Here is a 72,089-nt window from a genome sequence, read left to right as displayed (position 1 = left end):
GATGATTGTTCAATGATTCAAAAAGTTCTTGACGAGTTAGATGTTTAGTGTCTTACCAATAACAGTCTTCAACTTAACGCATCTAAATGTGTAAAAATGTCCTTCTCTTGTTTTAATACCATTTTAAATCATAAATATTGCATTCTTGGTGATAACATAAAAGAAGTTAATATTATTCGTGATCTTACTATTTTTTCTATTATAACTTGTCATGTTCTTTCCGCATTGAACGAAAATTCTCTAAAGCATTAGAAAAACTTTAATTTTTCTAATCAAGAATATGAAAGAATTTAAAAACGAATTGTGTCTTAAAGCGTTAAATGATTTTAGTTAGGCCTATCTTAAAGTATTCTCGGTCATATGGAACCCCGCGTCTTAGTGAATTGCTTGAGCGTATCAAGAGAAAATTTTTTCGTCAAATTGTCTGTAAGAAACGCTAAGGTATATAATCTAACCCAATATTAGATACTTCACTAACAAAGATTCAAGCTAGTATTTTGATTCTATGGTCTTCAGACATAATTAATAAGTATACTAATGTATGCTTTATATTTAAACTTATGGGCTAATATTCTGTCCTTAGTTACTAAAATAATAAACATTTTTTATTTCCCTCAGTTCCAATCGTGTAAATGTCCTACTTTATCTATTCCAATACATCGTACCTCTTATAGCTACAGCTACAACAATCATATTGACTGTATCTCTTGGAGGTGGAATAGGCAAGATATCTTTGTTTTTATTTAAACCACTTACATCCTTCATTTGATTATTTTTAAGCTCTTGGTGTAAATTTACCATTTACCAAATTAATTTTTGAACAAGTAGTATTTTTTTCATTTGGTTATTTAAATTAAGATTGTTTTTATAAGTACAAAAATATTTTCATCTTAATAACTTTGCAAAAATGAATATTTTTATATTTCAAGGAAACAAAAAAATTACAAAAGATTTATATTTAATAATATTATATGTTTGATATATTATTTGATATTCTAAAACAGTGAATATAGTATAACTTATAAAAATTAAATGTTTGTAGAGTTATAATAACAAGTTATCAAAAACAAATTATTAAAAACATAAAAAACATTGCTGATTTAGATTCAAAAAAATAGTTATTTTAAATATTTAATTTTATATTTAAGGACTTGTTCGGGAGTGAAAAAAATTTATATTTTAATCAGAGAGAAAAAAGGAAAAACTACAGAAGAAAGATTTAAAGAACTCTTCGATGATCCTGTAAGAACTTGGATATTTTCATTATAATTTGTTTTTATTATTTTTCCACTGTGAATTAATTTGAAAAAATAATTATACAAATTTTATATTATTATAAATTTTGCTACAAATTTATAGTGTGATTAATTTAACATTAATTAACACTTATTATTTGAATATAATATTCGTATTGTGAATTTTGACGAATTATTCTAGGTATTTGAATTAATGAAAAAAGAAAAACCAAACTATTTAGAAAAGATCAGTGCGATTATCGGTGATTGTACATTACCAAATTTAGGAATTGAAGAAAAATATATAGACATTTTAAAAGATGAAGTAATTTATTTCAATAATATTATATAACTACCTATTGTAAATAATTTATATGAGTATTAATAAAATAATTTTAAACTTAGGTAAACATAGTTATACACTCAGCTGCTACTGTACGATTTGACGAACAATTAAGGATAGCTGTCAATATTAATATAATTGCCTTACAAGATATATTGAAAATTAGCCAAAAAATTAAAAAATTAAAAGTAAAATTAATAGATTATAGTTTATTAGTTTTAATTTTAGTTATTCTTATTATTTTTATCTTTTTGATTTAGTCTTTTGTTCATATTTCAACTGCTTATTCAAACTGTGCTGGAAGAGAAGTTGTGGATGAAGTATTTTATAAACCACCTATAACTGGAGAAAAATTATTACAGGTCGTCAATAGTTTAGACGACGATTATATCGATAAAATTACCCCTTCGTAAGTAAATTATATTGAAAAAATAAAAAAATAATAGTCATAATATTTTTTATATTATAGTAGAAGTTAGATTGTTAGACTAGAAAATAATAATATAAGTAGGTATATGATATACTAATATAAGAATATTATTATTATTATTATTATACAATATATAAAATGATAATAATGACTTAAAAAAAAAAACATTAAATAAAGCTAAAACATTGTTCAACGATGTTTAAAAATAAGTTTAATTATTTAATTTGTTATATTTTATACATACGGTATTATGATTTAAAGTTGTATATTGTGTATGTAACACAATTTAATAGATTTTCTATAATTTATTTAATTATATAATTTTTAATAGTTAGTTAAAAAAATAATAATTAAAATGCATGAATCATTTCTCCATGCAGGTTACTAGGAGAATGGCCAAATACATACGCGATGACTAAAGCCATTGCTGAGGCCGAAGTAGTGACTTATGGCAAAGGGTTACCAGTTGGAATTATTAGACCATCAATGAGTAAGAACAATTATGCAATATATATTTTATTTTAGGATTTAAGGTTTATATTTTTAACTGCACATGTTAATAACTAATAAGTAATAAGTACTCGAAATAATTATACTAATTATTGTATAATATGAATGTTACTAAATTATGTTATTAAAATATTAGTTATTGCCACCGATATTGAACCTGTACCTGGATGGATCAACAATGTCTATGGACCAACAGGAGTTGTAGCAGCTACCGGCGTTGGCCTCATGAAATGCATGTATGCTGATTCTAATAAAATAGCCGACATCGTGCCTGGAGATTACGTCAGCAATGCTGTGTTAGCTTGTGCTTGGGATATTCACAATCAATGGGTAATTATAATCCATAAAATATTATAAAATATACAGTGGTATGAATGACTTATTTCACAGCAACAACAGTTTTCTAAATTTCCGGTAAATAAAATCAATATAATATGTGTAAATAAAAACTGGGTAATTCGCACTGCTGTATAGTGTCCCAAGTTGATCAGTTTAGGTCACAGAATAATGATGTGTAAAATTTAAATTCAATGGTAAAAAAAAAGTCAATTATTTGTATATATTACATTTATTGTATTCAAATACAATTATTTTGGTTTGTCGTATTGGCTGACTGCTTATTCCCCTCACTCCACCCTCTAAATTAATACAGAAAGTATATTTTAGCAAAAACCAAGCAACCTTCAAAATTGAATCGACGATTAATAAAAATAATGATATGATACAAAACTGGTTGGATTCTGATCGAGCAGAAAAAAAATGTAGTTTTACAATGACTTGGGTGTATTTTTTTTTATTATTTATTTATTTATTATATACGTCGTTACTAGACACTAGGGTTAGGATTTATATGCATGGGTATAATAGTTTTTTTCATTTACTGTTTCTGTTTAAATGACCTTATACAATGTCAACGAATTGCCTCATATTATGTATAATAATAATAATAAGTAAGTGGAAGGCTTGTAAGACAAACATGCATAAATCTATTTTTTATTTTGCATATAGTTGCATATTTTAAGATTTTTTTTGTAATACATAACATATTGTATCTTTGTACATAATTATTTTGTAGATATGAACAAAAGTTGTGTGAAGCTGTACAGATTTTGTCGTATTATGCTCCTAATATAATTTAATAAAATCAGTAATTTTGACTGATAAAAAAAAAAATATAATTAAAATTCCATGGATTCTTTTATAAATTAGATATATTTTATATTGTACAATACTCATAAATTTAAATGATCAATACAAAAAAAAAAAAACAGTGGAAATTCAAAAACTTTTACATAGCACAATTTTTTAACAAAATCATTGGTATTTTTTGTTATAATTGAAAAATAAATAAACCCATACAGATTTGAATATTTTGCCAAATATATAAATATTAGCATTTTATAGATAGAATATAAACATTGTAATACAATACCTATGGAATCTATAGATCATGCAATTCATAAAATTCCGTTAAATTACATATTAGGCGTTGCTGATCTGATCTATTAAATATAACCTATGAGATTTGATATCACGTATATTTAATACTGAAATATACAGCAAAATAAATTAAAAACGTTTGAATTATTTTAGGGAAAAAAACAATACAATAAATGCTGATAATTTAGATCAAGAAACATTTGAGCCACCTATTTACAATTTCGTATCATCAAGTGTTAACCCATTGACATGGGGAGAATTTTCAATGTTAAACAAGAAACACGGATGTAAAGTGCCTTCTGTAAAAGCGGTATGTAGTTTAAATACCTTATAAACCTAATAAATATAAATTAGAAATTTATAATAATTGTTACAATTAACTGGATAAAAAAATTCGTCAATTTTTAGATTTCACCAGCTATGTTGAGATTATCAAAATTCAAATTAGAATACCAAATTTTGTGTTTTATTTTGCACATTATACCGGGATTTATAATTGATTCCTTAGCTAAACTTGTCGGAAGGAAACCTCTGTAAGTGACACAATGAGAACAATAATTATTATTTACAATCGAAAATACATATTAAACCTTGCTTATAATATTACATAATACCTGTAAATAATTTTTACTTTTTAGATTACTGGAAGGATATAGAAAAATGCATAAATTCTCGAGTGTTATATCTTACTTTAGTTTAAAATCGTGGAAATTCAACGATAATAATACGAGAGCTTTGATACAAAAGTTATCAAAACTAGATCAAAAACTTTTCAGATTCGATATGACCAAACTGAGCTGGGATGACTATTTCAAAAAACACGTATTAGGTATTCGAAAGTATATTATTAAAGATCCATTAGAAACAGTACCAGAAGGAAAAAAAAGGAATCAAAGGTGAGTAATACAAAAGTGAATATTAACTTCACCATCAAATGACCGGAGCATCAGAATTGCATGCAAAAAAATTAAACATAAATTGGAATGTCCAAATTGCATGCCAACTCTTAAAGGGGTCTATCCGAATTGCATGTCACCTCTTAGAGAGGTCTGTCCAGATTACTTGCCGTGTATCCATAAGTTTATCTTTTGTTATCATGCACTTATGTGCACATATTAAACTTGATTTTTGATTTTTCTATTTTTTTTAAATAACACATGAATAGAAATTAATCAAGTTTCAAGATTGAAATATTTTTATATCCGAGTAAACATTTTACCAAACTATAGAAAATGACTCTATGAATATTAAATAAAACGATTGTAATTTATGGTAATCGAGTGAATGTATTTCACATTTTTACATAGCATTTCAAATAAACAAATATTATAAAATTTAGTGGAGTTTTTGATAATATACAATACCTATATTATATATATATATATATATATTTTTTTTTTTCATTAGAAAAGTTAAAAATAAAGTTTAAGTTGTGCATATAAGTGCATAATAAATAAAGATAAGCTTATAGGTATATGGCATGCAATTTGTACACACAACTCTAAGAGATGACATGCAATTCGGATGTAGCCCAAATGACTATTAATTAAGATTTTCATTATTGTTATTGTTATTTTATTTTCAGATTATACATGGCTTACTACACATTACTATCCATTTTAGCTGCATTACTATTGTTAATAGTGTATGGAATTTTTTGTTTATTTATTTAATAACAAAATGTTTGTTAACTTTTGGAATCTCATCGTCATACTGTTCACTGTACAGACAAATCTTATAAATTATTTATCGTTCAATTTTTTCCTTAGTATAATTAAAATGTTATTTTTCATTCTAGTTTTATAATACCTACATTTAAATTATTATTTAATATAATTTAATTATTTATTTGTATTTATTTTCAATTTTATTATTTTATAACATAATTATATAAGAAATACCTATATGGTATTTACAAGCAACAATCTTGTAAACATAAAATAAACCCTTAAATATTATCTGTGCCTAGTTGCCCAATTTAATAATCCTTTAAGCCCCAAATTGCACTTATGATGTTCAATGGTTTTCAAGTGATAAGTAGAAATAAATTTATGTATACAAATTAATGTATTTTAAATTCTAATCAGAGCAATGAATATATTAATTTTAAAATGCATGTGTTTAATTGTTTACGTATCAGGATTAGATCTAGAAATTTTCTAGAGAAGCGGGTTTAATAAAAAGTAATGTATCATTGGCGATTAATGACTTCAGAACCTCTATATTCATATTTCTTTATAAAACAGAATCTTTGTGTGCAACTATTATAATTTTTCGAAGTTGCATTTAAGTTTACGAATAGAATATTTTTGCTTGGTTTCAATAATTTGTATTTATGTTATAAAATCTTATTTTTTATTTCATTTGAGGGCATGCGCCACTTTCACCTCCCCCCCCTTGAATCCGCCTTTGATATACGGCTGCATCTGAATTACATGTCAAAATAAAAAAAATTCCAAATTGCATGCCACCTCTTAGAGGAGTATGTTCAATTTGCACACTATTTACCCACAAGTTTATATTCATTTATCATGCTCTTATGTGCACAAATTTTATTTTTGACTTTTCTAATTTTCTTAAAAAAAATTATGCTATGTTGTATATTGTCAAAAATTCCATCAAATATAGTTGTTTATTTGAAATTCTATGTAAAAATGTAAAATACATTTACTTAATTACCTTAAATTACAATCGTTTTATTTAATATTCACAGTGTCATTTTCTATAATTTGGTAAAATGTTTACTTGACTATAACAATATTTCAATCTTGAAACTAATCAGTTTCTATGAATGAATTTTTTAAATAAAATTAAAAAATTAAAAATAAAGTTGAAATTGTGCATCACATTGTGGGGTTACACAGCATGTAATTTAGACAAACCACTCTAAGAGTTGACATAAAATTTGGATATTCCAATTTAGGTATTTTTATATTTTTGACATGCAATTCGAGTACACCTGTATATACGATAATTAGTCAAAAAAATGCTTTAATTTTAAATTTAAATGGGTATTTTTAGATAGAAAATTAAATTTAGCTTTACTTTACTAAAGAAATCAAAATTAGAAACAAAAAAAAAAATTTTGTGAAAGCAGAAATTTTTATTTAAATCTAGTTTATGACAACATCTTTTTTTGCTTAAGTGTAACTCGTAAACAATAATAACCAAAAATATTTGAAATTTTTAAATAATAACATTTTGAAAAAAAATTTTAAGTTATTTGTATACTTTTAAAATTTTAAAATTTTTAGTTTTATTTCTATAAATGTTGATAAATATTTTTCACTTGACCAAAAAACTTGAATATTTAATACAAGATCCCATATAGGTTGTTTTTATAGATATGTAAAACTATTTGCATACATAGATACACTTTATTTTTGTAAGCATTTGAAGTTCAATATTTGAAAAAATGATTGAAATGTTTAAGCTACAAGTAATTTGCAGCGATATAAAAAATTAATAAAAGATAATATGTAAGCATAATTTTTTTATAGAAATTTAAAATTTAAATCTGGATGGATTTGCATTTTTAAAATATAAATATGTATACATAATAAATGATATTCATTGTTTTGTTATAATTCAAAAACATTATATACGTAATAGCAATATAAAAAAAAAACACAACATAAAATATAAGCTGATAGATCGTCTCCGCACAGAATGATTTTTCGTGTATAATAATATATACTTGAATTATAATTTCACTCATCCATCACAGTGATCCATTTAATACCTATACTGTCCAGCAGATGAGCGATATCACTTTCTCATTTTTTTTCACGACTTTTAAACTATTTGAAGGATGTGACCTGAAAGTTAAAACTAGTCTAATACAAATATGTCACTGGCTTTATCGATTCTAGATTGAAGTTAAATTATATTGTATTAAATTGATTGTAAGTAGACCTTTTGTCTTAAACCATTAAACTAAATACCAATTTATTTCAAAGCAATATGTGAGTGTATTAAAGATATTTGTTTTGGTTTTCTTTGGTCATTGAAACCATTCTACCAATTTTTCTCCATTTGTTTCTTTCTTCTGCAACTTAGCTCCACAGCAATGGCGAACCGAATAGCTCAATTTTGACGCAGCTGCGTCAACTTTTTTGGGGTACTTTTCGTTGAGAACAGTACTATGTGTATAAATGTATTGGTTTGATATTAAGGGGTGGTGGTTATGGTAAATAATTAAACACGAAATTGCGTCATTTAAGTTAGTTTGCCACTGCTCTATAGTATAAGTAGTATAACTAATTGAATCCTTTTCACGCCAGTTTCCACTCGAAAAAATATAAATGGCTTAGTGGCTCGTCAATCGTAATTTGATGTATCAGAATATAACAAATTAAAAAATATATTATTGAGAGTGGTCAAAATAAGATTAAAAAGAAAAGATAAAAGTATATTGGCACGACATACGTCGTACACAATAGACGATGGTGGGAGGTATACGAGATGGCGAAATGGGTGCAATATTGCAATATATATATATAGTAAGTATATAGTATAGACACCGGTCACCTTTGCAACGTTGTCGTGACAGGTTCCACTGGCAAACAGGTGTTAGCATTCAAGGCAAGCGGCTAGTGCGCTATTTCGCATATGCGTTGACATAGGACAATTCTGCGATTGGTGGACGGCAAGATTGGTTCGAAGTAAAAAACAGATTCAACTGTCCGTATATACTCTCCAGAGTTTCGTTCCTAACGTCCTGAAGTCGGCCGCTTCTGCCATCTAATAGCAGTCAGACTCGCACGCCACCGGACCCTGAAATATTGAGTTTTGCGGGTCCGGTACCTACGTGTTTCTAGCTCTTTATATCGTCACCAATACCGTGCCAAAGTCTCCGTCACGTTGTCAACATCGTCTATCATTGGAACCATGCGACCAAAACAGTCGGGCTTCCGCCAGAGGCACATTTAGGATTTTTTACGGCCGGGGAGAACGTTGAAATTACGCCTGATTAAAGCTGACCAAGGCTCAAATACCCTTCCCTACAATATTATTTACATATAATAATTAGCGTACAAACATACTTAATGATTTTTTATTTTATTTTTAAGTTATGTAACAAAGTTAAAAATATCAAGCTAGTTAATTCTTCGAGAATCATAATATTTGTTTTACAATTCAACAAATTAAATAATTTACAATTAAACTTTTATATCATTTTTTTAATAAATAGGTACGTTTTTATTAATATACATTTTTTTTTAACCGAATAAACAACTATTGGTTGAACCTATTTTTTTAATTTTATACACAATTGCTTTGGATAAATATTTATTAATATTAATTACTCGTATTAATCTAAATTATAACCTAATAAGTAGGTATGCATTGAATTTTGCTTGCTAATTGGTAATTTTTACACGCAACAAAAAAAAAAAAAGTGTCTTGTACTTGTACTACGTACTTTATAGCACAGGTTATTATTGATCTTAGTGATACTTATAACTTATAAGTAATTATAGGTATAATTTATATCTATTACTTAGTAGTTAGTAATTCAACTTAGTAGTTGATATAAATATAATTTTTCAAACAACACGAAACAAAAACTTAATTTTAAATATTGATTGTATGAACATTTTTTTGTTTAATTAAAAAAAAATATTAATCACGTTATGTTTAATAATTACTATGTTTTAAATTAAATTAAAATTATTTATATTAGTTTAAAATTAAATGTATTTATTCATATATTTTGTAACCATTGACAAATATTTTGTTATAATTGTTATAACATAAAAAAATAAGTATAAATATATTCAATATTGTATCAACTATTAATTTTAAATATTTAAATTCCACAATCATATTAAAATATTTTACTAGCGCTTCCGTGTGCGACTTCTATCCCACCAAAATCCTCTTATTAAAACCTCTTCTCTCTAACTCTCCGTCTCTCCCAGGAAATCCAAAGCACGGGCTAAAAAAGGAAATTGTATTGTAACCTCCTACAATTACCAATTTAAAATATACAATATACATATGTATATAATATATTAATATATACAAATATATACAATTCCAAACATTAACAATTAAAAAAAAAAAAAAAAAAAATAATAAATATATATAAAAATAACTCATGCTAAGTGTCGCCAGTGGGCGGCTTCTTATTCAATTTCTCACGTCCTATCTTCTTTTAACACATAAGCTTATTGTACATTACTTGTATAGATTGTTTATTTCTGATAAAAAAAAAAATAATAAAAATAAAAATATTCAAATGCTCAGTGAGATATTATTTTTATTTCAATATATGTATCACTTACGATCATTAATTTTTATGAACATAGATACTTAAAATAGAAAAAAACAGCTTAATAATAATTATTATCTGTACATATCAATTGTTAATTAATTTATAGAAGCAAAAATATAAGCTTAAAACCTCTTACGTCCATGTAATCCGAACTTTTTTAACAAAGAATGAACTAAGACTCGGTGTTACATAGTTGTAGGTATCTCAGTTTTGATGTAGATGATTGCCGATTAGTTCACTGACTAATCGTTAATTTTTAATTATTATTTTAAAATTCGCATTAAGTTCGACTTCACTAAAGAAAAAGTTTTACCATTTTTTGTATTAAATTTTTATTTTATTTTCCTGGACAGATAATGCTACTATAATAATATATTCGTGTTTTATCGCTCAGTACCTATTCCGTGTGTGATCTTTCATTAAAAAACTGTATGACGATCGAATAAGTGATTCCCGAAGTCATTGGCATTGATGATTCATATTTCATTCATGTTTAATTTTTACATTTATACATAAATAGATTTAACATAATGTGTTATTATCACTATTATCACTGATAAAAAAATATATGTATTTTTTATCTATTTTATGATAATATCACAAAATTGATAACATCCAAATTTCACTTTGTTCTAAACAAATGTAAAATCCATAGATGACGTACAAATAACAACGTCGTCGACCTATATTGATAATGTGCTGATAATATTGTTGTGATTTGTGGTACCTATTTAGCATTTAATGTTTACTATCGACTACCTATTCTAGAATTTAGTTCATCGTTGATTTATAGTTTCTACGTAATGATTGTTTATAATACCTATATTTACAGTTGAAATTTAATTATTTCTTTAAATCTATTTCGTTTGAAAAATTATAATTTCGTTCAATCGCTATAGGATAAGATGGGTGCATTTACTAGTCGACAAAATACGAGAGTAGAAGAAGTGGACAACAACTCAAATAATGCTTATAAATATCCACCAAAATCTGGTTTGTTGAAAAGAAATTTTAATGGTTTATTAATATATTATATTTGGTTTTAATGTTTTTAATATACCCTTTACTAAAAAAAATTTTGTATTGAAAATTTTATTAATTTCAATTAAAAAGTATTTAAAGTGTTTAAAATGTATGTATATGTAACTTTAATAAAGTGACTTTAATTTTCTATACATAAATATACTTAAGCAAACAAAAATATACAAAATGGAATTACTAATATGGAACTATTGTTACTATTAAATTATTCAATAGTATTCACTAGTATTTATAAGTAACTTCCATTATTTTATAAGTCATTCTTATAGCATTTTACAATAATAATAAATAATATAGCTGTATTTTATACCTACTTGTTTTTTTTTTTTCAAACATTTTTTCAGGAAATTATTTCAGCACTCACTTTATTATGGGTGGTGAAAAATTTGATACACCACAACCAGAAGCATATTTATTTGGAGAAAATATGGATTTAAATTTTTTTAGTAAATGCCCTACTACAGTAAGTAAATTTAATTATCAGTATTTTTGTTTTGATTGATCTAAATTCTGAACTTATTAAAAAAGTTGAAAATATTTTACTTTAATTATATAAAAATATATCAAAAACATGCTTCTTGAATTTGCTAATTGTTCATTTTTTTTTTTTTTTTTGTATAGAATTTAAATATTATACACGAAATATTTTATATGAAATAATAATATGCATGTTATTTTTTCAAAAAATTAGTTTCCATACCCACCCCCTGAAGTAGGGGAACCTACAAAACCGTTAAAAAGTTTAGTAAATATTAGAAAAGAATCATTACGTTTTATACGTACTGAAGAGGGTAAAACTACGTTCAATATAGAATTTACTTTTGATTGTGATTCACCATGTTCAATAACAATATATTATTTTTGCACTGAAGATTTTACACCAAGTGGGGTTTCGTAAGTATGATTATTGTTATTGATGCATGATATATATCATCATGTTTGGTTTTGTTTTTTGTTTAGTTTTAACTGTCGTGATCCATCAATGACATCAGAAGTTTATCATTATAAACGAGGTTCAAATCAACAATTTATTCAACCATTACATACGTTTGATCCTAGTATATACAGTACTGAAGACTTAACCTATGCATTTAACAAAGAAGTTATTCCAATCGCTATACATTGTGTAGCTCATGATACTTCTGAAGGTAAATAAGTCTTCAATAAATAATTTCAATTTCATTTTTTAATTTATATATACATTTTAGAAACACGACAGTCGCATACCACAATTGCTGTTGTTGAACAATATTCTGATGGATCCTATATTTTAAAAGCTCTAAAACAAAAATTATTTGTTGATGGATTATGTTATTTACTGCAAGAAATATATGGCATTGAAAATAAAACACCTGACTTAAAAGTTAGTATACTTATTTAATTTTTTATATTTAACTGTATATTTATTTATTTATTTATTTATACTTAAAGGATTCCGGTGATGAAGATTTAGAAGATGGTAGTTCAGAATGTGTAATTTGTATGAGTGATATGCGTGATACATTAATATTACCATGTCGTCACTTGTGTTTATGTCAATCATGTGCAGATTCTTTACGATATCAAGCTAATAATTGTCCAATATGCCGAGTTCCATTCCGTGCTCTTTTACAAATCAAAGCCTTACAAAAAACATTGGATAATAATCATAGAGTAATAATATTTAAGTTAAAAATTTGAATTGAGTATTTTTAATAATTTATTTAATTTTTTAGATTGATTTACGCACACCATATGGTTATGAAACTGTTCCTTTAATTGAAGCTCTGAATGGTCCAAATTTTCGACGATATAGTAATGCCACCAAAGTTCCAAGTGATCCTTTACTAGAATCTTCACCTGATAGCCAATGTGCTGGACTCACTATGTCAAAGTATATAAAATCTAAGCAATGTTTTTTTTTAGTTATTAGTTTTTATAATTAAATATTTAATTACATTTGAATTATTTTTTGCTACAATTAAAAATAAAATAGAAAAAAATCTATTAAATATTTTAATTAATTATTATATAATGAATTATTAACATCTGTATACAGGATTATTGTTTGATTTTTTTGTAAAACATTTTAAAATATTGTTTTACAGAATGAGTTTAGACAGGCTTTCTAGAAAAAAATCTTGCAGTCTAGATTCGCATGGTGAATCATTGAGCCTTAGTGATAACTCTTTAAGTTCTAATGTATGTATCATAAAATAATTAATGTATCCTCTCCATTAATATTTGTTTAAAAACCTCAATATTTTTTAGGCAGCTGTGTCGAACAGTGATAAATCATCTAAAGGTTCAAACAAGGATGAAATAAAACCTAAAATTCCAATTAAGTGTAAAGACAAAGTTAGAGTAATTAATGAAAAAGCAAATCCTGAAGAAGAAGTAAAAATTCACTATTACTTAGATTATATGTTGTTATGATTATTGTGTATAAATAAACATTTTAACAATACAGATATAACTGAATAACCATAGTTGAATACATTTTATACCTTAATTATTTTTTAGACTCAAGATGAAGATAGTGAAGCAGAAAAAATGTCTCCATTATTGGATTCAGAGAAAAGTATTGAAAAGAAAGTTGAACATCCTCCTCAACCAGTTTTGGTTGAAAGTAAAAACTTGATATATTTTTACCTATTGAATTTTATATTTATATAATCCTCACTTTTTTAGAAAAAGAAATTAACGTTATACTAAATCATGGGGCAGAAGATGCTGAGTGTTACGGTGAATGTGCCGCCAGAATGCTTGTTACACATCAAAATGAAAAGCCTCAACTATCAATATCTCAAGTTAATAAAATTATATTTATACTATTATTAAGTTTTAATATTTACTATTTAGCTTATGTAAATATTCTTCTTTTATAATCCATTAAAAATTATTGATTTTATACAGGAGAGAGTGTCACTGCCTGGTACCCCAATGAGTACTGTAAGCCAACGTTCAAGTGGTGAGAGTTATACTTCTGTTGGTTCTTCTCGTTTGTTGTTAGCTGCTTATGAAAAAACTACACCAGTATAAATTTATGTGGTGAATTTAATTATTTTTGTAATTTATTTATTACTTCATTATTATTTGTATAATAATTTATATTCTCTAACATTATTTTAATTAAATGTGTATATCTGTACAAACTTTGAATTATATTATAAGCATTTTAAAGTATATTAAAATCATCTTACATTATTGATGTAAAATAATAAAAATAATAAATAATATTTAAAATTAAGATTATATTAATAGTATGTAAAATGTGTACAGTATTACTTTATAATTATATAAGCCTCCAAGACAGTTAAAATTGTTAAAATATTATTCTAAATATTGTTACTGTATGAATCTCAATATTAAATTGTATAATATATTATAATCTATGAAAAATATCTGTCTTAAATCATACGACATAATATTATGTCTCATAGACATCGATCACCTAATCAAATATTTTTATTTTTTTTTTTTTTTAGAATAGCAAACAACTTTAAGATTTCTTTTACATTACTGTATTAGTACATTGCTTTGGGGTTACCTACATAGTTATTATTAATTTATCAAATTTATATAATACTAATATTAATATTTCATATTTTACTTTCTTTAAAACACCTTTTCAGTCTTGACTATTTAGTTTTCAACTCATAGTTTTTTTTTAAATTAATTAATTTAATTTTCTTAGTGAATTATTTTGGTTGCCTTTTTTCATGATTATGACCTATATAAACCACTTCCACTATAATAAATTGCAGCCCTTCTGTTTCCTGTTTATTAGGACCTCCAAATTAAAAAAATTCATTATAAACATTATTGAACCTGTGTTCCCATGAAAACTTCCTAATTCTTATTCCGTAGTACGAAAAAATTAAGATGGAGGACAACCCTATGGAGGTGTAAGATAAGGGTAGATGGGTCCATATAGTTAGTAGCAGAGAGTGAAGAATAAAAAAATACAAGTTAATCAGATAAGCAGTTTACAGGTTTCTTGTCTCTGCGCAAAGTTAATTTTTTAACAAAAATTTCAATGAAAACTATGTGATTACATAAATGATAAATTATTAGATTATACTTATTTATTATTTATTGTAATACTTAATGCTGGTGTCAGTTTCACAAAAAGTGATTTCTGTTGTCATATTTCATAGATGACTTCAAAATTTATAAATTCAATAATCACAATAAAAATGTTGGTTTAAGTAAAAGCCAATCAAGTACTTACTTATAGCCTTGAAATAAAAATAATTTAAAATTTTTCAAGTAGATATGTATAATGCAGAAACGGATTGAATTTTTTATATATTTAAACTTAAAGATATTATTTTATTATTATTTAATCAATGATTTTAAGCTAGTTTTATTTATTATACTGTTGATAATTACTCACTATAACTTTATACAGTTTTTTTGACCCATGCCTAATACCATCCATAATTGTTAATATTTTTCTATAGTTAGTAAATTAAATTGTAGTAAAGTTTTACTAATCATAAAAAAAATAATGTACCTAATCATTAAAGTAGGTATAAGATATTGTACTCTATTATTCCAAGTTAACAGGTAGGCAACAAAAATTGAAAAATATATAAGGTAATGGAATTGAGTGATCAATCAAATTTTTCACCATACTAATTTGGTTTTTTTTTTTATAAATGTTTTATGCTAACCAAAATGTTTCTAACTTAAAATATATATCAGTGAAATCTCTTTTAATATTGTAGTAACTTCGCCTCTAGTGGCCGAGTCTGGTTGTAAATTTTATCAATTGTTTAATAACGGTTCACAGCTTGGTTGGAAGTCAGAATATGATTTCAATATATAGTGTTCAGGTTAGCAAATGGTTTTAACTTGCATATTAATCAGTGCCTATAGTTCTGGCTATAACATTTATTTTTTTATACATTTTGATCACATTTTCATAGACCGTAAAAAAAAATAAAAAAAAAATACCAACAAATACAAATTAAATTTTAATAAACGCAACCTCGTATAATCATTTTTTTTTTTTATACAATAGCTTATAATTTATCCCTGTGACCCAATAGCATCAATATATAATTGAAGTTTTGTAATTTCTCACAAATGTCTACTATTTATAAAGGTTTTCTTAAAATTGGATTACTTCCCTTTGCTGAACAATTTTTAATTCTCGATGACTGTCTAATGTCCACTGACTTAAGGTAGTTATCACTTCATCACAAAATGACAAAAGGATAACTTTATAATTTATAGTTGTTATAATTATTGTTGCATTTGTACAGATACTCAATATATGAATACAATATAATACGTGAATTTAATTTAATTTAATTTCTTTTTCATAAACTTAAATATTTCAAACCGAATTTCCCACCGAAAATGTTTTTATCAGACTTAATTTATAAGTTATAATTTATAACAATAAAATTTAATGGTAAGTAAATAATACTTATTATTTATGTCATAATTTTTAATAAGTATTATTAAATACCTAATAGCATAATATAAAATTATTTATATTTGTAAACAATTGTTTGTTTTAAACACAGAATCTGTTAAGTTATAACTTCAAATCAATTTAAAATATGTTATTTTACTTATTTTTAAAGAACTGTAATACCTGCGTAATAATATGAACTTTTATATTTTTGTTATGCTTGTGTAGATAACAATATATTAATATTGATCTGTGATAATAATTTGAATATTGATGACGATGATTGTTAACACTGTTGAATACAATAAAACCACAGATAGTGATAGTGATAAATGATTATTGATTAACCAATAACCACATCAAGTTTTTTTATTAGACGTCTTTAATGAAATTTTAATATTAAAATGTAATATTTTAATAGGTATTTGTACATTTTCAATACGGTAATACATAAGTCACTAATACTGATTATCTATTTCGTATAGAACTGATAATTTTATTGAAAAAAAAATCATTAAATATATAATATTTTTACATCGTATTTGACGTGGTTTCAAAAGTATCCATTTAATAATTCGAACGAAACTTTATATTCAATAAATAATCAGTAGTTGTGTATTTACAAAATGTCAATATGTAAACATTCAACTTAAGAAATTATGTTATGACGTTAATTCAGCAGATTGGGTGAAATTTTAAGAACTTTTGTCACTTAAACATTTACCGACACCATCATGATATCAACTGGTGTAAGTATGCTAAATTTAATTATACATTGATAATTAACTAATATATTTGTAAAATATGCTCAATAATTTATATGCCTTATTTAAATATGCTCTTGTACCTATCTAACAAATTTTCTATAATAAATTAGATACAAATTATTTTCTATACTGAATTAAATTAATATTTTAACATAAAAAAAATTTATTGTCAATTTTATGTTATATTTTTATAACATTAACTTTATTCATATTTATTTAACATTAAAAGTTCTGAAGATTTTGTTGACATTTAATAATTTTTAATGTTCTAATATATCCTTCACATTATAAAATATGTTTTTCAAATTATCATCTCATTCCAGATCTCTTTTACTATTCGTATTTTATACTATACTTTGTTCCAAAAGAGAACTATTTGTTGACTGACCGATTTTTAATGCTATTGTGCATTACTCACTACTTGGTGTCAGAGTAATCGCATGGTTCTCAACTTGCCAATTGCATTTTATCAAAATATACAAAAAGAAGTTCATTTTTTGAACAGTGTATAATTTTATATTACATTGAGTATTTTAAATATGTTTTAATAGTGGTGCAGATATTATATTATTCTGCCATTATTTATCTGTAGATAATACTTACTATAGGTATATATTAATTTTATTAAAACGTACAACCCAAATAAAGTGAACAGTTTTAGTGATAGGTATATTCATCTCAGTTCTCATAACGATTTCAGGATCATATACTAAAGCTTCAAAGCTAATTTCATCTTTGGAAAACTAAAATAAATTAAGCCAAATCTAGTCACAGAACTTTCACCGTGTGCTTTATGCTATTCTCTATTCATAAATAATAACGTAATCTTTCAAAACGAAAATGTCAAATGTTTAGGTATCCACCTTGATAAAAAAAAACTCATTTGAACATACCTGCATACCACGAAAAAACTTAATGCAAATCTCTAAACTTACGTCTGCATACTTAACAAAACTTGTTATGCTCAACATTTTCACAGAGAACTAATATATTAATATAAAAACAAATTATAAGACCAGCTATGACTTACAGCAGCATCTAAATATGTGGTGCAGCTAAAAAGTCAAAAATTAACCAACTTCAGTCATTTAAATCTATTAACTTACATATTATTACTGGCATCTCATAGTTCATCAGCAATCAGTCTCTACATAATGACCTAAAAATTCTATCACTTCCTGAATTAGCTTTTTAATATTAAAAAAAAAAATACACATAGCCACTATTAACTACTTAGTACACTAATCTTCAATCTCCAATCTTCATTTAACACAATAAATCCATTGTCGTTTGAAACGTTATAATGATTTTTATATTATGATATATACACGTATTACTTGCTTTAAAATTAAAATATCTTAAAAATACTAAATAATATAGTTACTTTTGAATTTTATGATTTGAAAATTTACTCTAATGTTTAAACAAAAAAAACGAAACATCTAAATGTAAATATTTACTAAACATATTATAATTGTTATGTTATGAACTTGAAATATAAATAGGATGGCAACTTATTTCTTATAGTTTAAATTAATGTATTTTGACGGCTCATAGTTATTTTTAAAATTCTTTTTTTGTTTTTTTTTTTGCTAAACAACTTATAACCTATACATTTTAAAAATGAATTGGTTTGTTACTTATTTATTTAAAGTAATATACCTTTTATACAGAACATATTGATTTAACCCTGATGTTTTAATTAGGTATTACAATTTTTTTTTTAATTTATAAAATTTGTTTTTAGATATTTTTATTATTGGCTTTAAGTCATACATGTGTCTCTATTGACATCACATATCCAGTGTTTGGATATTATGTTCAAGGTCAACCTGCTGCATTTGGAGATTTTGATTCTGATGAACTTACAGATATGTTTGTATTAAAAGATCAAGGTCGATCTATAGAAATTATGTTTGGTTCCAATGTTGAACCTTTTTTAAAGCCTGGTACACAAACTAAATGCAAGTTTAATAAACACCAAATTACATCAGTGGTACCCGGAGACTTTAATGGAGATGCTCTTATGGATCTATTGGTTACTGTAAAAAACATAACAACATCAGGAGGTTTGACTAATTGGTTTAAAGGTGATCAACAAAATAATGATTTAGATGTACATATACTGTGGGGTGGATTAAATGTTTTGACATGTCCAAATGAAGATAAACCTCTTTTCACTATTGTTGATCAACCTTTGGTTATTAACTATGATACCAATATGATAGTTGATTTATTTGGTGTTAAAAAATTGTCAAATGGTACAACACAAAGAATGTTTTGGTTATTCAATTCAACTGGGAACTTTACGGAAATGGCAATGGAAAATTATAAATCTGAACAGATAAGAATCCCTCAATCACATGGATTTGTAGACATAGGTGGAGGTTAGTTTTGAAAATAATCTTATTTTTATTTATTTTACCATTTAATACTTAAAATGTGTTATTATGTATGATTTTAAATTATTTTATTCATATTTTTTTTTGTTTTAAATCATTTTTATCCTTGTGGTGTTGAATTATAATTTATAAATAATGATAATCAATTCAATTGCTATCAGGTTAATATTAATTACCTCTTTAAATATGCATTAAAAACAGTGGTTCTCAATCTTTTTAGGACCGCGACCCAAATTTTTTTCCAAAAATCTATTGCAACCCCCATAGTTTTACATTTACAGAATCAAAAAAATAATTTCAAAAAACAAATTTTTGTATTACTTATTTACTACTTTATAATAATAATAATAATTGTAATAATATACTTATAATAATAATAATTTTAATAATATACTTATAATAATAATATAATACTACTTGTCGCGATCCCTCAAAAATTGGTTCGCAACCCACAGTTTGAGAAACGCTGCATTAAAATATTTATGATAGTTTTAGTTGTAGATTTAAAATTTAAAGCATTAAATATTTCTAAAAAATGTTTATCGGTCAATCAATATAGTTTAATTAAACTATCATAATATGTAATTACTACTGTATATTTTATCTTTTATTTCCTTGAGATAAATGTCTTACAACTACCATTAAGTTTAATACATATATTATTTATTACATACTGCTTTATTCTTTACAATTTTAGAATTATTTATCACTGAGTAACTTTTTAATGATCAAATTGGTAGTATAAAAGTACTTAAATTCTTAAACTTTTATACATTAGAAATTCTAATGAAGTATACTTATGTAGTATAACTTTTATTTTTAATCCTAATCATATTTTAATATCTTATAACTAGAATAGTTAATTTAATCTTTTAACCTAGGATTATTTCATGTTAATAATGATTTATTACAATTATTGGGTATGCTATATTATAAATTATAATTATATTTATGATTTTTTTTAAGTTCCTCTGCTTGGTAATGTGTACAATTACGTTGATAGAAGATCCTAAACACTTATTGTGACTGCAGTTTAAATATAATACAATTTTATTTCTATTTTTTAGACTTAAATAATTCTTGTTCATTATTTACAGTTTATTACCTGATGATAAAAGTTATTCATTATATTTAATGTTGAACATTTTACCATTTAGTAATAATATTACTTATTAAATATTATTTAAAAAAAATTAAATAAATGATTTATTTTCCATGTAGTTAAAGTATAAAAAAACTAATGTAAAAAAAAAATAATATAATATTTTAATGTATTTGTTTAAAACTTTGATTAATAAAAAGTAATTTAATATTTTTTTTCAATTATAATAATGTACTAAGATGTGCTAAAAATATTATTTCAAAAGATTTATTTAATAATACACTTGGTTAATTTGAACATTGTTTCCTAATTTATACTTAATACTTATTTATTTATTTTCAGATGTAGCACCTGATTTATATTTAACAACTACAAAAGGATATGAAGTGTGGCTTTCTGATTCTGAAGCTGGTACATTTGTTTTTAATCAAACAATCTCATTTCCTGACAATTTAAAGGTATCAAATGTTGGTCAAACTGCTTTCATGGATTTACAACTTAAAGGACGCATGGATCATATTGTTCCTGTTTGTTTTGATTCACAATGTACCAATAGCACTATTTATTTTTATGATTCAACTCGCTGGTATAATTTAGGCATAAATTTCCATAATGGTAATAGTGTTTGGGGATTTGTACCACCAATGCCTAATGTACCATACCTAGAAACAATCACAGTGCGCCCTGGAGATTTCAATATGGATGGCTATCCTGATTTATTAGGCACATTGTGTCTTGGAGGCAATTCTAAAAAAACGAAAGTAATTTTAATGGAAAATGTTGCATGTACGACAGGTTGTGATGGGTTTGACAGAACATTTGTTGTTCGATGGGATTTACTTCAAGCAATGAATGGTGACAATAACAACATTATGGGAGCATTTTATGACTTTTTTCAAAATGGTATATTAGACGTTTTGTTGGTTAGTGGAAGTAATGGAGAGTACAACATGTCAGCTTTTAAAAACAGTTTGGATTACGATGCAAATTTTTTGAAAGTAAGTAAATATTTTTAAAAAATTTTATAGGTTGTTTATTTTATTTTGTTATTTATAGGTAATGGTGGTTACTGGTTTAACAAATAGCAAATATGAAATGTTACCAAGTCGATTAGGAAAAAAATCTCGTACATTTGGTACTAACTTGCCTGGACCAAAAGTTAGTTATGTAACTACTACTCAAGATGGATATCCGCGTCAGGGTATAGCTACACAATTACCCCAGTCTGCATATTATTCTCTTTACTTGCCTTACACAATATTTGGACTTGGCCGTACACCGAACTTTGTAGATGAACTAACTGTTTCGGTTTTAAATGAAACCCGTTCTTGGACACAAATTATCCCAAATTCCCAAATGGTTGTAATTCCAAATCCAATTAATGATCCAAGTAGATGGAATGCTAAATTGTTTGTGACACCAAGTCGTTTAATATTTCAAAGTGCAGCTGCGCTTGCAGGAACATGCCTACTTATTTTGGTTATAATTGGAGTGCTATACTTTAAAGAACGTCAAGAAGATCGTATTGAAAAACGTCAAGAAGCACATAAATTTCATTTTGATGCTATGTAAAAGTATTTGAGTTTGTAAAATCATTTTTATGTTCTGTTACTGTGATTATTATTATATTCCTATTTTTAATTAAATAATAAAAAAATGCAACATTTCTTTATAACAACTTACTTAAAAATTTTAATTTTGTTGAAAAATATTATTATTTCTAAATATCTAAATTCAGTTTAATAATTTCAACCAGTTATTAATTAAAGTTGGTAGATGATTTATTACAAATTTTAAAAAAAATGTGGATCCCGATTATAATAATTAATACAATGTTAATCTTATTAAAAAAGCATAATATAGAAAATAAATCAAAAATTTTAAATTTTAATTATATTTTTAACAAAAAGTTAATTAAAAATATATGTATTTTTATTTTTTGTTTAATAATGTGTGTTTAAACATTTAAATTTTTTTTTTTTTTTGAGCAAGATAAAATTGTTATTAAAAAAAATTTTATAAATAAATATAAAACTATTCATCTTAAGGATATATTTTTTGTGGAATTTATAAATTATTATTAATTAAGAATTAGGCTATAACATTGAGATATGTAGTTTGTCTCCTTTCCAAGATGTTTTAAAATTTGATAATTATGTAATTATATTTAGCATAAAAATAAAACAAATTAATGATCTTCAATATCAAAATTAACAATGATTTAGCCTTGAATTGTAGAATATAAGTGTAATAATTATATTAAATGTTTTATTTAAAAACATTTTTTTTTAATTATTAAAATGTGATTTATATTTAATATTTTAAGCTATTATTGTTTTTTATAGTGATGTTTATTTATGTGTTAATCATGATATTTTTTGTCTTTTGTTTATTTCCATCATTTGACTATTATATTATACTTTATTAAAACATTACCCAACTGTAAAACCAAAACTGGTATATTTGATCACCTTTGCTTAAATTTCATTAAGACTATCAATTATTAATTAATAATTACTATATTTATAGTTGCTATAGGTACTTTATATCAAAATATGTAAATATAAATTATAAAGTAAAAAAAAATATATATGCATACAATTGTAAAGACATAAATTAAATATAAAATTATTATATTTGCTAAATGATGTCATATATTTTGTTAAAATTAATTGTAGTTATTATACTTTTAATAATTTTTTTGAAATAAAATATAAGTAGGTAGCTGGTAATTAATGTATAAAAATATTTTACATCGCTAAATTATTATGTAGTATTGGTATATTTTAAATATATTAAAAAAAAAAATTAATTAATATTAATAAGTTAATTGACAAAATTTAGAAATTTCTTACAGCTATTTATTGTCTTATTATAAATTCAATATTTTAATTTTTTAATGTTTGTTTTGGTTTATTTTATTTATTATTCATAAAAATTTGGTTACTCAAATTCTATAAATGTATTTTAATCTGCATAATTGCTATGATCATTTAAATTTATTGTTAAATCTGGAAACTATTAATTATTTATTAGTTTTTGATGCAAAATCTGTCTTATATGGTCATATGCTAGAACTTAGTTTTTGAAGAGATTGAAAATATTTTATGGTTTTTGTGTAAGTTACATGATAATACATAAAGAGCTATTATGGTAGGTAACAGGTAAATGGAAATGAGACAATATTTTATAGTAGGACTACTTGATTGTCTCGTAAGGAACATCATATCCCACAAATCCCTCTATAAAGTAGAAGTTAGTCAATCGGCCCATTTGACTCTGGCCACCAAGTTGACAATAAAATTACTTAACAAAGGTTGTTCGTTAAATTATTATTAGTCAAATAATTAAAGAAAATTATTTAATAACTACGTTTTACTATTATAATTTATAACTTTGTTTAACCATAGATTAGTAACACTTTACACTAGTGTTAATTCTAAGTATATTTTCAAATATTGGGAAAACAAAAATAAAAATTATGGAAAATCAGGTATTATCACTCAAAACCGGCGGCATATTTTCAACTTTTTTTGTGAAGGGGGAGTCTAAAAGATAATAAAGTTTACAATATTATAAAAAATACAATATTTCAGTTATGAATTAATAACTATAGGTACCTATTATTACTTTTGAACCTTTTTTTTCTAGAAGGGGGTCTTGGTTACTGATTTCATTTTTAATAATATCTAATCGTTAATATTAGTTATTAATTTTTTATTACATATTTGATAACGAACATAGGAACGTATATCAATGACAGTAAAAAACCGCTTTCTAAATTAAGTCATTCTACTGGCTTTTAACTACATAAATAATTTATAGTCTTGGAAAAACCATGTTTTGATTTTTGAATTTCGAGAACTACGATTACGAAAGATAATATTAATATTAATCTAATAAAATAATGTACAATGTACCTATAGCTTTTAGTGTTTATTCAATACCTCAGACTTCAATTGTCTGTTGTCTGTTGACTTAGTTGACTGTTATTTAGTACCTACTTTAATATTTCAGCATCAGTAGTCAGTACTCAATACGCAATACACATGTATTTGCCAACATTACCGAGTTGCGCGTGAATGTAAAATTTACCAATAGTTTTGTACGTATTTATACTTTATAGTGTAGTAGTTTAATTAAATAGTAACTATGTCGTCTAAAAGATTGTCATTTTAATGAAAAATTGCAAAAATACTTTCCATTTATTAAAAAACTTAAACTTATTGACCATTTAAATGTACACTGTACAACTTGCCATTAATATTTTTATTATAATGAAGAATAATTTATAATTTTGGTGTCCCGGATTTCTTAAAATTTAATCTAATCACCCTAAATAATACAAAGGTAATAAATCTCAAATTTGTAATCTATTATCTATTATTATCTATTTTTCATTTTTTCCATCACGTATTATATGTAATATATTAATATGAATTATATTGAAGATTGAGTCATTTTTTATTGTGCCAAAAATTACAGAATTATTAATTTAGCGCATGGAAAATTTTTTTAGTCAATAATCATTATAATTGATTAATATTCGTAGCGGTACAAAAATAATTCAATATCTTAAATAGTTACATTGTACATATAAAGTTAATCAACAATCAGCATCAATACATGGATAATAGTGATAATACCCAAATCTGTTTGCGAAGCACGATTGTACGCTTAAATACCTACACCATTAACTTCAGCAAATTTAAACGATGCTGCTGCTTTTGACAATTTTATCATAATTCATAACATTACACGCCCAGCGCCGGTAGCACCTACAAACAGTACAAACTGAGAAAGCTCGAAGGAACTCTTAAAGTTCATACTTCTTCAGTGACCACCTATCTGATCAGTCCGCACTGTCCACAGTCGTCATTCGACATAACAACAACAACAACAAATAACAAAAACAAACAACCATTCTGGTGACCCCGTGGAGTTCATCCACCTGGGGAATTTGGCGTGGTCGACGAGTGGCTACACTGCGCAACCGGAACTAGAACATCGTGGTTACAAAAACGTCCCGAATACAATCTCCAGCGACGGCCGTCGACGTCGACCAATCGGCGAACGCCTGTGCCCTAACCGATAGATACCAACCGTCGTCGGACAATAGCAGCTAGCAGCATCTAGCGTATACGATGGGCACTCGGTAGTTCGTACAGACAACAGTAGGACAAAAACAGAATAACGAAAACCTGAGAAAACAATAACAAAACCACAATATTTCGTTACTCCGTACGTTTTTTATATTTTTATGAATGCGCTGTACGCCCGGCCGCGTCCCAGTCACGTAACGTCACGACGACGGCAGCGATTCACAATCACAAATTCACAATATTGCCACCCGCAGTACTCGACGCGATCAGATTTCGGTGGCGGTGATCAACGCTACGAAAGTACGAAACGTCCGTTAGGATAGTAATGTAGTATGCTATGTCCGTTCGCCTAGCCATCGGGAGGACGGCCGGAAGCGTTCAGCAGTTGCCCATTCAAAATCAAACGGAACGACGGTCGTCGGCCGTTACATCGTCATAACGGTCATTGTCTCCACCATTGGTCGATAAATGAATAGGTGAGACCGCACGCTAGTTACATATTTGCCTGCGTATCATTTTTTTCTTTTTTTTTCTTTTATCTATTTACACGTTTATTTACACGACATAAATTATTGGTCGTATCGCTTTTTCTCATCGTCTGCCGCACTAAATGACGTTGATGGGTTCTTACACGCTTTCTGCCCTCGCCGTCACCCCGGTGTCAAATTTTTGGTAGGTAGTCGTTATATTAGTTCCGGGAGACGTGTCACCCAGCATGCTTAATTTTGAATTTCACGTGACCTTGGTTCGTTGTCGGTTGAACGTTTCGAACGTTTCTAACGCATAACTAGGAAAACGTGCACTTTTCCGGCTGACTGCCAACGAATCTGATGATCTGATTGACGATAAATTGAGACCAAACTGAAAATTGGTATGAGGAACGTATAATGGGGTTTTTGTGATATGTATGTATGTAGAAGGGAGGTGTGATGGATACACGATCCCATGTATTTGCGTGAGAAAAAAAAGGGAATGGTAATATTTTTTGATTCTTTTATTCCGATATAATATTTATTTCAACAGTATTTGCTTACTGTTTGTGTTATTAAAGAATTTTTTTTTTAGTCAATATCTGAAAAATCGATTTTTGAGTTTATTTATATTGATTGCATTTTGAGTCAATAATATATACTTTTTATAAAATTGTCATATTTTAACCATGCCTAATTGATATTTATTATTTAATTTGATAAATAATTACTTGGCAGTCTGTTCATAGCATCCTGTACTTGTTACATAGTGATATTATGAATCAATTCAATTATTTTTATAATATGTATTTAAGTATAAACAGTCACACATTTGATAATTACATATTATGTTTTTTCTCGATTAACAATGTATAATAGTTTACTTTGGTTATGTCAAACATTGATGCATACATTGAAACATTTATATTTATTTACATAGGTATCGTACAAACTATAGATATAATAGATTATTATGTACCTTTGTGTAAACTATTTTATTACCATAGTGTTTATTTTAATATTCTGCAAAAACTAGATTCGTTGATTAATTTTAATAATTAATATTTTCATTGTTTTTAATCAGATTTTGGTGGCTGAGGGTATAGATAATGAAATTGACATTCACTATTAAATAACAATCATAATAGTTAATAATTTATTTTGTATTTTAATATTCGTTATAGTAAGTGTATGTGTATGATTGGTAAATGTTAATATCATTAAATTACCTTATTAGAATATTTGTTTCATAAAAAAGATTATTAAATAAATAGTTTAATTTCAGAATGTATTAGGCAAAAATGTAGTGAGTTGTTTAAATACAATTGATAAATGTGGACTGTGATTATTGTATCAAATACCTACATATTTCCTTAGAATTTGACAATAAAAAATGTCTTACATGAACAACATATTGTTAAAATGGTGTCTAAAATAAGTTAAAGCTACAAGCTTGTGCATCACTAAAATATGATTTTTTTAATAAATAAATACAATTATTAAATATTCAAATATTTTGATCTATGTAATATAGAAAACAAATATAACAGGTACATGTATCTAACCAGGTAGGTATTGCATCAAAATACATTTAAAAATAATAATGATGTTATGAGTGATCTACTTGTTGTTTACTAGTGTTGCAAGCTATCTATCATAATTTTGTGGCCTGAGATTTTTTTATACTAACCTAATAATAATCATTAACTATGAGTCCCACATACTGTTAAATAATAATGTAAATTATGTATACAAAAATTAGCTTAAGAAAATAATACGATTTTATAAATACAATTTTTTATTGGTAAATATGAGATCTTTTGCTTTTAATTATGGGAGAAGTAGAATTAAAAACTATAAGGAACTACTATCTACAAAGTATAAGGTGATACATGAAAAGTTTATTCATATTTGAATAAACTTGGATAAAAATATAAAAACCAGTGAGAATTTTGTAGATATACAATTAAGAGCCTATAATCAGTACATTGAATTTTAATTGTATATTTAAAAATTAAAATTCTATACAACTATGCATTAAACTAAGAATTTAATTTTTAATTGTTTTCTTAATGACGTGTGAGAAATTTTTTATGTTTAATATACTAGTAGCAATAATTATATTTTTATACAAGGAATTTATTTTTAAATGGATATATTTGTATTTTTTCTTTTCTTTATGATAATATTTTATAAATTAAAATTGATGAGGGTTTACTTTTATAATTTTTATGAACTCTAGTGTATGCAATTTGTAAGTATATTTCTGGGACATCACATAAGATACCAATGAGATTATTACAATTATTATGGATCCTTTATATCATGACCAGAATAACATATTTTACTTTTTGATGAATTATTTCATATTAGGTATCAAGCATAACCTTTGCCTAAGTGTTTTAGTTCTTAAAAAATATAAACAAGATTTTTTGAAATTATTTTATTATACTTAAATTAAAACAATAATTGTTATTTATAACTTTATTTAATGTAATTATTTACTTAAACATCATTGTTTGTTAAATATACAATTATATCTTGAGATATTTATCTAATATTTAGCTGTTATAGTTTTATACTAGAAGCTAATAAAAAAAATACATTTTTGTTGTTAACTAGCAGTTAATTTTAGTTTTTTTTTTAGTGAAAAAGTATAAATAATTTTAATCTATTTAAGGTAGAATACAAAGTATTTAAATAAAATTGTTATGGCTGTGGATTCGTGATGATAGTTGGATATCAGCATTGAGTATAGATGAAAAAAGAAAAATGTGATTTTAGTCACTACAATTTGATAACATAACAGCTTTAAATTTAAACTCTATGAATAAATTCTCAAAACTACTTGTAAAACCAAGTTTAAATAATTAAAAAAAAAAAAATTTAATTTGTTATTTGAGACTTTAGGATAAGTCTTGATTTTTCACGTATATTAGAAATGTAATTTTATTAATAAAATAAATTTCAACAGACTTATATCTATTTATTAGTTAATTTAGGCACCTACTGAGGAAAAGTAATGTGCAAGTTATCTTTCCTCTAATTTGTTAATCAAAAGCCTTAATATTGTACAATAAGTATATTACTATTTTATTTATAAAATAGCAAGAAAGTGATTTTTCTTAATATTTATTACAATATAAGCCAGACATCAAGAGAATTGAATGCTTATAGTCACTGGAACAAGTAGAGGTGAGGTGTTTGGTATGGTAGCCAGTAGTCACTCCCTCCTCCCCCTAAACCCCTAACAAAATCTTAACGATCCCCCTCAAATAATTTATGAGTAGGTAATTAAATCTAAAGTTTTACATTATTAATATATTTTTTAATATTGTACTTATTATTAGCTTATTTCACACCTAACAGTAAGAAACTAAAAACATCATCCTATTTTTACATCGTTTTTTTTTTGATATTTTAGTTTTAAAGCAAGACATGATTTTGTGAAATATTACAATTTAAAAGCACTTAGTTAATAGTCTTACCTTTAAACTTAAGAATAATTCATATGATATTAACATTAAATTAAAACTGTTGAATATATTGCTATGTTGAAACACGGAGACTTCACATGCGGGGTAGCATTTACGAGAGTTATTGGATATCACGTTTCAAAATGTAAAAAAAAATCCACTAGCCTTGGCATACCTATTAGTTTATGTGGCGTGTGTATGAAGAGGGATGGATCGAAATAATAATTTTTTTTTTTTTTTTAGTTTTGTATTGTTGTTTTAAGCGTAATAAGTAATAACTGTCTATGTGTATATTTCTAACTTAGTGGACTCCATTTCATCTTTTAAATAACTACTTAGAACTTGTATACTAGTTAAATTATCTTAAAAAAAAAAAATCATCGTATAAATACATGTAATGCTCTTATCTTTAAATTTGAGTCAATTCCATTAAAGCTAGTAAGGTTGATTTTGCTGAACTCCAATTTACGGTTTTGTCCGTGAGCTAGAAAAACAAAATAAATAGCGCATTAACATTACAAGAGATCTGATCCTCTCTTAATGCATAAGTATTTTATACAGCTATATATGGTTTTTATGATTTTCTACTACAAATTTACTATATTTATTTTTAACTTATAATAATTAAACCTAAAAATAATTTAATAAGAACAGCAAATTCTTGATTAACACATTTTTTATTCAGGGTCAAAGATATTGTAAATTGTAATGCATAAATTAATAGTCCTATAGTAAAAATATTTATCTAACGTTAAATATTTTAAATGTGTTTTGGTAAACGCTGAGAATCGATTTTAATATAAAATTTTAATAAAAATTTGCTTATGATAGAATAGATACCTATGTGTTTTAAAATATATTTTGTAAATCAGGTAATGCCGTGATAGAAAATGTATGTAAAAATGTTTCATATTAATAATATAATATTGGAGGCGAAAAGTTTTTTGCTAGTTATAATAGGTATATTCCTGTATCTATTGATGAAAATAGTATCTAGTTTGTATTTAATTTGAAATTAATTTTCGATTTTCTAAATTAGTAATTTTACTATAATATGCAAATTAAAACATCCGATAACATGTGAAAAATATAGAAAAAAATCTTGTCAAATGTTGCTTTTTGTTCATAGTAGTTTTAAACTTGTTTTAATTATTAGTCATACATTAGGTTTCATGAAATTTTTATGCTTTATAGAAAGTAAAGGCTTGAAATTCTTAAATTTATATTTATAGTATTTCAATAATTTTAAACAGTGTGCTAGCGGATAATAAAATAATAAATTAACTCTAATTATTAATAATATTCTCTATCAATTAAAGTTCATAAGAATTAGTATTAGAAAAAAAATGAATGCGATTTATTGTTATAACTTTTCTTTAATCACAAATAGGTGTGAAAATTTGAATAGGAAAATTCCCTTAGTATTTTAAGTATAATTAGTGGATGCAAATATTCTTTTTCTTGCCGCGGAGCCGAATATTGTGTTATTTTATTACGCTTGCTTTCTAATTAATGTTTTTTTTATGAATAATATATTAATACATTTATGTTATGCATAATGTTACAAGTCTTTTATCAATATTTTTCACCAGAAATTAGATACAGGATTTGTTTTCCACCGTATTTATTTTTTATGTAATTGTACATTTATAATTTTATATAAGGAATGTAGTACCAATAAGTTTGAAGTTAATAATATATTACTAAGAAAAACAGAAGTACTGCACTTTCATAGGAACACAATGTTTAATAATTTTTAAAAAATCAACGTAAATGGTAAAAAAATGTATGATTTTATTTGAAATTGATCATTATATTTTACAGAGAACATTAAATTTATCGTGAATTTTAAAAATGGATAGTGTTTATATCAAACAACTAATCGAAGTTTGAATGTTTTCGAAATATAATATTGTATTTTTGTTTTATTACGATGGATCAAATTGTGGGTGAAACGATTTGTATAATTTAATAAGTAGATTCGGGTATATTTTGTTACACATAAATTTATGCGGCAATATGTTTTCTTATGTTTGCATTAAAAAATATATGATATTGCAACATTTTTAAAGGTGTTCGAGACCTGACTAAAATGCAAGTGTTTTCTAGTGACTAGTTCTTTAAATTATTATTCAATGTTGCATCACTTAATATATTTTTTTGGCTGAGCCCCTTTCTTCTCTTGTTAGGAAATCAGCTTCCTCTTTTTTTCTACATGTATAACAAGTATTCATGTCCGTAATGCGAATGGGAGGGGTTGTATTGCTGCTTAGTTGATCCCCTAACCAATGCCCCAGCTGTCTTGTACCACCTGGCCTCTGTTCTCCCGCCATACAGCAATAGTAGTGTGGTATTATAGTATAGCGTAGTACTTTACGTACGTATTTTTCTTTGTTCATTATTTTGAACTTTTTTGATTTCTAAGTTTATTTTAAAAAGTAAATATTTTCGTTGAATATCTCCATGTCTAAACGACCCTATAGCTGCGTGAGTGGTTATCAAGAATATCAAAATGTTTATAATAAACGAATGCATTTAGTACCTCAAAACGATGAGTAAGTCTTTAAGTACATAGTATTAAAAATTTTTGTGAAAACTGTTTTTAATGATATTTAGTTAGAATAAATAACTTTAACACCAACAAATAAATTCTATAATAATATTGGACGTTTGTTTTTATTTTTTATAAAAACTTCTATTGTTTTCTTCGTATTACAACATATATAACAATTAAAAATAATATACCAAAATGCTGAAATTTTAACCTTAATTGGCTTATAGATATAAAACATATACATTATGTTGAAGTTTTAGGGTCTGATTTGTAAGCACTTTTGTCTTTATTAATGGTTAATCATACTTAAATACGTTTTAGTTATTTACTGATTAAGAAATATACATACTGAAATTAAAACACAATTATCACATGACAATTATTATTTCATAAAATTAACAATGTTATTAGTACCTAATAACTAATACCTACTTTTTTTATTTAATATTAAAAAATTTTAAAAATATTTTTTTTTTACCAATTTTTGTACTAATTTATTTTTAATAAAACATGTGTTTTTGTGAAAATTTAAAATTACTTTTTATCATACTATACATTATATCAGTTTTTATATTATTTGTTTTATAATTAATTATGAATACTCCAGTATAAAATTGAATTAGTATTATCAGTTTTCATATTTTTTAATTCCAATTCGATTAATGTGATAGGTTGTTTATCATTTAAATTTATTGACGTTTTACTAAAAAATAATTTTAACCTGATTATTTAATTATTTATATATTTAAGTTAATGCTCATTTAGAAACTAAACTAACAAAATTAATAAACTGAATTAAAATACTCAACATAGTGTTTTAAATGTGTTTTTATTTTTTATTGTAGTAAGAATATGTGTTGACATTTATAATATTGTATATTGTATTTATTATTTTGTAAAGCTTATTTTTTCTATATGAATGCTACTATAATTAGTCTAGAATGGTATACTCTTTAAGAAAGACCCAGGAAACAGGATTCACGGTCTGTAACTCTCATACTTTATAGAAATGATTTGGTCTCATTTATATATTAATATAGAGTTACTTTACATTTTAGATATGTCATAATTTATAATTCTTAAATAAAACTTAGATTTTATTTTTGACAAAAAATTATTTATTTAATTATTTTTATTATTTTAGTAAATCGAGAAAGGTCTTGAATTTACAATATAGTTGTACTTGGTACCAATTTAAATCATTTTTTGAAAGCAATTATTATTTATTATTGTTTTATAATTTAACTGTGTAGTATACTATTATTCTGCTAGTTGAGTATTGATAAATGACATGGTATTTCTGTATCCTGTCAGTTTTGTTTTTTTAAATTAAAATTTTTTTGATACAACCATTTCAAACTGAAAGTGAATACACATAAAAAATGCTTCTAAATTATATGATAAAAGTTATTAATGGTTATAGTTAAAATTTAAATGTTGCATATATTAATTTAGTAACTGAATATTTTTATTATTTATTTTAATTTTGTAGGTCCAGATCAGGTTATGATAGTGAAACGGATGATGGGGAAGATTCAGATGATTATGCGATGCCACTTGGCATCCCAATCGTATCTACTGAAGATGGTCGACGGTTGGTTGAATATAAACCATCAAACCACTCTATCAATAAGGGTCGCTGGACCAAAGAAGAGGTTAGTACTTTATTAACAAGTTTACTGTTGATAACGCGAAATGGCATTCATTAACATGTGCTAAATGACACTAGTTGGCATCATCTACTTAGTTATTAAATGTATTACAATTTAATCAATGTTACAATTAAATTATTAGTTTATTGTTAGTGTTTCTTACAAGTATTATTTTATATTCATAAGCAAGTTGTAGGTGCATTAATATTTTAATTTTTAAGATTTTATTGTCACAATAAATATACTCAAATGTGATATGTGATTAACATATTAATAAAAATAAAATCTTTTTTTATATAATATACATGTATTTTGCTATATATTTATTGATATTTTATGTTAATATTTGGTTCCTTTACAGGATATGAGGCTAAAACAACTTGTAGATGAATATCAAGAACGATGGGATCTTATAGCCCAACATTTCAACGATCGCTCAGATATTCAATGCCAACAACGATGGCACAAAGTTGTGAATCCCGATTTAGTAAAAGGGCCTTGGACGAAAGAAGTATGTTCATTTTGTATAAAATATAATAAAACAAAATAAACTAATTAATGTTTTCATTATTTTGTATTATAGGAAGACGAAACTGTATTGGAACTTGTGGACAAATATGGACCCAAAAAATGGACTCTAATAGCGCGACATTTAAAAGGCCGAATAGGTAAACAGTGTCGTGAACGATGGCATAATCATTTGAATCCAAATATAAAAAAAAGTGCATGGACAGACGAAGAAGACAGAATAATATTTAGGGCACATAGTCAATGGGGGAATCAATGGGCTAAAATTGCAAAGTTGTTACCAGGAAGGTAGGTGGTGAATTAATTATTGATTTTGCTTAAGGTTATAATTAAGACATCCATATAATATACATGTACATTATATAATCACATAGATATAATTGACATAATTATCAAGGATGGGTAAGATACTCAAAAATAAGTATCTCAATAATACTAGATTTGGAGTATCGAGATACTAGTTACTCGATACAATTGTTTAAGATATGTATCTTAGATACTTAACCTTGATTATTGCTGTATTCTCTCCATTATTGTTGATCCAATATTATCAAAAGTAATTAAATAATGCTTTAGTTTTGTCGTTTTTAAAAAAGTGATTGATTAAATATTTACTTAATGTATTTATAAGCAGTAAATTTTTGTAGTATAACAATGAAGTAAGTCTGCATCTAGTCCCTGTAGGATATGGATATCTAGTATAGGCATATAAAATAATGTTATCAAAAAATACTCAATACATTAATGCGGTACTTTGAAAAATTAATTTTTTACGATTATTTTCTTTCCCTATCTGTTTTTCCCCTGACTGTTTGACTATGTTTTAATTTAGTAGTATAACATGTGTAAAAGGCACAACAAATTAAAATTCATGAATACCATAATTTAATTGCAATATTAATTAATTTCAAATTATTGACAATTCTTATTTTTACTATCATAATTAATATTTATATTGCAAATACATATACAATTGAGTAGTTATAGATGATTTCCTGTAAGCTGAACCTACAACTTAAACAAAATTGTTTTTCAACCCATTAGCCATGTTTAGTTATATCTGTGAACTATGACACACCACACAGACATTGAACAGGACTTTACGTCTTTACCATACGTCTGTACCTATATTAGATATCCATATCCTACGGGTACTAGATGCAGCCTTACTTCATTGTTATGTTACAGAAATTTACTGTTCATAAATACATTTAGTAATTATTTAATCAATTACTAAAAAAAAAAAACAAATTGGTTAATTTTATGAAAATTATTTAATTATTTTTGATTATGTTGGATCAAAAATTGAGAAAATACAGCAATAATCAGGATTGGGCATGATCTTTGATGTAAATATCTAAGATCTTGGATACAATTGTATCAAGTATCTAGTATCACGATACTGATTTTTGAGTATCTTGTTTATCCCTGGTTGTAGAGTTATATTTTTAAAATACATATAATAAAATGTTATACAATTAAAATAATTAGGTACTAATTGTTTTATTTTGAAAATATTTAGGACTGATAATGCCATAAAGAATCATTGGAATTCAACTATGCGGAGGAAATATGAAATAGATGATAAAGGAGAAGTATATGGTAGGAATATGTTGAAGCCTAAAACAAAAAGTATCAGAGCTCCAATAGAAATCAGAGAAGAATCTAGTAAAAGTCAACCCAATACATCACAAGTTAATCAATCAGAATACATAACTATTGATGTTCCATCACAAGTAATTTGAAGTCTATACATTTATTAATATTGATATATTTATTTCCCTTAAATATATATTTATATATATATCTTTTTTAGTATTATAGTTGGATGCCTCCAAAATATATTCCAGATGATACTCAGTCTAAATTAGATCCTGAACAAGATGTCCGGGATAAAGCTGAAGTTGTTGCAGCTGCAGAAGTTTTGAATTCTTTAATGTCAACACCTCAAAAGAAAAATGAAATGAAAGTAAAAGATGTGTTCAAAATTAATTATAAATTAGAGTCTCCGCCTAGACCGGCTTCAGTACCCTTGCAAACTAATTCACCATCATGTTATTCACCATACAGGTATAAAAACAAATATAAATGAACATTAATTGAATGATTTGAATAATGTACTATGTTTTTAGATTATTTGAGACTGGAGGTTTTATTGAAACTCAACAAACTAGTAATAATATTGTAGGTAGTTCTCCTGATGAAGGATATGCCGAACTTCATCTTGTTACCCCTTCAAAGACGCCAAAAAAAGAAATTTGCCCAGAACTTTGTAAGTAATATAATGTAAATTATAAATCAATATTATAAATTTTTAAAATAATGAGTTGCAGATTATCAGTATGATGCTGTTACACCAAATAAATCAAATCTATTTTCACCTAGTAATAAAGTTACTCGACGACGTAGGAGTTTTTCGGAATATCCTGAAATTGGCAGTGTAAGTAAAAAATGTAAAAAAGCTAATTTTGTTTACATTACGTATGGTTAGAGTATAAAATCAGTGTAGGTATTTCACTTAGTTTTGTTTTACATTTTTGAAAAGCTTTTATAAGTTTGAGAATTAATATTAGCACATAATGTGTTATTTTATTCAAAGGTAAGATAATAATTGGTTTGATTTTTTAATATATGGGTGCTTATGTATGGTTTTTCATTAATATACTGTATTTGACACAGGTACTACATAAAATATGTATTTAAATTGTTTTCTAAACATATTTAACAGTGCATGATATTGATATGATATTTTTTATTCTGTTTTTATTTCATAACTCAATTTTTTATTTATTTTACATTTTTCAAAGACTGCACAACATCTATTTTAAATAGCTTATTAAAATAAAGTGTCATGTGTAACATTGTTATGACATCATCTTACAGTATTTTTAATAGAATGACATCTATTTTATAAATATATCATAATAGACACGACTATTTTTTTTTAAAATTACTATCTAATTATATTTTATCATTACTTACTATATTTCTATTTTAATTAAATACTTAATATTTTTTATTAAATTCTACATTTATATGTATCTACCAATTATGTCAAATACTGTGTACCAATATCTCAGCAAATCGTGTAAAAGATGCATTATTTAATTTAAAGGTTATGGGACACTTTTCACTTTAATCCTGGTAAATATTCAAATTAAAAGTAATCACAGTAAAACAAAATTTTTTAATTTTTATTAACAATCAGAGCATTTAAAGATTTTTAAGTGATTACTTTTGTATGATTATTTTATGGTTTTCAACATATTAAATGTATTACATTTTAGCTAATTATTACTAGCATTATTTGTACATATTTAATTTTGGCAACATGCCTATGATTAGACTCAAGTAGATAACCATAGTTATTATCAATGCCAGTTATGAATTTTAATATTTTTGTATAGTTAACATGGTTTAAAATTAAATTTACCATACATATTAAAAGTATTCTACATTTGCATAACAGTTCATTAAATTACAATAGAAAATGCTCTTTGTACATTTAATTTGTTTTAAAATTTTACATTTAACCAAATACATATTTTGTTAAAGTTGGTCAAACTTGCAATTTGCTTAAGCTCAGTAATTAAATAGTAATTTATAAGTTAGCCATGTTTGGCTGCTAAAATGTTTTGAAATTACATAAATTTGTATAAGTAATAATGAATAAAATTCTATTTTTTTTAATATGGTTTTATCTAAGAGTAAACATTAAGTAGACAAAATTGGTACTTTTTTAAATTGGGTTTGATTGTTTGCTTAAAAAAAGATTGAGATGTGTGTGTCTTTGTGGTCTAGACTATTTTGTCAGGCTTGAGCATACCTGGAACGCCTGAAAAACGAACACCAATAAAACAACTACCGTTCAGTCCCTCACAAGTATGTAAATATGTTATGATTTAATCTCCAATGTATATAGTTTTATACTTCATTAAATACTACTGTTAATGTATATGTAATATGCATGTAATTGATCCATTTGTAAGCAATTAGTAATTTTGCATTTACAGTAACAGTTTTTGTAGTTTGACTATACATGGTTATAATGGTAATCATTTTTTTCTTATATATATATATATATAATTTAATATTGGTGAATTTCAATTATTGAAGTCATTTCATGGTGTTATGAAGTATTTATGATTTTGAATAGTTAGAAATTCATTTATTTATCTAAAGATTTATAATAATAATATTTGTATTGGTTTATAAATTACCGATTAAAAATCAAAGGGTTGTTGTTATTTAGCTTTGCTTTTAATTAAATAATTATTTAATATTTTCTAAATAATAATAATATTGTATGTATAAGGTTAAAAGGTTTATTTTTTTTTTGTTTTATTTTTATTTTGCACATAGTTTTTGGTGGTTTTGCATTTCTACTTGTTTTATTTTTGTAAATAATTTATTTTAACATTATAGTAACAAAAATTATATAATATAAATTAAATTCATATAATTTTATTGTTTTTCACATGGCAGTACTGTTAAGATATTTATTTTTTGTCACTTGATAGTTATAATTAATGTTACTATAGTGTTTCCACCTTCATAAAAAGTATAATTATTATATGATTGCTATCTTTTTTTGCCAATATGTTGTATGTCTAATGCCTTTAATTTGTTTTATTAATCTTAATTGCAATTTTAAACACCAGTTAATTTTTTCTATTTTACTTTTTAGTTTTTAAATAGTCCATCATTATCATTTGATGTTAATTCATCTTCAACACCTGTCAGGCGTCTATTACCTAGTTGTAGTAGTAAACCTAATGAAGATATTAGTGATCAAACTGTAAAATCTGAAACCTTAGTTACACCAAATTTAATTTATAAATTTGCTGGAAGAAGCCGTGATGATGTTAAGACTCCAGAAACAACTCATAGAATAAATACTCCTCACACACCTACACCATTTAAAATTGCCCTTGCCGAGGCTGGCCGTAAAATGGGTGTAAAACATCTAGTAAGTTAAAATTTAATATAATCCATTTATTTTTAATATACTCATAAACGATATATTATTAGGTTCAATCCCCATCAGCTTTAATTGAGGATATAACTGATTACATAAAGCAAGAAGATCGAGTTAAAAAAGAATCAGAATTTTCTGATTCACAGTACGAAACCGATAGCTCTAATATGTTTTGTGTAATAATTTGAAATATTTTCTACATTTAACTATATATAATTTATTTTAAAAACTTTTTAAAATTTTATAGGATACTAATGACATAGCTGCATGTGGAAAAGAAAATGCAGAACCTCTTTCACCTACACCTCAAAAAAAAGCAAGAAAATCTCTTGCACCTGTGTGGGCTTCTCCAACAGCTTCTTGGAATCAACCTATTGACTCATCTGTAAGTTTATTATTTTTATAATTATTTATACTTTATATAAATCATTAGTATAACTATGGGTGCTAAGGAGTGCCAAAAACACCCCAGTTTATTGTCTCTATAATTTCATATACTTAGATTAAACAAATGTAATTTTATTTTTAAAAATTTATTATTAGCCCATATTTTATTATCTCCTGTATTATATTAATGTATTGGTTGCAATTATCTACACGAGCTTAGCAACTTATATACTTAGTATTTCCTCAGTACAAAGATTTAAAAATGGCTAAGAAACAACATGGATCCTACATTAGTGTTATACTAACTTAAGTAAAAGTTAAATATCTTAAGCATTTTGACTATTAAAATTAATTCAGAAAAAATAAGAACACTTTAACTAATATAGACAAAAAGTTACAATTTAGTATGAAACACAATTCTTAAAAATAAAATGTGTTAAAATATTTTTTAATATTAAAGTATAAATATTATAATAGTTAAAATTAAATATTGGCATCAATTAAATAATACTATAAATATGTTAACTCATGCAATTATTTATTACTCATTGATTTAATTTAAATTTGGCTCATTAGTGAAGTATAGTGACAGGAGATGAATTGATATTTTTTTTCTACTTCTTGCCATATATGCCACTATTGAGCCGAATTTAAATTAAATTTACGAGTAATAAACGATAGCATTGTTGATGCCTATGTAAAGTATACTCGATTTATGGTATTAATAATGTGTAATATTGGGTGGTCTTCTTTGAGTATTACAGTATTACTTAATTGTAGTAATACTTCTCTTATAAGTTACACCATTGATATAATTAATTTTTGATTGATTGTATGTTTTCTACTTAAAAAAAATAATGTATATATGTTACAACTAATGTGGTATTGCCAGAGCAACATGAACTGTGAATACAAACAAATAATTTGTAATACTGATCATTCATTTTATTAAATTTTTACATATTATCTATATGAAAAACAATTATAGTAACCACATTTTTATTTACAAAAAAATTTATTGTTAGTTTTATTCAGTTCAATAACATTATTTAAATGTTCATAACATTTAGATTCCATTTTTAAAAAGAATTGGAGGAGATTTATGCAAACTCTATTTAATTAATACTTTACATGTATGAAGCAGTGCCTTATAAAGTACAAAAACTTGACTAGTTGTTGAAAATATTAATTATTTTTCATATATATTATTGACTGATTTTATCATTATAGCTATTTTATGATATTGATTTGACCATATGGGAAAACTATAATTTTTAAGTAATAATAATAAAAAGTCTATGGAGTTCAATTTTAATAAAAAAATAAAATTATAAATAAAAGAAATAATATTAGTTAATTTTTTTCATTATTCCGTAAATATTATATAAATATAATTATTATTATAATTGTTTTAAAGTATGCATGATATATTACAATTTATAATCAATATTATAAATTATTTGTTTGTATTCCTGAATCACAACATTGATCAGTATTTCAAATTGTCTGTAATATATATAATTTTTATTTTTGAGAAAAATAAACTTGAAATGCAAAATCTGTTGTTTTTTTAGTCAAAAACAATTAGAGAAACAAATGCTGAAGATGTTTATTCAACAAATTTAGTTGATGATACTAGAAACATCTTTACATCTGAAGAATATTCAGCTTCAAAGGTAAAAATAAAGTTTTTTTTTACCATCCACACTAATTTGGTTTGAAGAGTGAATATTATATCATACACCAAACCTGCCACTTTTTATTGAGTGTGCCAGTGTTTAGATTTGACATTATTTTTTATTGATTTTTTATTTCTCGTAATTTAGATTTTTTGTTTTGTTTTGTTAATATTTTTCAGGTATTTGGGTGAGTAGGTCATGAAAAAACCTAGTTCTTTTTACTCTTTAAAATTATTGCACCCTTAGATCAATTAGGATAAATAATTTAAAGTAATAGTTCTGCACCTCACTTTTGAATACTTAGTTTCAATCACTCGATTATTATATTGAAAGTATTTTTAATGTATGTATAGAGATGAGTAAAGTTATGTTTAGAGTTCTAACTTTTATGGCCATACATGAATGCAAGTGAATGGGATTAAGATATTTTTAAATTTTTAAGCGGTGTATTAGTAATTACTGCAAAAGCACTTGACTATTATAATCATTATAATTTACAAAATTTTAAAATCGCCAAGTTTTCAAAAATATCAACAAGTACCTAGGAAAATGTAATTAAAAAACAGACATGTCTTATTTCTTAAAAATTTTAAGAACATATTAAAAGAATTTATCATTATTTGCTATCAATATTAAAACATTAAAATTATTCTAACTTCTAATTATGTTATTATTACATTGTACAAAGTGGATAAATAAGTATGTATAGCCTGTGTCCAATAAAAAAATTGGAATAATTTTAATGAGTAAAATTCATTGGCTCTCAAATTTTGTTAGAACTTCCAATGGGTGAATGATTTTATTGCTTTTATAAAAGGCTAATATAGATATTTGTGTCTTCTATATTGTCATACATGTTTTTGTGAGAATGAGAAGTGATCTACTAAGTATAATTTGTTCACTTTGTTATATTATTATATTACACATAGTATTTGTAGAGCACAGTAGTGCACTTGAAGCAATTTTGTTTAATTGTTAAGTACATTGTTATTATTGTATTATTTTAAATTGGGATTAAATAGATCGTTGCACAACCTGTAATTTTTTCACGATTATGGTATTGTGCAGGACAAACTTTATAAGACTGTATTTTCAAAATCCTTACTAACTTTTCACAATGATTAGAAAAGAACTTAATTTATGTCATGATGTTTTTTTTTATCTAACTTAAAATTTTTAACACAACCCAAATCATTCATTTGTTTCTTTTTATATTTATTTATTATAAATTAGCGAGTATTAAGAAATAAAAATAAAATTGAGACTGATAGTTATCTTTTATATAGTGTGAAAATTTCGTAAATCAGCAATAAATACTACTTTACTTGTAAGTCTGTCCTGCATGAAATCATCTGGTCTATATAATCTTGTAGTTACTCAATAATTGTTGTTGATTTTGACATGGAACCACTCTTTAAATACTTTGTACCATAGTTATAATGGAGATTTAAAATTTAAAATTGTTATCAAAATGTTATTAAAATTGTCTGTATTAAATCATTTAAATAGTGGTTGTGTGGCATTTTCCTAAGTTATAAAGGTAAATATTAGCAATATTTTATATTAATTTAAAGAAAATTGAATAACTTCAATGACTGAGAAATTAATTGATTTGTATTTATGTTTCAAAATACATTATATAAAAATTATTCAAAATGTTATTTACCTTTATATTTCCCATTACGTATTATGCATGATTTAATTAAGCATTTTTCAAAATTTATTTCCTATTTAAACAAGATAATGATTTTCAATATAATCTAAATATCAAATATATATATAATGTTTTGAGCCGTTTTACAAATATGGTTAAAACTTGATTCTAAAGATAAGCTTTTGCTTTATTCCTACAATATTAAAATTATCTTTTTAAAGTATTGTTATATTTTAAATAAAAATGTATTTGTTTATTTGAAATAGATCAAATACAACAAACATTTTACATTTGAGAAATACTTAACTTATAATAAATATTAAATGAGTAGTGATGAGTCAAACAAAAAAATGAACTTAAACATGTAAATTAATATTTATTAAAAGAAAAAAACTACAAATACACAAATATTTAATTAATACTTATAATTTTTAACTTATTTAGTTTATATATACCAAATTTTAATTTAAAATAGGTAATGTAGAATCTAATAGTTCTTAAAATACCTATTGTTGTAATAATCTCTGGCCATCACTAATATAAATATCTTCTAAGTCTTATTTCAACCTATTGCATTTTCAAAGAAATTTATTGTTGTTATATTAATATACATAAAAATAGAAGATTTCGCTCTAAAAATTGCTAATAGTGTTATTACATATAGTATTTTTACATGAAAAATAGACATTAATACAATATTTTCTAACTTAATATTTTTAAATACATCCAAATATTAAATTTTGTTTATGTATAACTTGTATCAACTAAAAACATTCAATTTTATGCCAAGCGTTTATAGAATATATATCAATGGTTTTCTGATATTATTTTAACTTAGAAATTAATGATTATATGATAAATTAGGTAAAATTTAATTATTTTGGATTATTTAAAAATTATTAAAGTAATTAAATTTCAAGTCTATTTAAATATAAAAATCTATTATCACCCGACTTTTAAGTATATTTTTAAATCATATTTAAACAAACAATTAATGTAGAATTTAATTATTCTTTGAAAATGCTTTAAATTTGTTAAACATTTCTTTATTTGTATTATTTAATATAAAAAAGTAATAATAATAAGTAGTAGTAGCTATTCGTTATTATTACGGTGATGGTGTAGTAAATGGTGGCTGTATGTATTGTTTTGTGATGACCAGAATGGCTCTACTGCCTCACCAGACGTTTCGGAGACAACAGTTATCCGCAGACAGTTACCACAGTCGTCCGATGGCAGCAGTGTCCTCAAGCGTCTACACATTGGAAGTCCACTCAGACAAAAATGGTCCGGCTTCGTATCCAAGGTATGTGACAATTTATTTTATAAAATTATTAATAATATACTAATCAATTTTTTATTGAAAATAATGTATTACATGAAGAATGATGTGATGTGGAAGATTACATGTGGAAAAACTGTTGACCAACAAGAAATGACAGCCTTAGCTTATCAGTGTTTGCAAATGAAAACACCACATAAAAACCTTAGCACTAAAACGCCTGGATTTAAACCACGGCAATTATCATTTTAGATACTTAATATTTTTTTCTCCCTATTGTATTTTATAACATACAGCAAGTTTGTAAACCAGCGTTATTATAATTGCAACATTTTAAATTGATAATTTTAAATTATTTGAGTGAGTTTTTTTATAATTATTTTGTGTTGTCTCATTTCTGTTGGTTTTTCATATTGTTATTATTTTATTGATTCTTTTTTTTTTATTTTAGTTTTCCATTTTATAATTTAATATTTACATAGTGACCAAATGCAATTTATTAGTAACTTTTCAATTTTGTGTTTTATGTTATTTTATATGAATGTAAATTATTTAAAAATTTTATTTTACAAATTATTCAACTAGTATTTGATTTCATTGTAAATTTTTTTTTGTATATATCTAGTTATATGTGCACGTTTGAAATTTGATATTGATTTCTTTATATTTTTTTTTGCTTATCAGCACTACCATTAACATTATGTTTAATTTTATTTGTGTGATTTATATCATTCATTTGTATTTTAAATGATTTGATTTTTTACCAATTGTAAATTAAATTTGTTTTGAAAAAAATATGTAATATAGTGATTTTAGACTATAATTTTTATTTATTGTCAGTAAGTTTTTAGATTTTAATAGACCATTAATGGTTCCATTAAAAACTTATATTTTTTTATTTTAAACTTTTTTTGATCAGAATACCAAATAATTAGTGTTAGAGGTATGAGTTGAAATTTAATATAAGAGGTCAAACCTGCAAAATTGAAACCACATAAAGTTTTAAAGAATAACCTAATCTATAATCATATTGCTATAAAAATAATGAAATAATTCTTAAAATTTTCTCATTAAATATTATTTATTTATTTGTGTGATAAATTTATTGATAGTGATATACTCGTAGGTTTAAATATCTTATCCCTCTTTCGATTGTTTTTGTTTTCTATGTATCCCTGTTACAATTATTATTCTTTGTCCGGTGAGTGAACATGACAATCCTGCATATATTTGAGACCGGTTCCTCTATAGCAGAGTATTACAAGTATTTTAAGTTCAAATTTTAACAAAATGTATTAATTTCTCGAAAATTTGTAGGTACTAAACTATTTTGTATTTAAAATTTTTTTTTTTAATTCAATTTTTATAGCTAAGGATTTAAAAATAAAAAAATCGCTTCCCCTAAGTAGTTCATGTTGTAATCAAAAAATCTAAAAAAAAATATATCATAAGTTTTTTTTTTTTATATATATTTTATATTTTAAGTTGAAATTTAGACAAAATTCGATTTTTGAACAAAGAATAACAAAATAATAATTGATAACGGAATAATGAAATTTTAGCTTTTTTATTGTAAGTTAACGAGATTTTATAGTATATTATTCTATTTTTATATAAACAATGACGTTTTCAAGTGCAATAGTTTGGCCAAAATTAATTCAACCTGCTTTATTATTTATGTATTAATGTCTATAATATTAAAATAAATTACTTAAACAGAAATAATATCATAGAATACATTGAGTAATATAATATGCAAGTTACACTAGTGACAGTCGACAAACCGTTTTCGCTTAGAATTATTTTGTAAGCAGTGATTCAATATAACTGAATTCAAATTTAACACGTCCATTTAAGTGACCTATCCAGATATCTACTGTATAATAGAACCAACTTGCTCACATTTTTTTATAATAATAAATTATCTAAATAAACCTTGATGGTTATAATAAATAATATAATCAAAAATACAAAAACAATAACTTATAGGTATACCTACATAGTAAATAATAATATATAAAGTATAGTGGAAAATTTTAACTACGAATACATCATAATTGTTAAGTCAAAAATATATCAGTGATTCCTGTTATAGTGTTCCACGTGATTATTTTAATTTTTAACGTTCGGCATGAATAATGTATGTGACAAAAAATGTAGGAAAGTTATCCCCGAAAATATAACTAATACTCATGGTATTGCCTTGAAATTGTTATGATCTCTAAGGAACGGATTTTCATTTAAACAAATATTTTATAATATAAAAAAGTTTATAATACTGAAAAATATCTTCCTACTATGTTGACATAAAATGTGCATGTATATAAATATTTTAATATTTCATGTATTATCGCGGAACTGGCTTGATTTCGGAAAAAACAAATATGACTAATTATTCAATGTTTCCTAGAACTATTAGAGATAATAAAATGTATACACCAACTAACTCATTTTTATACTTATTTATCAAATTTCAGTCTTATGCAAAATGTTTAAGACATGGTACATCAACTTATTTGTGTAGTTGCGACTTACAAACAATAGTTATAAGTTATAATTTCATATGTACATAATACTATACGCAAACACAAATTCATTGTACACAACCTTTATAAATTGCAATATTTAGATATGTAATAATATTTTCATAATGTATAAACTCAAAACCCTATAATCTCACTCATAATATGTTATGAATGTCTACAATAGTACATAATAATATGATATTTACCTACTTTGTTGGTATGGAATGTGCACATTATATTGTTTTAATGCAATCACTTCGAACTTGATAATGTTTATTTTTAAAATGTATGCAATAACCATCAATTCAATGATGTTTGTTATTAATTTAACAGTCGATTAATTCGAGTGACATCATAAATGCATCACTAATAATGTTTAACATAGAAGAACAATTATTTGTATTTTAAATTCCAGTAGGGGAACGTGGGGCAGAATGGGGACGTTAATGTATCAGAAGCTATAACTCACTCAAAAATTGTGATTTTGATTTGAAACTTGAACTGTGTAATCTTTAGGATATGGTTATTAATATGTGAGCATTTTTTAAACATTCAGTTAAGTCTCATAGTGTTAAAGGTCAAAATAGGTTTAAGTATAATTTTCCCGTTTTGCCCCATACATGGGGCAAAATGGGGACGCCTCTCAAATATTATTTATTTAACATAAATATTATTTCATTTTACATATATGCAAATAAGTTTAACTACTTGAACTTTTTTTTATATAAATAACTTGTACATACATACATAGGAATATATTTTAATATAATAATATTGTACAAATCAATAACAAATAATAATAAGTGCTTGTAAATTTAAAACACATAAACTTTTACATTTATTAAATAGGTACATTTTATTTAAATACTAATTATAGATGTAGTACCTACACAAGTAGTCAAACTTAAAAATTTAATTAAAAAATTAACACATTTAAAATAATTAAGAGCAAAGTTCACAGGTTAATAAGGCATCCTTATCTTTTTCATCAATGCCCGCACAAAGGCAGTGGGCCCATAAATTGCATTTGGAACATTGAATCCACCCATCGACTGATATTGAATATGACTCACCACAGTATAGACAGTTCTCATCTACATCACTGGACACTGGTTCCTTAGTTTTTACTCTCCTTATTTTTTTTGTTTTATTTTTATTCTTAAACAATGAACGCTTTGCAGTCTGTGGCTTTGAGTTTGCATTTGCTGCTAAAAGTTCATTTTTATAAGGGGAATCAGTAAGGATTGCTGTTTTACCTCTTCTCTTAGAACAACGTGCAGTGGTTTTTGAACTTTTAGGTATTGGCTGTATTTCCTCAGGAGAAGACACAGGGAATACTTTCTCAGCATTGTTTTGCCAATAGGAACATCCTGGTGAGTTTTGTTTTGTTGTTATATCTGTTGCAACATTCTCTTTTTGGCTTGGATCTGAAACTTCTACTTGAATTGTATTCATATCTGTAATATTGAGTTGATTATTAACAGAAATTGTATCTCCCAAATCAATGTCTGTAGCTGCACTGGCTAGAAAATCATGCTCATTGAATATGTTTGAATCAACTGGCCAAATGCCAGTTGCCCTGAATGCGTTAATTGCTGTTGACATAGTTGATGCCTTTATATAAGCTTTTCCAAACAGTGAAGCAATTTGAAATTGTGTAACTACCCTGTGCTCATTAGCATGTTCCCTCAGCCATTTTTTTACTTCATCACAATAATAGACACTAAGCGGTTTCATAAATCCTACGTCTAAAGGCTGAAGCTTATGAGTACAGTGAGGCGGAAAACAAAGCAGAATTACACCAGCATCCCTAGCTCTATCAATTAATTGTATAGATTTGGTGTGAGTAGAATGACCATCAAGTAGAAGCAAAACTTTATTTGTTTGAGATGCTCTTGAAAATAATATAAATTTGTCAAACCATTTCAAAAACAAATCGGTTTGGATCCACCCACTTGGGTGCACTTCTGCCCACGACCCAGGTGGTCCACCATCAATAAGCTCTGGTTTAGCCCTAACGCGAGGAAATATAAGCATAGGAGGCATATAAGAGCCTTTAAGTTGTCTTTTTCAAAAGGATGCATTAAATTATTCTTTTCTGCAAGTTGGAAAGCTAATCCTCTTAATTCTAAAGATGTTAGTCCAAATAAACGGGCCTCCATAGATTTAATGTATTCAACTAATTCAATCTCTTGTTCGCTGTTGAAAACTGTTTTATACTTCCCAAGTCCTTATAAAATAATAAATATTATATATATATATATATATATATATATATATATATTATATTGTAAATGTAAATACTTAAATAAGATTACCTTTACTAAAAGCATTTGTTTTATTTCCAGATTCTAAGTAGACTTTCACTCTTCTTTCAAGAGTTGACTGTGGAACATCAAATGCTGATGCTGCTTTTCTATACCCCATCTCTTTGTTTACACAAACCATAATGGCATTTTTTCATAGACTCTTCTGTCCACGATTGGCGTTTAGTTTTTCTAACATAGTTTCTAACCATTCTATAAATATGGTAATATATCGTTTCAAAATTATGAAATTAAAACATTGGGGCAAAACGGGGACGTCCCCATTTTGCCCCGAACAGGTCTATCCCATTATGCCCCAATGAGTACACTTACCTGCAGCCGTTGTTCGTAAACACAACAATTAATTTTTTTAATAATTAATATTATTAAAATAATCTTAAGAACATTTGCTATAAAAACAGTGAAAACAAATTTATGTAACAATAAGTAAACCATAAAAACATTTCGGAAAAAAATATCAGTTTATTATATCAATCAGATGATAAGAGGCATTTGTGATGATTTTAATTTATTACTGATAAGATAATTGATATGTGAACTTGAAATTTTTGTCACATGATATTGTTAGCCCAAGGATTCTATATATTAAGTTTTTAAATCAGTATGACCATTATAAGACATAGATATTGGAATGTCCCCGTTTTGCCCCATGGCCCCGTTCTGCCCCACGTTCCCCTACTGGAAACAACCTTCATCAAAATGACCACTGATTTTCATAAAACTTTAAGACCTATTTTATTTTTATGTAAAAGTATAGGTTTAATTAATATTGCATATACTGTGGAACCGACTGGATTAATAATTCGGGATATGAACTCAACGTTTCTTGCATATCTAGAAATATTACGGATGATTGTGTTGTTGTTATTAACTTATTCATACTGGAATCAGTTCAATCGAGAAGTTCATATTATTTTAGTTATAGAGATTATAAAAATTTGGATAATCATTATTGCATCCAGACTATCAACGATATGGATAATCAAGTATCTATTTAATATTTATTCACTAATATATTTGTTTGTATTATAGGTTGGACCCATTTTTACATTGATATGTAGGTACTGTAGTTGGTAAATAGTATATATTTTAATAATGGGGTAAAAGCTAAACAAACATGAAATGTAAATAAAAATGTAATTTAGTAAATTTAATATCAAATAATGAAAATAATTTAAACAAAACTTTTAAATCGTCCCAACAGATTAAATAAATATTAATTACCATATCAATTAATTGATAAATAATATACATCCTGGATCTAACGGAATTAACCATAACTCGTTTACAAAAAGTCATATTTGAGAAACTAATCTATGTAGTAATAAATGACAAAGTGTTTTTGTACGGATAACGTGCGTTTACTTATAGTTGATATTACGTAGGTACCTATTATATAAACTATAAACAACAATATTTTTAGTTTAATATCATCCATTAAAGTACCTACCTAGTCATAACGTTAACTCAGCATTTAAATTTCTAACCATATACCAAGAATATTGTCAATAAATCTTTACACCGCCTACAATATTTAAGTTTTTTTTTCTTATCGATAAAATAACGTAAATGTGATTATTTAATGTCTTGATTTCAACTAAAATGTTCATAATGAATTCGGCAAGTTCTCGGACGCGTAATTGTATATAATTGATAATATTGAATTATTTCTTAGTTAAAATTAAAAAAAAAAAATGTAAACAAATTACACCAGACTGACCATAATATGTTGAAAATATATATTTGTGTAATCGTTGTTTAAAATTATTTATTAAGATTAAACCATAAAATCTATATATAGTTTTCATTATTTTTTTTTCCAGATTTATTAATGGCGTTACTGAGTTTGATCAGAAAATTACACCACTTTCAACAAGTTTATCGATTACACAACGTTTATGGAGAAAAAATAAATGGAATTGGATTTTTATTATGTTATTTACATTTTTTGTCGGATTTAGATTCATGAATATCTATTTTACTCCCAAAAAGATGCAAAATATTGCAACATATATGTTTGTCCATCCATTATTCAATCCTCCTCATGTTATGGATTATGTACTGACGATCTCTTCTTGTTTCTTTCTTCATAACATATATGCCAGATTCCAAACGTTAAACGATATTTGGAAATGTCTTCCTGCTGACTTAGTTGTCGATTTTGACAAATGGACACACAACGAAATAATAGATGTCATGGAAAACACGCGACTGTTACATTCCGAACTCTGCGAATTGTTAAAAATGTTTACTCTTGGTTACGGTCCATTGCTTTTGTGTTTCTTTATATCCAACTTTATCAATATGCTACTCGGTTTTTATTTTATGATCAATTATGATGTAATCTTCAATTTACAATTTACCGGGAAACGAATACTATTGATGTTTTTTCACGCACAGAGCATCACATTTTTGATGTTTATTATTGTTTTCGTTTCATTCATCAACGATGAGGTAACTTATTCAGCCTGTTCATCATCATATCCTCGTTAATTTTTAATTTTTTAATCATACTTCGGTTTTTAATTTTAAACTAATCTTAATAAATCTCATTTTAAAAACTAAACAATAATGTCAATTGTATTACAAAAAAATATTTTCATATTTATTTTACAGAGATTGAAAATTATATCATATTTACGATTATACCGAATTTCAATTTTACACTTTGATATTAAACGACAAGTAATAAATATAACTTATAATGTATATTATTAGACATAAGTTTAAATTTTTATTGTTTTATTTTTCAGATTAAAATGTTTATGAATCAAATATCAGCTTGCGATTCAGACCAAATTTCAGCATTCGGATTTTTTGATGTTAATTTAAATCTTGTTACATCAGTAAGTCCTCGTTTTTCACCTATACATTTTACTGTAAATTTTTTACTTAGTTATAAATCGTTTGACTTATTTTTATGTATCTAATCCCCTTTGCATTTAATCGTTTTACTTTCACGTTTCACGGCATATTTCCGATAACAATATCTGTATTGTTCATTAATATGCCTTGGGACTTTCGTTGAAAATCTTAGATTATAATCTGTCTTTTTTCTAATGTGTCTGATAATTCAACAAATATTTTATTTTATATTTGTTTTGCGTTTTTTGTTCTGTTTAAAATAAATGAGATTTTCTTTTACAGATTCTTGTATTATTGATAACTGGAATAATCACTTTGGTACAGATGAAAAATCACCCAATCATATTCAAATTTAACAATAACACTAGCAACTTGTATAGTAAATTATAATATAAATAATACCTACTATGAATTAGGTGAATATCAAATTTTTCTATATATACGTATTACATTACTTCTTTAACATTAGTTAAAATTTTTAATTATAACCTAATTATAAAATTGTACAATATAATATTATCAATTCTATAGTGTTATAATATGTATGTACTATGTTTAATGCTCATATATAAGCTGGAGAAATATTATATATATTATCATGGATAGAGATGAGACTGGTCCATCACGACCTAAAAGGGCTTATGTTGGTAAATTCCTCAATAAACGCGAAATTCTGTTGCTATTAGACTTAGATGAAGAAGACAATCTTTTTGATTTTGATGATTCTGGTAGAATATGTAGTGTAGGGATTTTATCTGACGAAAACTCATCTGAAAGCGAAGATGAGAATGAAGTTACAGTGCCTAGTTTCGATGATGTTTCTAACTTTGATACTCAACCCCCTCAAATTATTTGGCAAGATAATCTAGGCTTGCCAGATTTTAAAATCACTAAACCGGGACAACATATTAAAATAACCTTTTTTTTTTTAGTATGTTAGTATATAATTATATGGAAATAATAAACAGTCAACAGATAACATAATACGATTATCATTTAATGATGTAATTATATTATGTACAATATTATTCCATGTTTCGATATTAAATAATATAATGTTAAAGTTATTTTAGCTCGGCTTCCATTAATCGGGACAAAATTAATGACTGGCCGGGGCACCGGGACAAATGGCAAGCCTAAGATAATCCAAATTTGCTACAATTTCCTTTCACTAAATAAAAACAACTTCTTGTACCTATACCAGGAGAAGGAAATCCGTATGATTTTTTTAGATTATTTTTGGACGACACATTTTTGAATTTATTGGTGAAAGAAACCAACAAATATACCGAGTATGAATTTCTTAGGCTTGCTGCGAATCCAAGAAGTCGTATATCACTATGGAAACCAGTGACATCAGAAGAAATGTTAATATTTATAGGTTTCACTATACATACAGGAATAATACAATTAAGTCGAATAAATGACTATTGGAAAAAACATCATCTTTTTAATCTTACTTGTTTTTCAAACTATATGGGTCGAGACCGTTACTTATTATACGAAATTTACATTTTTCTGATAATTCTATAGGTTCAAATGATTCAGATCGACTTTTTAAAATAAGACCTCTGATTAATTATTACTTCAATAACAAAACGAATAATGTGTATTATCCCGGTAAAGAGCTCTCTTTAGACGAATCAATGGTATTATGGCGAGGACGTCTTTTATTCAGGCAGTTTATCCAGAATAAATGTCATAAGTACGGCATAAAATTATACATGCTTACTGAGCCTAATGGTATCATAATAAAATTTGCAGTATATACTGGGGCTTCTGATGATTTGGGTGGAAAAGAACATGCAGCAAATGTTGTTTTACACCTGATGGAAGAAAAACTAAACACAGGTCACTCAATTTTCATGGACAATTTTTGTAATAGTTATGATTTGACCCAAAAACTGCTCGAAAAAAATACTTATTGTACCGGCACGTTGAGGGCGAATAGACTAAATACTTCAAAGGACGTAGTAACTGCTAAATTTAAAGTTGGAGAAACAGTTTCAAAATATTCAAATAATGTTATGATAGGAAAGTGGAAAGACAAAAGGGAGGTGACGTACATTTCATCTGAGTTTCAAAATGATTTGGTGCCAACGACTAATCGTAAGAGTAGAGAAACTCTTAAACCATCACCAATTAAACATTATAACAAGTTTATGAGCGGAATCGACAGACAGGACCAGATGAATAGCTATTACTCTTTCTCAAGAAAAACTATCAGGTGATACAAAAAGCTAGGTATACATATTATACAAATGCTACTTTTGAACTCGTACAATTTATATAATCAACATAAAATTGGTAAAACATTAAGTTTATATGATTTTCGCATAATTTTTCTAAGTAATATATTACCTAAACCGGAAGTACCTTCAAAGTCATTGAGCATCGAAAAACATGATCCATCAACGTATGGAATGGGTGAAAATGGGAGAAATTTGCGGAAAAGATGTCAGCTGTGCTACAAAAACGGTTTCAGAAAAGATAGTACATACTATACTGTGACGCTTGCCCAAAAAACCAAGTTTGTGTATTACAACATGTTTTAAAAAATTTCATTCACAATAATTTGTATTTTTTTAAATTTTTAGTTTCTACAAAACTATATAATTAGTATTATTCATATTTTTTTTTATCGTTGCATACACAATAAATTGTATTTTTTTTAATTTTTAATTTTCAGATAATAATAATTAATTTTATTAATGATTTTCGTAATACTTGTATATTTTTTATTTAATTGTGTATATATACTTCCGTTGAATTTCTAAAAAAAATCAACGAAAATAATTAAGACGCCAATTGGCGTCCATGCACACTGTTGAAAAAAAAAATCAGTGGCGCTAACGACGCCAATTGGCGTCATGAAAGTTCAAAAGCTAAAAGTTGAAAAAAAAATGGTTAATAAAGTTATTGAACACATTTAAAAACTTTTTTCTTAGTACCAAAATTAGATTTGACGAAAAAAGTAACATACGCACTGGGTGGGCACTGCGAAAAGACATACGCAGTCAACGTGTTAAACATTATAATCAATATAAACTTCGATTCATATTAGAAATAATTGCTAAATTGATGTAATTTGTTTGCAACCATTTCATAAAAATATTTAAAATCAATAAACGAGTATGTTCAACAATTAATATTCTATTGAAATATAAAATGTTATACATTTATAGATTTCTTAATTTTTCTATATTTCTTTTTTTTATTTAAACTATTCTACGGTATCTTTTTATATGGTTCGACATAGCATCGCAGTTATGCCATACCGTGAAAAACTTATAATGATTGCTATCAAAATAATTGTATAAATAAAATTCATCAATGATAATATGAATTTTTGAATTTTCAACTAATTTATATTAGCCGAACTTAATTATTATCATCATAGTGTCGTAGGTACACGTATGTTGCATATCTAATATTATACTATCTTGAAAATGCCATATGCTTTTATTGATTTGATAATTTTAAAGTAAGTTATAGCTATTATAAAATCTATTAAAATATTGATTCTAAAAGATTTTCCTTCGACCAATGATCTAAAAATTCAGGTAATATTATTTTAACCTTATACATATCAAAATACGGGGAATGGTAAACTCCTACAAATATAGTGTGATCTCCTACAAAAGATAGTGTTAACTCCTACAAAAAATTAATACCGTTCGTATTGCTGTAATAAAATATCAGTCTTGCAATATTAACACATAGAATAAAAATTTAAAATTGTTTGAAAAATTTAATAAAACATTAGTCATAATCACTTACGTTTAAAACAAAAATATTGTGAAAAAAAAATAATAAAACAACATTTAGTCATAATCATTTACGTATATTTTTATGGCATACTTTGGAAATAAAATCTAAACGTGAAATTTCTCCTCGTATATATTTGTTTTTTTGATTAAGTAAGAATTGATATTTAGAAATTGTTTTTGTCTGTCTGCGTTGTATTGTATGACTGCTTCTAATTTTAATGTATGTTTCATATATGGCATATATTTATTATTTTCAAGTTATGATAATTTTGAGCTTTTCAACTTCAAAATCGTAGTTTTAAGTAATATTACCCTATTTTTTAAAGGGGAAAAATTTATATGTAGAAAATTATAATATCTTTGATTTTCAGGTAAAAATTTTAAAAGGTTATTACTTATTAGTGTAGGAGCTTACAATTGGCCAAAAATACGACCACTGAAAATTAATCAATCCTACGATTATTAACAAATTGAAAATTGTTTTCATTTCACGTCACAGTTTATAAAAATGATGGATTTTGTGTATGTATATAATAAATAATAATTATTATTTAAATAATATACGTATTATTGAACAAGTATTATTTAATTTATTAATATAATAATTTATAATCATTTTGGTGACCCTGAAAAGGCCCATTTTTTCAAATGCGAAACAGCAGCAAGCCAAATAAAAACGCTTATTTGAAACCTGTGTATTTTATGACGGCCTTTGTACTTTCACTAATAGCATGCTTAGATAACTCTCCAGGCAACAAAAGTCGGACGGCAGTTTGAATTTCCCGACTGGTAATGGTCGAACGCTTGTTGTAGTGAGCAAGGCGGCTAGATTCGGCTGCGATATGTTCAAAAATGTCATTGATAAAGTTGTTCATGATGCTCATGACCTTTGAGGAGACGCCGGTGTCGAGATGTACTTGTTTCAACACTTTGTAGATGTAGATGGAATACGATCCCTCCATTTTCGGCTTACACTTCTTATCGGACTTGAAGATGTTCTTTTGTACCTTACCGGACGCTTTCTTCATCGCTTTACTCGCGGATTTACCTCCTGGAGCCATTGTAAAAAGTGTTATAGTTGAATGTTGATAGAATATGATAGAATAGTGCAGAAAATATTCTTCAAAATACAGAATAATAACTTAATGGTGAATATAACAAAATTAAATACAATTCGTTTGTTTATTGGTTTAAATAGTGTTATTATGGTTGTATAAACCAGCGGTCGCCAACCTTTTGGACCTTACGGACTACTGAAACCATATTCTAAATTATAAGGACCACCTAGAGCTTAAAATAGTTTTATTACATAAATACCGTACCACTACTGATAAATTTTACATCAAATTAATAAAAAAAAAAATACATAAGTAAAATAATAAAAAAAGGTTTTATTTTTATTTATGATGAAAGTAAGTTTTAATAAATTTTAATGTGATATTTGTTCTTGTTTATTTTGAAGAATTTCTTGCAATTTGGGTTTCAATGTAGTCACTGCAAGTCGTAGAGCTTTACTTATTTCTAGCTGTTCAAATTTTTCTGCGGAGCACCTAAATTTACATGCGGACCATCAGTGGTCCACGGACCACCGGTTGGCGACCGCTGGTATAAACTACATTAACATACGATCTATTTTAATAAAAAAAAGTAGTTTCTTTACAAATATATTTCAAAATAATACTAATAAAAAACAGCATTTTTCAATTACAAAATGTATTATTATTTCATATTAGGTATTTGAAATATTAGATATGCTCAATATTATTATTTTGTAATATATTTAAATTATCTTACGTACCTATATCTTGTATAATTGTTGAACTTTAATAGTTACTCTAGAAGCTCATAAAAATATCATATAAACTATAAAATAATAAACCTCGTAATGAACATTTGAAACTATTGAAGATGCATTAACTCAATAGCATTGATATTGGAAAGCTTATTTGGTAGGTTTGTTCGAAGACACCATTTGAGTACCATCTATATTTTTACCAAAGGACATCCAAATGGTTCGTCATATTCACGAGTAGCGTGCAGCTTAATTCTTATTTCAACTATTAATTTAAAAATTCCATTTAGGGGTATTACAATTTTAATATTTTATACGAAATAAAGTTTCCAATTTCTATGAATAATTGAAATAAATACACTAAAAATTAACAATTTTTGAATTTAAAATTAACTCAGGAAAGATAAATACTTCTCTTCGTACTAAACGGTTTACACTTTTAAACCGCATAGTATAAAATTGCTTAAATAAGACGAAAATTAATTAATAAATTAAAAAAAAAGCGGGCAAGTAGGTACCGCTCTGCTGTACATTAGGGGGTGGGGTGAACCTCGGACTAGGGTAGGTTAAATTTTAATGCAATGATAGGTATCATTGTATACGAAAAACGATTCTGAACGGAGATGATTTATCAGTCTAGGATGTATTATATTTAAATATTGTCATACAATCTATTTTGAAACAAATATTTTATTTAGGACGCATTTGCAAAAGTCATGGTTAATTAATTAATTATTAATTTTTATGAAATATACCTATAAAATAGTTTGCAAATATTCATGGTTTTGACGAATTTTTGTCAATATTTGAACTTCAAATGCTAATAATAAAAAAATTGTGCCTATGTATTCTTAAAATTTTTTGATCATTATAAGAATAACTTATTAGGAACTTTGTATTAAATGTTCAAGTATTTTGATTGGGCCAAAACAATTTTATCGACACTTCAAAAAAAATTTTCAGAAAAATTGAAAATTTTAGTTGTCTATAAATAGCTCAAAAAAAGTCAAAATATTTTGAAAATTAAATCATGTAAAGAAAATGTCAATCTTAATAACTGGTAAAACTTTGGTCACCAAAATCATTGTAATTATTATATTAATAAATTAAATAATACTTTTTCAATAATATGTATATATTATTTAAATAATAAATATTATTTATTATATACATATACAAAATCCATCATTTTTATAAACTGTGATGTGATTAGTAGAACATATTTTAAGTCATTAGTTTTAATATTTTTCAAAAATTTAGAGATAGATAGCGCACCGTTAATGATTTGGACGTGACTCTCGAAAACAATAAAACGCGAAGACTTAAAATTACTCAACACATCAACCGACAACCGTTGGCAATATTAACCTTACTCGATTTTTAATACAATTAATGACGGCCGTCCAAATTCGACAACGGCTCCAAGGTTCCAAGAGAATTAGATTTAAAATTTCATAGAAAATTTAAATTATAGGTATGAAAGAGTAGTAGATACATTTAAACAAGTTTAATATCCTTGTAGTACCCACCAGCAAAACGCTTTAAACTTAATCGATACACTTCTTTTTTATTCTTCGATAATAAGTTACTAAAATATTGTTCATTTTAATGACAAAGAGTTGTGTCTTTATAATCACACTTTGTTGTTTAGCGGAAATATGGGTTCAATTAATTTTAAATCCCAATTTATTGATCTTATAATGATTGATACTATTATAAATTATATATATATCTTGTCAGTAATCAGTCATCACATTTAGGAACAGAAAATATAATTTAATCTTCGACTTCCAGACCTTACTTTCTGGTAGAAAATTCGATCCATATGTATCATTAATGAGCCTAAAGTAAGTAAATCCAATAATAGCATTAAAATGGTTTTATATTATTTTAAAAATCAGTGTTTTTCAACAAAATCTATTTTATTTATTTTTTCGTTGTTATTTAGAAAAGAATGACTGTAACGATTTTAAAGTTTAAACGTTTACCTAATATTTATATTAATATTTTTTTAAATATCTTTGCTCTGGTTAATTGTTTTTGTTATATAGTTACATTAAAATCTACAATTTTATTGAAAATTATAATATAAAAATGAGTTGTTCTTTCAAACGATTATTTGAAGGAGACGGGGTTGGTTGGTTGTCCACGGCATTGAGACGAGTTTGAACTGTAGTCATTAATCGGATAATTGGCGCAAGTCAAAACAAGTCGTGAAGTTCTTGACCTTATACCCGGAATCGAATGACGAGGCGTAGGAGGGTCACAGCGAAGACGACACAACTGTAGAATTATTTTATATTTTTATTATTTCATGTATATATTGCGTATATTTATGGTGTTTGGTAACATGACGACATTTGAATCGCGTTTAGACATAGCGGAAATAGTTGCATACTATTTGCGTACAAGATTGTTATCAATTGACGAGTTGTGCCCCACTAAAAAAAAGTTCAGAAAAGGTCATAGCCTATTTAAATCCAGAACTCAAAAGTATCTTCTTGGATAATCTATAGTCGCACCCCAGGTTTAAATAAAATAAATTATACATTACAGACCATTATATCACAGAACATATAAATATTATACATTTGATTATGTCACATTTCATTATTATAGTAATACATTTAAATAAATACAAAGTATACAAATGAACATATTAAAGTATAAAATATTTTAAAAAAATTAAGCATAATACGTATTTTAAAATTGTCAATTATTAACAATATATAAATTATATAATATTAAATTGTAGGTTATGAATTTTTATCCATACAAAATAAAAAAAGTAAATAAAAAAAAGTTCAAAAATATTTTTTAGAAGCTTCAAAAGTGTTAAATATATTTATGTATACATCTGTGTAAAAAATCACTTAATAAAAAATTACGAATTACTTAGTTAAATTAATTTTGGCTGAAATTTAAGTAAAACCTTTTCTTAAATATATTAAAACAAAGTTTATTTTGCTCTGAATTTTTTAATTTCTTTAATTAAATCTTGCCAATATTTTGGTTTTTTTTTTTATAATTTTTTTTTTTTTTTTGAACGTTTCTATGCTACTTATTAATACATAATAGTATCAACATAAAATTATTTAAATATGTTTATAAATTGATCTATATTTAGATGGTTCAGATATTAAGTATTGTTTTTTTAAAGCATTTATTGTTATAAATAGGACTTGGAAATGGTTTGACGACAATACCACGGTGTGTATCTACATAATTTAATTTAATTATTTATGATATTGTCTTCTGTACTTATTAAGTGCGTGAATGCTGTAAGTATTTTATTGTTACCTAATTGAATAGACATAATTTACAATGTTATTGTAACGTATAATATTTATGAACAAAATTTGATTAGTTTATCATGACTAGAGCAAGGACTTCTGTGTATTAAAAAATCATTAAATATGCACTTATACATTAAAAAAATTAAAATATGCAGTTAAAAATTATATCTTACAAAAAATAAACACCCATATTACACGTTAAAAATAACATTACTTTTTTAAATATTTTAATTTATTTTATTAAATTTTTAATATACTTATATGCATATAGGTTATAGGTATATAAAAAAAAACTGTAATATAATAATACAGATCGAATTTAATCTAACCACTGGGCACCGTCGATTAAGATAAAAATAAGTTTCTATTGTCTTTTCATCGAATTCATGGTTTAATAAAATTGTTGACATTAATTCATGAAAAATATTTACCGGAGTGTTTGATTTTCGATAAACTATCAAAATAAAAATTTTGAATATTCGATGACAAACATGTTGTATAATGTACTTACTATATAAGCATAAGATAAAGTTATCTAGAAAAATATGAAAAAGCATGAGAGCTTTAGGTATAAGTATTATAGCAGGCTCGAAAAATAACAAAGTTTAGTTGCATCCTTAAAATGGGACGCTAATTTATTAAATTTACTATCTACAAAATATTTTTTTTTTAGAACTCAAGAAGTATGCAGCCGCGGAAATCGATTTATTACGCGTCTTAGAACATCAAGTTCATGGATTGTTTAAATAAGTGTCAAGCCGAATCTTGATTGTATATATTTATATATTGTTTATATTTAATAAACAAATTTTACCAGTAAGTAATAAACAATGACACTAGTAGAATTTTTTCAAAGGAGAGAGCCCATAGATAACAAATGCATTATTACTCTATTATAAAAAAAAAAATGAGTCCTTGTATATATTTAATACAGTGTGAAAAACAATTACAGGGTGCAAAATTAGAAAATGTCTAGCAATTGTTGCTATACAAATAACCACGATTAAATTTACAATTATCCTATCAATAAAAAATTGAATCGTAGAAAATAATGAAAATTTTGATTTTTAATAAATTTGACATAGATATCTGATATGCTTTGGAAGAAGGTCCGGACCCGGAACACACCTATTTCGGTGTATCACAATATTATTGTGGTTAGTAATTTTTCTAGTATACTTTATGATGTATATAGTCATATTTTACTGTTATTTTAAACTTTTTATGTTGTATTGGTCAAAATGCAAAGGAAACATTTTTGACGAATTCGAATTGAGATTCTTTTTATTTATACTGGACCATTTCTTCCGTTTAAAAAAATTTCTTTTTCTACAATAGTTTAAAATTTGAACATTTTTTATAAGAGTTGCGTTAATGAAACAATTTTTACAAGGCCAAAACGGTCTCACTAAAATAACTTACGTCCCTATATTTTGCATTGTATGCGAATTGTAATTCTTTTTATTTTCAGAGTTGAAGCGTCCAAGGTTGAAGTCTCGGGAAAAAAAAACAGTGCCCTGGGCGACTGTCACTTACGGGCTATGGCGTGCCCTTTATTCATAATGCGCCTTGTTATGACATATCATAATCTGTATCACAACATTAATTTATATTGTCTTTGTTGCGTAACAAAAAAGATACCCTGCAACCTGTTCGTTCACCCTTTAGATAAACGACCGTGAGAATAGTTATTACCTGCTGATTTTTTAATTAAATATTTTGTTTCTTCGCCTAACCTGTATAATATACACAATTACGGACTAAAAATCAAATTATTAAATCTATGACGGTAATATACATGTTGTTTAGATGCAAAAAAATAAAAAATAATATTCTTCAAATAAATTGATATTTAATTTATAATTTAATAGTTAAGAGTAAAACGGTGTACGGGAGTTCAATGTATACTGAATAAAGCGATTTTTGTTCATCTATAAAACATTAAAGTAATAGAAATTAGGTACGCTGCATGGATATTATAATAATCATTATGCACTTTTGTATCAGATGTTGCATATTTTTCGTGAGCACGTATATTGTCAATGGTTTTTAGATAGTTATAAGTTATAACTCAAAGTGTTTTAAACTACAATATTGCATATGTATAGATGTTTACTTGTATCGGTGTTACATACATAACACCGAATACGTAAAGAAAATATTGTATTAGTGATAGTCGTAGAGAAGAATAATTTTATATGTTTTTACTTTTTATTGTTTATAGCCATATATAATATCATGAGTTTTAAATTAAAACTTTTAATAATATACAAATGATACGCGTTGATTGTTATGAATACATGTAGGTATTTTAAATAGAACAAATTTAATACATTTTCATAACGATTTTGGCATTGGTTTGTAAATCGTCTTAAATAATTTAAAAGTATTACCTAATATAAACCACCAAGTTGATGACGGGAGATTTGAAGTGTCAATTTAACATATAGTTACGTGACAATAACGAATTCTATACATATCGTATATACCTTATTTAATACTTATGCTTTATACGATATGTCGATGTATGTATATATACATCAAAATTAAACATATGTATATGTAGAAATTATTGTATGGGTGTATAATATGTATTATTCACGTTGTATTTTTTATTTTTACATTAAAACAATTTTATTATGTTTGTTACTTTAATAAATAATAATACACTTATGGACGGTATATAACCTCCAAAACCCGCATGACCTTACACATAATTTAATTTACTTATACGTTCGACTCGGTTCATCATATTAATATTCATAATATATAAAAATGTTGTACGTGAATAATATAGGTAAAAATTTTGTAAGCCAAAAACCACAAATATGTATATAATATATTATAATATATAGAATTTTTTTTTTTTTTTTTGAGAACCCTATAGCTACTATACTTTTAAAGTTTCGAATAGTATAATTATAATTTTATTGGTTTTAAGAATTTAAAAAAAACTTTTTTAGAGTTTGAATGTTCAGTATACACTGATCCAGAACTTAAATAAATACATATCCTATTTAGTTAGTGTTTTTAAGAAGTTATGTTTCGATTTTTAACGTTCTCAACAGAATATTTTTTGAAATATAGCGGTTTAATAATTTATATTTTAAAGTAAAATTATCCAAATTTACGATTTGCACGCTCACCTACGCCAACTGTAGAGGCGGCGAGTAAAACGACATGACATTCCAGTCTCCCATATAGACGTAAATACAGTTAAAAATCTGGGAGGAGAGGGGTTATAAATACCATTTAGCTTACACGTTTAGTTCTGAGTCGTAATCAATATTATAATAATATAATTGATTATAATGATGAGGTTAAATTGGGAAATAGAGGGGGAAGGGTTTTAGCAGTTTTTTGAGAGATAAACTCCGCCAATTCCGTCAATTAACGTTTATGTAGTCCCTATGATTTCTGTGGTTTATAACACTATTTGTACTTTTAATGCTTTAATTATACTATCTAACTGTTGTAGGTAGTTAAAACTGAATTCAATAAATTACAATAAATATTTAACAGTGCATGCTATGAGTAAATTAAAATGTATTAAAATATAGCACATGCATTTAGTGATTAAAATTGTTGTAATTTTATAGGAGTACTTAAAATTTATATGATATTGTTTTTACAAGATTTTATTCTTACAAATATCGTTTAGTTACGTGCATATAATCGTAGATTAGACGTCTTATTTAGCAAATTCTCGTTGGTATCTTGATGTTATTTACTATTTTCTTTATAAAAAAATATTATAAAATATTCTTAAAAACAGAGACACGAGTGTAACGAATTATTTTTTGTACTTACATTTTATAATAATTTGTCATTGAATTCAAATTTAACTCATCCTACTTAATGACAAAGTATCTATTCTACACTCGAAATCCGCTAAATATCATTTTTTTTTATTCAAATATTAATAATTTTAATAGTTATACTTTTAAATCGCACCTTATATTTGTTTAATAATAGCAAACAATAAAAGCATAACAATATTGTAAAACTATAATGACTATATTTTGTGTTCTGCGGCTCGAAATCAAAATTTTTGTCATAGATGACGGATGAGCATTGAGTAATAGGTTTTTAGTTTTTATGTGCGACTATACCTAGTATTTACTTTATAGTCCATATGGAATATGCCTACCATATAATATAAACAATATTATTATTATTATAACAGGCACATCATTAAATAAAATGACCTTAATATCAGATATATAAACATCGTGCAGATTTTATAAATGTTTCAAATTAAAATTACTTCTGTCAGACATACCCTTGAGAAAAATTGGTCTTAGTACAATATGTATTTATACAAGTAAATAATGTCAACCTTTAAATTAGATAATTTATTCATCATATTTAGACATGTTTAGACTTATATCAATATTTTAATTTTGATCAAATTAAAATTTGTTCAAAAAAAAAAAAAAATTGAAAAAATCGTGCGACATGAATGTCTTTATTGATTGCTGACTATTGTAGGTTTATACAGAATTTATATTAGTTGTAGACTATATAGCTATTAATGTATACATTATTAATATCGTTATACTTAAATATTTTATTTATTAAACTAATCGGTAAACGATAATACTATTTTTCTTATGAATATAAGTACTCTCATACGAGTACATTAAGCTGTATATGCATGTTACGTAAATTGAGAATTTAAATAGACGTAAATAAGTTCAGAGCAATTCACAAAAAAATTGCATTTATTGATGACACCGAAATTTAATATATTTCTACAGAAATTTTATAAGTGTGTAGAAAACTTAATTATAACTAATGTTTTTAATTTTTTTTTATATGTTTAATTTTTATACCTATAGGCTATAACCTATTATTTAGATGATTTTAATTTAGCGTAAAATGTGAGAACGTATAAGAAGTGTATGACATGTGTAGGTACATTAGTTGAAATTGAAAAAAATAAAAAATAAATAGGTATACACTTGTCATTATTCATTAAATTTCTTAATTTTATTATTATAGATATACTTATTATTATATTTTAACGATGTTTAATAATATTATAAATTGCTACATAAGTACATATTAGTAGGATATTACACAAATTTTTAGTAAAAATTATTATTTTTTTTATTGGTGGACGACTGACAACTGTCAATAATTATTTATATATAAATTATTTTGAATTTCACTGATTGAACTATACAAGAATTTTATTGAAAGTATCATCTACTTAATATTTATTTTATGACATCATAATAAAATGAAATAACGTGTAAAACAATTTAGAAGTCTCATTAAATATTGACCTTGATTAGTTAAATTTAATATAAAGTTCGTGGTTTAATAAATATATAACTATAATTCGATAAATTACTTTAGTTATTAAGTATAAAAAATGAAAAAATATATCTTTATAGTGATTTAATTGTTATATATTAATTATAGTTCATTTATTGCATAGGTAATAGGTTGGTACCTTTACTATATACTAATAAAATTATATCGGTTCTAGCACATTTATATTTTTACTTTTGAAATCGCACGGTTTATATTGATTCACTTGCAAATTTTCAATGTGTACTACCATAATATTGTATTAAGTAGTACCGTTTATAATGTTATATAAGTATCAATTAGATAATGAAATTTTTGTTTTCTGAGACTGTTTATTTTACTTAATATACTCTTAGTGCATTGTGCAGTATCGGAACGTGGAAGTTTATATATTGTAATATGTTTTGCGACTTTAAAAGACCCTTGGTAAACGCCCCACTGACTACTGCCATTCCACAATTGTCCATACTCCATAAATAATTCGTTAAATTCGTTGCGTTTATCGATCGTCATATTGTTCTTTAATGAAATGTCTAAAATTTTATTCGAATTTATAAAAATGTTATTCAATATCACTAAAATAATCTATAAGTATGATACTATAATAATATTATATTTCTAAATAATGTAATACGATTATTATAGCCAAATCTATAGTGCAGCGTTTCTTAAACTTTTTTATCCATGAAATCCTTTTTGATGTCTACATTTATCGTGGAACCCTTACTTTTTTTTGTTTTTTAACTTTTTTTAGGATTATTTGTAATAAAAATTATAATTATTTTATATGATAATTATACTACAGAGTATAGAGTCTATACTATAGGCTATACCATATATACATTATTATTTGATATAAAATAAATTTTTTCCCCACTAGTCGCTACTAATCTTAAGTTAGATATTTTAAAATAATTTTCTTGACAATTATAAAAAAAATTACTTAAGCTTCACGGAACCCTGAAATTATCTTCGCGGAACCTCAGGAATCTGTAGAACACTGTTTAAAAAACGCTGCAGTGTAGTGGTTTATGTTTACAAATGATATTGTTATAAATTTACAACTACTAATGTTTGCAAGTTGCGAGTTGTAACATAATATTCAGGTAATATACCTGTAACATTAATATATATCACGAACATAGGCAGAACTACAGTTTGGGTCAACTGAGTCTTAACATAATTAACAGTTAGGACAAGGCCTGTGTTGATACTTAACACAAATTTACAAAAGGGTACCTAAATACACAAATTATTTAAAAAAAAAAAAAAAAAAAAAATGATTTCAAGAATTTTTCACTCTCTCCTTATCACAATTTATAAGTAATTGTATAAACTGATCAGGAAAAGTGGCCCAGTTTAATAAAAATTTTTAGTTCTGCCTATGATCAAAAATATTTTGTGTGATTTATATAAAAAATTGAAAATTGATACACTTTATATGACATACAGACATACAGTGTATATTCAAACTATTGACTACCGTTACATAAAAAACTTCTTTGCATCTCAACATTCAACAGCTACAAACTTCAATAGATCGTTTAATCGTATACTACATACCTGATATGTATATTGTCTACAATACTGCGTGGCACATGCCTGTATACATGCGGGTAAAAATGTTAAATACGTATAAATACGGTATTGTATCTTGCATCATAGACACTGATCTGATTTAATGCACCCCGAGTCAACGTTTTATTATATTATTTAAATATTTAATACAGTTACAGATCCAGATATGTTCATGTTTGTTTGAAGTCGACTTCGGTCTAAGGGAGATTTTATACTCTTATGTGTGCATGTACGAATAGCAGTGCAGTATCGCAATACTGCATAATATCAGTCGTGAGTATATTTAAAGCACATATCTTGCACCGCTACGCGTAACAAACGACACTTAAGTCTCTTTACAGGCATGCAAATCAAAAATAGTGAGTAACCACGCTGGCCTTAGCGTTCATTAAAAAAAAAATTTAATACTTATTTAATGTTTATATTATATAAAGTTTAAAAAAAAAAATATATATATATATATATTATACTCGTATATGTACATAATATGTATATGGCTACTTATTAAAATGGCTATCGCGTAATTCGAAGGAAGTCGGCGCGGTAGAGTTGGCGAAAAAAAAACAATATACACACACAAACGGGTTTTCCCGGCTGGTTTAATGTTGACTGGATTAAGTAGGTCGAGGTCCTCTATACCAAATGATCCATCCACCCACCCACCCAGCACGCCGGTCAACCCGGGTGACCTTACCGGTCGAAAGGAAATATTATTTTGTTTGTTCAGAGCTCGACAATGTGATTTTTATATTTCACGTCTCCGGTAATATGCACAACGCTCGCCATATACACTAAATATGTATAATCACTGCTCGACGCGTATAATACAATACTTATATATTATATATAATTGCAATACAGTAATAGTGTTACATGCCGTTACCATTATTATTGTTATTATTATTAATTATTACCTATTATTATTGTCGTCGTCGTCGTCAAACACGCGTATTCGCATTAAATCGCCGGACACAATACCATAGCGTGTTTTGTGTGTTGTGCGTACGGGTTATCCGGTGTACGGTGCATCGTACATAGGTACCGCAACATAAATGCTTCGAGTCTATAATATGGTGTATGCAATAATGTGTATACGAATATAATGTATAATTATCATTACGCGAAAACCGCATCAAATCTGTATCGGCGCGGCGGCCGTATTTATGACGAAGAGTGACGAAAAAACGGGTTTTTTTTTTCGACACGTTACGTCACAAGACGCGCGGTTCGAGTAAAAAATAAATGACTTTCTCGGTCAACTGATTAATATTATAATTTAACTCTGATATTTTACAATAATTATTGATATACGGCCATCATAATATATGATGTCATCATCGCTCGACATTTCGTTGGTTTCATCTCGACGGACGTCCGGAAAAACACAACTATACACAAGCATAACGTGATATTATCGCGGTGGGGGTACATGTACTGCATGAGAACGTAATATTAAATCGTGTGCGCTAAAATATTGCAAACGCCAAGTTGTTGTGGAATAATCAAAAATCGAAATAATACTTAAAAATTAAAAAAAAAAAATTCGTATATATTAAGATAACCCCATTTGCGTAAATAACGTTGTCGAATTTTTCGTGTCCAAATAAAGTTCTTTGCGGAGTGACGACGGCGGCCTCGTCGAAACGACGTAAAATTAGATGTGTATTGAAAAATGTATACCTTTGTCTTTAGGTTACGACCACTACCTACTCACCGTAGTGTCTATATATTAGTATGTGTAACGCCTCAATTCTGCGTTCAGAATGTCAATGTACTTTATTGGTTGTTTTTACACTCACGTATACAGAGTAAACTAGCTGTATAGTGTCTACTATATATTAAACGTTATTACCATGATGATTTTTTCCTTGGCACCTGCGAGGTCGTATTCTTCTGAAATACTGATTTCATTAGATACAAATGTAACGATAATATTATAAAAGACGTGTTTTTCGCTTTATTAGTATCGTTTAATAGTATCAACGCTCAAAATCTATTTGGAACCAATTCTTCCTTGAAAATTTGAATACGAGTATTTGGGTAGAAGGATTATACTTAATCTTTGCGACTGCAATGGTGTAACTCGAAGAGTGCATTTTCGGAGAAAACATTTCACCTATATTTAATATATTTTTTACCTTATGTGTTTAATAATAAATTGGGGGAGAGCATCTAACTCAAATAATTTTTTACCAATAATAACTCAACATATACACACACACATATATATATATATATATATATATATATAAACACTATAAAGCTGTCCTTGAAGTATAGTGGAATTGTAAAATTAGTAAAATATATCAAGTTATAATATAATTATATATAACTATTATAATATATCTATATTATAATGTTAAATGTATAACTTAAACTAAGTATATATATATGGTACATATGTGGACCTTTATACAATATTATGCATATTTTAATAATTAAACAAAACGTAGGTACACAGAAAACAAATAATTAAGAATGATATTTTTTTAAAATAAATAGATGTGTTGTAACTTATAATATACTTGAGATCAAAACAATACCTTGCTTCCCACCTATCATAATAAAAATCAAAGAGGGAGGTATTACGCCTAAAACTATGTATATACGTGCTATAGTAAAATTGAATCCCGTTTTAAATTTTCCCTTGTACTAAACCTGCAAGTAAACCATCACAAATAATAATGAATAAACAATTATAATACGCATTTTATAAAAGTATACGCTAATATAGTATATGATGACGATGACCTACCTATAGGACGTGTATATAATTATTAGCATAATAATTATTAATATTATGGATTCCTACCTAATACCTTATGGGCGCATATTATAATCTGTAATCGCAATGTTATGAAAGAAGCTGATATAGTAATTCATATACCTATAAAATAAATGTACTTAAATATGTAAGTACACGTATTGATTTTGAAACCGATGTTAAAGATTTTAATGATTTTTTTCATTTTATATTATACCTATATATTTATGTTTGAAAAGCGGAGAGATGAAAATTGCATATCGGCTTCTACAGATATAGCACCGCGTACTATTTAATATTTATACGTTATATTACATAATTATATATATATATATATATATATGTGTGTGTGTATATTTTGCTTAATGTACATATTTTGTTTAATAGTTCACGAAAATATAACGCACATACAAAATGTATATAATATATTATAATATTGTATGTTAATATGTTAAACAAGTACAATAATTATGGTAAGTACACTTAATAGATTTTAAAACTGCACAAGAACGTTGGTTGTTCGTTGGTGCACCAATATACACGTTTGTCATGTGGTATGGTTTAAATTATAAACTTTTTTAAAAACCACAATGGAATATATTAAATATAGCACATTATGCATACCAATAATAACAATAATTATTAATAATTATAATAGTAAAATATAGAATTTATCAATACACCAGTATTACATGTTTCACTAAGTGACTTGTTAGTAATTCAAATGAACGAAGACTAACGAAACTCTGAATAGTAAACAATAACATGTAGGTACCTACTTAATTATTACTAAAGTATGCTCAATAGGTGCGATGTTTTCAGTTGTGTACATTATACTACTTACAATTTAGATAGAATATCATACAGCGCTTATAAGTTTATTCCTATAAAAATACATCATATTTGAGAAAATTATTATTACATTGTATTACACATTTATTAAAATAATTAAAATAATATTTTTTTTTTTTAATTACCTTGACTAAAAAATAATTGATCAAAATGTTATCCAATAAATTTAAAAAACTAAATTGTAAGTTTATACTAAATACAGTAAATAACAACATTTTGTAAACGTTTTAAAAAATACTTATAGAGTACTCAGTAAAAAAATTTATAACAGACGTGTCTAGA

The 72,089-nt window shown here is 25.7% G+C and overlaps 7 protein-coding genes and 1 pseudogene across 12 annotated transcripts in view; 6 read left to right on the top strand and 2 right to left on the bottom strand.

The window, feature by feature from the left end:
- LOC112600835 (fatty acyl-CoA reductase wat-like) overlaps positions 1-5,715 on the top strand; it is a 7,387-nt gene extending 1,672 nt beyond the window's left edge. Inside the window, exons 3-12 of the mRNA XM_025348148.1 lie at positions 1,149-1,242; positions 1,438-1,560; positions 1,641-1,766; positions 1,839-1,987; positions 2,389-2,498; positions 2,655-2,848; positions 4,113-4,268; positions 4,367-4,491; positions 4,597-4,854; positions 5,544-5,715. Of these exons, the coding sequence (XP_025203933.1) occupies positions 1,149-1,242; positions 1,438-1,560; positions 1,641-1,766; positions 1,839-1,987; positions 2,389-2,498; positions 2,655-2,848; positions 4,113-4,268; positions 4,367-4,491; positions 4,597-4,854; positions 5,544-5,631 (1,423 nt within the window). The 3' untranslated portion in view covers positions 5,632-5,715. The remainder of the gene's footprint in view (positions 1-1,148; positions 1,243-1,437; positions 1,561-1,640; positions 1,767-1,838; positions 1,988-2,388; positions 2,499-2,654; positions 2,849-4,112; positions 4,269-4,366; positions 4,492-4,596; positions 4,855-5,543) is intronic.
- A 5,186-nt stretch (positions 5,716-10,901) lies between these two features.
- On the top strand, positions 10,902-14,370 carry LOC112600822 (E3 ubiquitin ligase Rnf157). The gene is made up of 12 exons (XM_025348134.1): positions 10,902-11,231; positions 11,624-11,742; positions 11,971-12,173; positions 12,240-12,427; positions 12,488-12,642; positions 12,711-12,932; positions 12,995-13,152; positions 13,367-13,460; positions 13,530-13,655; positions 13,782-13,887; positions 13,950-14,068; positions 14,175-14,370. Exons 1-12 carry the CDS (start codon positions 11,144-11,146, stop codon positions 14,298-14,300), a joined length of 1,704 nt encoding a protein of 567 aa, XP_025203919.1. The 5' UTR covers positions 10,902-11,143; the 3' UTR covers positions 14,301-14,370.
- A 2,767-nt stretch (positions 14,371-17,137) lies between these two features.
- On the top strand, positions 17,138-22,580 carry LOC112600847 (T-cell immunomodulatory protein). The gene is made up of 4 exons (XM_025348170.1): positions 17,138-17,435; positions 19,201-19,840; positions 21,300-21,955; positions 22,014-22,580. The coding sequence occupies exons 1-4, from the start codon at positions 17,421-17,423 to the stop codon at positions 22,527-22,529; spliced, it is 1,827 nt and encodes a 608-aa protein (XP_025203955.1). The 5' UTR covers positions 17,138-17,420; the 3' UTR covers positions 22,530-22,580.
- A 3,524-nt stretch (positions 22,581-26,104) lies between these two features.
- LOC112600813 (transcriptional activator Myb) lies at positions 26,105-45,119 on the top strand. 6 transcript variants are annotated; one of them, XM_025348125.1, is made up of 16 exons: positions 32,372-32,560; positions 34,052-34,214; positions 34,573-34,722; positions 34,795-35,027; positions 36,262-36,475; positions 36,556-36,809; positions 36,872-37,011; positions 37,073-37,179; positions 38,541-38,621; positions 39,427-39,708; positions 39,771-39,893; positions 39,965-40,102; positions 41,679-41,780; positions 41,963-41,970; positions 44,600-44,743; positions 44,822-44,917. In XM_025348125.1, the coding sequence occupies exons 1-16, from the start codon at positions 32,469-32,471 to the stop codon at positions 44,829-44,831; spliced, it is 2,241 nt and encodes a 746-aa protein (XP_025203910.1). In that variant the 5' UTR covers positions 32,372-32,468; the 3' UTR covers positions 44,832-44,917. The 6 variants fall into 6 exon arrangements, with proteins under 6 accessions (XP_025203907.1, XP_025203910.1, XP_025203909.1 ...); XM_025348122.1 differs by lacking the exons at positions 32,372-32,560; positions 41,963-41,970 and adding an exon at positions 26,105-26,535 and having other exon boundaries at positions 44,822-45,119; XM_025348120.1 differs by lacking the exon at positions 41,963-41,970 and having other exon boundaries at positions 32,376-32,560; positions 44,822-45,119.
- A 2,932-nt stretch (positions 45,120-48,051) lies between these two features.
- On the bottom strand, positions 48,052-49,698 carry LOC112600815. The gene is made up of 2 exons (XM_025348127.1): positions 49,563-49,698; positions 48,052-48,701 (listed from the first exon to the last, which is right to left on the bottom strand). Exons 1-2 carry the CDS (start codon positions 49,690-49,692, stop codon positions 48,187-48,189), a joined length of 645 nt encoding a protein of 214 aa, XP_025203912.1. The 5' UTR covers positions 49,693-49,698; the 3' UTR covers positions 48,052-48,186.
- A 373-nt stretch (positions 49,699-50,071) lies between these two features.
- Positions 50,072-52,834, top strand: LOC112600814. The gene is made up of 5 exons (XM_025348126.1): positions 50,072-50,557; positions 51,395-52,025; positions 52,188-52,256; positions 52,325-52,417; positions 52,719-52,834. Exons 1-5 carry the CDS (start codon positions 50,175-50,177, stop codon positions 52,824-52,826), a joined length of 1,284 nt encoding a protein of 427 aa, XP_025203911.1. The 5' UTR covers positions 50,072-50,174; the 3' UTR covers positions 52,827-52,834.
- Positions 52,835-53,034: 200 nt separating this feature from the next.
- Positions 53,035-55,016, top strand: LOC112600859 (annotated as a pseudogene).
- Positions 55,017-56,886: 1,870 nt separating this feature from the next.
- Positions 56,887-57,270, bottom strand: LOC112600816 (histone H2B-like). Its single transcript, XM_025348128.1, has one exon. It carries the CDS (start codon positions 57,265-57,267, stop codon positions 56,887-56,889), a length of 381 nt encoding a protein of 126 aa, XP_025203913.1. The 5' UTR covers positions 57,268-57,270.
- Between the last annotated feature and the right edge of the window lie 14,819 nt (positions 57,271-72,089).

Source organism: Melanaphis sacchari, unplaced genomic scaffold, assembly GCF_002803265.2.
Source record: "Melanaphis sacchari strain LSU unplaced genomic scaffold, SCAv2.0 Contig72_pilon_pilon, whole genome shotgun sequence".
Classification (NCBI taxonomy): Eukaryota; Metazoa; Arthropoda; class Insecta; order Hemiptera; family Aphididae; genus Melanaphis; species Melanaphis sacchari.
Note: the sequence above shows the minus strand (reverse complement) of the source record. Positions and strands in the feature narration are given on the sequence as shown.

Coding starts and splice junctions, on each gene's coding strand:
- LOC112600816 (XM_025348128.1), bottom strand. CDS start 57,267: ATGGCTCCAGGAGGTAAATCCGCGAGTAAAGCGATGAAGAAAGCGTCC.
- LOC112600814 (XM_025348126.1), top strand. CDS start 50,175: ATGACCATTATAAGACATAGATATTGGAATGTCCCCGTTTTGCCCCAT. Junction 52,257..52,324: donor ACTTTGATATTAAACGACAA/GTAATAAATATA, acceptor TTTATTTTTCAG/ATTAAAATGTTTATGAATCA. Junction 52,418..52,718: donor ATTTAAATCTTGTTACATCA/GTAAGTCCTCGT, acceptor TTTCTTTTACAG/ATTCTTGTATTATTGATAAC.
- LOC112600847 (XM_025348170.1), top strand. Junction 19,841..21,299: donor ATTTGTAGACATAGGTGGAG/GTTAGTTTTGAA, acceptor ATTTATTTTCAG/ATGTAGCACCTGATTTATAT. Junction 21,956..22,013: donor ACGATGCAAATTTTTTGAAA/GTAAGTAAATAT, acceptor TGTTATTTATAG/GTAATGGTGGTTACTGGTTT.
- LOC112600815 (XM_025348127.1), bottom strand. CDS start 49,692: ATGGTTTGTGTAAACAAAGAGATGGGGTATAGAAAAGCAGCATCAGCA. Junction 48,702..49,562: donor AACAAATGCTTTTAGTAAAG/GTAATCTTATTT, acceptor TCAATATTACAG/ATATGAATACAATTCAAGTA.
- LOC112600813 (XM_025348120.1), top strand. CDS start 32,469: ATGTCTAAACGACCCTATAGCTGCGTGAGTGGTTATCAAGAATATCAA. Junction 34,215..34,572: donor GTCGCTGGACCAAAGAAGAG/GTTAGTACTTTA, acceptor GTTCCTTTACAG/GATATGAGGCTAAAACAACT. Junction 34,723..34,794: donor AAGGGCCTTGGACGAAAGAA/GTATGTTCATTT, acceptor TTTGTATTATAG/GAAGACGAAACTGTATTGGA.
- LOC112600822 (XM_025348134.1), top strand. CDS start 11,144: ATGGGTGCATTTACTAGTCGACAAAATACGAGAGTAGAAGAAGTGGAC. Junction 13,153..13,366: donor GCTGGACTCACTATGTCAAA/GTATATAAAATC, acceptor ATTGTTTTACAG/AATGAGTTTAGACAGGCTTT. Junction 13,888..13,949: donor TCAACCAGTTTTGGTTGAAA/GTAAAAACTTGA, acceptor TCACTTTTTTAG/AAAAAGAAATTAACGTTATA.